The following is a 71,389-nucleotide window of genomic DNA, read 5'->3' on the forward strand; positions in this document are numbered from 1 at the left end:
AAAATTTTTCTTGCACTGTCACAAATTGCTTTTTAGTTTGGTTTTTTTTTCCCCAATAAACAAGTTTAATATTAGAGACAAGTTGGTGTAACAAGGGGAAAAGCACCAGGTTTCAGTGATACTAACTGCAAGTGTGCTTTAAACAGCCATTGCCTTCCTTATTGTTTACCTGATCAACATTTTCTCTGAATACTTGAAAATTTTAACAATAACACAGGTATAAAGAGCAGAATGAAAATGTACAAAGAACAGACGAGATCTTTTTGTTCACCTCTATTAACGTGTTGCATACATGAGAGCTTTTTCTAGCAGTGGTTTAAAATGTGTAATTTTTTTTTGCAGAAATTTAATAACTGCAGCTCACCTACTGCACCAAAGTTCTAGTTTTTTAGGAGCCCAGCTTTAGTCATTTGAACATGCTTCTAGAAATGTACATTCTTTCCCTGTAATAGTTAAATATCTATGAGAAAAGCTCCAGTAAAAGCAGTGATGGATATATGAGGTTAAGCAGTTGAAAACTCACAAATTGTATTGTGGATGATGGCATTTAAAACAATAAAAGATCACCGGTACAGTATCTCAATATTAATGTGTTTTATTGGTAATAATGCAGGCTGACTACAATATTAGAAATAAAGATTGTGTCTACATTCAGTGTTGAATTTGAATCCTGAAAAGAAGAGGACAGGATTTCTGCCTGGTTATTAAAACACCTGATTCTTTTTCTGTGGGGTTACTTGAAATTTTTTTTTCCTGTTTGTACAAACTTTATAAACAGGCTGAGGCTAATACTTAGGTTTGCACTTTAATATCAGAATTAAACCAAACCTTGTATTCAAACTAGACTTTTTTTTAAGTGATGGTTGTTGATCATTTTGGTAGGTTGTAAGGAAGTAATAGGATATGAAAGTAATTCATAAAGATCCTAGTTTTCCTTTGTCTAAGAAGGAAAAAGTTGGTTGATATTGATCAGTGGTTCATTCCTATGGGTAGTTTTCAAAGCAGTGTTCATTTTCATTGACCTCAGCAAAAAAAGAAAAAAAGAAAAAAAAACCACAAAAAACAAACAAATGAAAAAAAACCTTAAACTTGAACTAGCTTAGAGTGACAGGACTGGGAAAATGAGAGATGGTTTCTTCAGCACACTTTGGGGGGAAAAAGGGACCAAAAGTTTATTTAGGCTTCCTCAATAGTTTGCATGTGAAGTTGCTTATTAGAGTAAGAGGCTAATAATAAATGCAATATGTATTGTCTTTACTATGGCATCTGTTTAGGAGTTGTTCAAATCACTGCAGTAGGGCTCTACAAATAAAAATGTAACATAACATCTTGTATCTAATGTACTGTATCTTTATCAGTGATAGGTGAAATCTGGAATAACAAGTGCAAAAATGGAACAATTACCTATAATGCTTTGTAAAAAGTTTTTTCCAGTAGAATTCATTCTTGTCATTTTGTAAGACAACCCTACAGTCCACCTGTTTGTAACTTTTTTAATAAAATAGATACCTGTATTACCAAACTGGGGTGAGTAGTCTGTGTTCAGTTTCTTCTGGAGTGGGCTGAACTGACAAGCTGCTGCTGCTTTTTGTTTTGTGGGTTGTTTTTGAGGTCCTGTTTTTATTCTAAATGCAGTAACCACATCTGAATTGTCTTGAGTGAGTCCTGGTGTGGGGGAGCAGGGTGTACAGCTGTGCCCCAGCTGGGTGGAAATCTTGCAGTGTCGGGTGCTCAGAGGAGAGAGAAGGGGAGCAGGGGCTGTGCACCATCTATCTTCCTGTGCAAGGCAGGCACTCCCTGAGCTGGGGGCCAGTTCAGAGGCCAATGTGATGGAGCTTTGGTCAAAAGAAATCTCTGTTTGTCTTGTGTGAGTCTGTAACCTTCTTGTTTCCATGCAGACTTTGTGTGTGTGAAGATGACCACAAGTCCTGACATCACCTTGGCAGTGTCTGTAGCTGCCCTCGAGCCAGAGCTGACATCTCCCCACCACCCTGGCAGAGTGAATGCTCCTGGAGCTCTGCCACAGGAGAGGCACAAGATTTTTCCAGAAAACCAAAGTGCCCAAAGCCATTTGATAACAATTATCTTAAATGCACAGTAAAAGCCCTAAATTTGCCAAGTCAATGATTGTCATCTGGGCCCTGTAACAGAAAGTGCATCTTCCTCAGGACATACAGTCTTGGCACTGACCCTTGGTACTGCATTTGTAACTAAAGCTGTGCATTAATGGAAAATGTGATTTCAAGTTGAGAAAAAGTTGATACCTTGGTACCTTCAGTCCTCAGCAGTGTGTCAGCAGGCAAAACCACGGAGCCTGCTCGCCACCCCTCCTCCAGCTGAAGCAGCATTAGCCTTATCTTGTAGGTAGGTTTCTGTGCTGTTTCTTCTTCCTGCTCACACTTCCTCTGCTGCAACAGAGAAGTAGTTTCCATCTCGAGAGGAAAATGATAAAGAAGAGCAGAGTTCTAAGTGATTTTGGGTGAGATGTCTACTTCCCTAACCTAGCTGAGATGTGAGGGTGAATCATGCCCTGTTTTCATTAGTGTCACTGAGGGTTGGGAGCTGACAGTTCGGGATCTGTCTGCTTTGAGGTGTTACTGTTGGGTTCATTGCTGCGTGAGTCTGACTTCTCATGTGGTTTAATAGAAGTCAGAATACAGCAACAATACTCCCAATTCCTTATGGCACTCAGTGTAACTAAGGAAGCTGCTTCCTATTTCCACTTGTAGGTTGGGAAGTGATGTGAGTTAAACCCCTGTGATTTACACCACTAGTTTGTTTCCAGGTGACAGTGTAATACAGACTGAGTTGGGGATTTTAAGGAAGGATATAAGATTGTTATTTAAGCTATTCTCTTTCAAAAGGCTTTGGTGCTGAGAGTGAACTCTGTTGCTGCTGCACAGACTTGTGTAGCATCCTTTGTTAAATAGGTGTGGCAATGTCATGTTGCTCTGTCTGGTTTTGGGGCTGTTTATGTAGTGTTGTTTCATGGCAGCTTTTTCTTTGGTCTACCAGGTCTTGCTCTACAGGTGCCTGCAGTGTCCTGCAGCTTCTCCCGTGCAGCCAGAGGACAGGGATGTCATCAGAGAGCAGGAGCCAACTGCAGCGCTGGCCTGTCCCCACCCTGCTCCCCCAGCCAGCACGGGTGACACGTAACTGTGCCACTGCCCAGGGCAGAGCTGGGCCCTGCAGCCTGGCTGGGTGTGCAGGGGAGCAGCCTGCAGCCACAGGAACCCCACAGCCACAGGAACCCCACACTGGGCACAGAGACCCTGCCAGGGCAGAGGGTGATCCACCAGCCACACCTCGTGTGGAGCTGCATGCTGCCATCTGCCCCAGAGGCTGGGCTGTAATTACAGTGTGGAACTAGGTGGAAGTGTCTAGCCTTAATTAAAATGAGATCTGGGTTCCAGAGCAGTACACAGTGACCTGTGAGTTATCTCTGCTGGAAGGCAGCAGCCCGGGCCGGAGCTGGGGCTGGTGACTCACGGCTCGCTCTGAGGAAACGCGAGCGGCTGCAGGCGCTCTGTCAGGAGATGACGAGGCCCGATGTTCTGCTCTCTGAAAGTGAAATAATGTGGGTTTGGGGTGCTTTACATAGCCACTTTTATCTCTGCCTGGCCCATGCAGCTGCGAGGAGCAGAGAAGGAGGGCTCTGAGCTCGGTGCAGAGGTGGTGTCCCGGTGGCAGCAGTGTGCTGGTGCTGCTGAGGGCAGCACAGAGCTGGGCTGGCAGTGACCTTGCTGATTGCAGGATTGTGGGGGATGAAACTTGTTCTCTGTGCAAACAATGTATTTAGTATGGAATCAGCTTACTTGTCGCTGGTGCTCTCCTTCAAAACAGTTTTCTTCAAGTCCCTCCAAAGGCTCTGGAGCAGTAACTGCAATATTGATGGGAAAGAGTCTCTGATGTTGTAGGAACCTGTGAAATATTCACTCACAAGAGAGGCTTTACTGCTTGTTTGGTTTGTGGCATGTCTGGGCTCCTTGGTGTTCTGCTGGTTCAGTCTGAGTGTGCTGTGAGCTCCCTTAGCAGTGCCTTAACTTCCTCCTAAGCACATTTCCAGTGATTAGGCTTGCGTGGTATTTGAGACTCAGCGACACTGCCAGTCATGGGGTGACCTCAGTTGTTCTTGCCTGGGAAGAAAAATCATAACTGTGGCACTTCCCTCCTGGGGGCATATGGGCAAGGGTGTGTTAGAGATGTGGAGGTGCTTGGACTTGCTTGGAATCAGATGCACCAGCATTGTAGAATAATTTTGAAATTGGACTTCTTGCATGTAAATAAATAGTGGACTAGAACTTAAATAACAAAGTTGAAAAATTCTCAAACTTATGAAAAGGATTCATATTTCATACATTTGTGAGACTACAATGTAACTTGTTCAGTCTTAAGGCTCATGCTTCTACTAAAGTGTTTAATTGGTTTGTAAGTGTAACTCAGTAAAGCAAACAATCAGCTTTGTGGGAGATTTCTGGCTTTTCCAGAAATTGTTTTTCTCCTGTCACTAGGCTGACTAATTCATACAGTTTTATGTCCTTGGAAGATCTACCTTGACATAATGTTTAAATTATTTGGTCAGCCCAGAAAAGAGAAAATACACTTGCTGTATGTGACATTGGTGAAGGGCTACTTGTCTTTTTGGGAGCTGGCAAGATAGGATGATCAGTCATCAGCTTGAGATTCATCCTACTGCTGGGACAGATCTTAGACCCTTTTTCTTCAAATTAATAATGATTTTGTAATCTCTAACAGCCTGGCTTCTGTGGGAAAACAAGAAGAATTTAACTGAATTTTCAGAAAGCTGATCTATGTTGGAAAAGAGAGAAAGCTGCTCACAGAGCATACCTAAGTTGCAGCTCTGTGGGGTGGTGAGGGATTTTCTAAGATGATATTGGAATATATATCCTCACTGCTGGAGGAAGGAGTGTATGAGGTGAGTGCAGCTCCTGCCTCTGTGTGTTGGGCTCTCATGTGGGGTCCCTGAAGTCCCTTGCAGGGACCACAGTCACATTACTGATCTTGTCATTATTTTCCATTTGTTGTTCCAGGAATTAGCACAGCCTTGCCAAATGCTCTGGGTCTAATCTCAGTAATGCAGATGTTTTAATAGGTTAGAAGAAAGATTTTAGCTGCAGGGCCTGCACATTATCAGGCTGTGGTTAGAAGTGCTTGGGTGTCCACCTGCATTCCTTTCCTTTCGGCTGTCTCTGAAGTAGTTGTCAGCACAGGATCATCCAAATGGCTCCCTCCTGGGGCCCACTTTAATAATCTGGAAAGGTTTTGTGAATGTACCCCCGAGACCCTGAGACAGTCACAATGTAGGAATGTTTCCTGGTTTTGGAAATATGTCTGTCTTGTAGCTGCCACCACCTGCCAGAAGGCCCTGGCAGAGAAGCCATGAAGTGGGGATCACTTTTGATCACTACAAAAGTACCAAGCTCCCAGATTCAGGTGGATACTGCTCTGTTCTCCTCCTCTGCCTGCTGTGAAGAGTGGCTTTGACACACCTTTATCTCTGCTGTGAGCTGTATTCCTGGAACCTGGTGTGCCCTGGTAGGACTGGAGTGTGATAAGGGTCTTTTGGGAAAGAATAGAAGGAAAAAAAGGAGTGGGGTAGAGGGGCTACCTGGGAGAGAGGTGTTAATAAAACTCAAGATGAAGATCCACATGGTGGAATGGATCTGATCCATTGGCCAGGAGGTACCTGGAGAACATGTGCTTTCTTTGTCCAGGTGTGATCAAGGCTTACTCAACCAGAGCCATTTGTCTTGAGCCAAGAAGGAAACCACATCTGCCATGAAATTAGGCAGCACAGTTCCTTAGAACTCTACCCTTCCCACTAGGATTCACCTGGCACTGCAGACTCCACTTGGCAGCTTCCTCACATGAAGCCATTGGCTGTAGGATCCTTCCTGATGCTCAGCAAGTGGCCCAGCAATGTGTGAAAAAATAAAGGACAGCAAAAAATAAAGGTACCAGCCCAGTGCTGTGCACTGCTCACAGCTGTGGTGAGGTGCCCCTCCCCAGGCGGAAATCACTGAATGCTGTGCAATGCCCAAGTCCTTGGAGGCATCAGTGCCCCTTTGATTCAATACATTTAAGAGGCTTTCTCTTGCTGCATAAATTGCTTTCTCATGTCTTTGAAGTGACCTGTTTGAATTAAACATCACAGAGTGCTTTTTATATAGCTGTGCCAACAACACAGTGCAACTGGCATATCAGAAATGAGATGAAGTGCTCTGGATATCACCAGAGTCAGGGCAGTATTTAGTTTCCTGCACAGCTTGTGCTGTCATTTGTATTTGCTTACAGCAAGCTGCCTTCTGCACTCCTGGTGATAGTTTTTCCACAACATGTGAAATCTGAAAAAGGAGGAAAGGTCAGCAGCGCCCATGGGTGCCCGGTGGAAGGTGTCATTGCAGGAGTGACCTGCTCCTCCCTGCGCACCAAGCGCTCCCTGTGTGTTGTGGGGCGCACCACGAGAGGGAGCGTGGAGGCAGCGAGTGGCTCCTCCCGGATGGTCCGGCTCGGAGCAGGGCGGTGCTCCGGCCCTGGCGGCCAAACCCAGGCTGAAAACAGAACAGAAATGGAAATAAATTCAGGTTTCAGGGCTTCGGGACTCCAAAGAACGTTTTGCACCTCGGGTTAATTTGTCTCAGGTGTCTGGAATGGCAGTTGTGCTTAGAGTTTTTATTGCATAATTTGGGATTTCCTACTCTGTTATTGCAGGTAGGTAAAAAGAGCCACTCACCTTAGCTGCTGAAGCTGAAATAAAAATATAATCACAAGAATAAGATTTGCTTTAATTCTATGATTCCATGAGCATGAGAATAGGCACTAATTTTGCCTTGGGTGGGACTGGGCGAAATGCTGCTGCATAATGTCACCTTCTGATATCAAAATGCTGCTCAGAGAAGTCTTATCCTGCAGTTGGGAGGTTATGGGTGAACCCCACCTAAACACAAAATAAAAATGCAATTATTTCCATTTTCCCAGCGATTACTCATGAGTAATGAGTTTCAGCACACTGATGTCAGGTTATTTAGCTGATGGTTGGTAAGCAAAATTTGATGAAAATGTAAATGTATCATTGTTTATGATATTCAATAAATAGAACAGTTTTGAGGCAGAAGTTTTTAGAAGGACAGGATATGGCAAGTCAGGTCTAACTGCTGAGATATGTTCAAGATACAATGTGGAGAAAATGTAAAACAATGATCACTGTTAAAGGTTTAAAGGAAGGACCATGTACCTGGACTGTACCCTACACAGGTGTGTCTAAATCAACTCTGGATTTTTCAGCCTGCTCCAGTGTTTTTTCTACCTCACTATTTAAAGGCCTTTCCTAGGACCTAACTCAGATCTTCCCTGCAGTTTCTAGAAAACTTCATTTTCTCTTTAGCTTGGGAACACAGCTGATCCATTCTGGAGTGGCTCTGCATCAATCAGGTGATTGTTGTTCCTTTCTTCTCTTTTTAAGCTAAACAAACTCAATTTTTTCAGACTTTTTTTTTTTTTTTTTGAAAATGCTTTTTAGGGGGTTTATTTAATAAAAATTTTAAAGCAACTGTCTATAAACTGGGAGTCCAGCTGAAAGTGAAGCCATTCCTCCTGGAAGGGCAGCAGGAATGTGGTAGGTACCCTATTCTGGATAGAAATGTCCCTGTTCACAGTGCTGGTGCCATGCCTTGGGTTCATTACCCAGCTGGGATAGCCTGTGGTGGCCTGGAGCTGTTCAGAGGGATTTTGGCTGTGCCAGAGCTGCTCTCAGTGATGCAACCAAGGCTGGGCTGCTGTGGGATCTCAGCACATCGTTCCCGATGTCCAGAGATGCCAGGAGAACCCTTGGGGGTCTCGAAAATCCTGGAATGTTACCAAGAGTGTTTGGTGGCTTGATTTTGATCCATCCACAGAAGTAACAAGAGTTTGAGGACATGAGAATCACTTTAGAGTGAAGGGTGTAAAAGGGACACATTTAGAGGGTGAAATATAGACTTTAAGGTTTTTGGTACAGGGGGGTTATGGAGACAAGATGGAGGGATCAGGGCGTGTCTCGTCCTTCTTCTTTCTTCTTCTTGTCCTCCATCTCCTGTGATGATGTTGGCACTTGGGGATTGGTTTATGGTGAAAGTGCACTTGCTAACATGGGTGAAAAGTATTGGAAAATAAAGGTAAATATTATGTACGTAGATTTTAGTATAAAAAGACAAGACCGTCCCGTGGGTGGTCAGAGAGTGCCTGTGACTGCCTGCAGATCAGACCTCTGTTGGGCAGACAGAAAATTTTGTAGATAAGAAACAATAAACAATCTGAAGATCGAAAAGCTGAAGAGTCCAGACTCGTCCTTTGAATCACGTGCCACCCAAGAACCACCCTACCCGTGTCGGGGCAGAGACAGACAGACGGACCCGACAGGCTGCTCCCTGGCCCTGCCGCTGGGGGAGTTCTGATATCCTGGGCTCCTGGGTGAGGAGGGAGCGTGGATGTTCTCCTTGCAGCTGAGGAAGGGGAGGTGAAATGTGAGTGTATGAAAGGTCACAGCTGACCAAAGTCCACCTGGGTGAGTCCTGCCTGGCATTTCAAGTGTGCATTTCTGTCTGCTCAGCAACGAGCTGGGTGTGGGTTCTTGCCTCTTGGACTGTGGTGGTTAAAATCCCCTGGCAGGTCTCTATTCAATGACTTTATCTATACATCTCAATTTCCTTCCTCTAAACCATATTTGAAGATAAACATGACAAAGTCTAAGGGACAGCAATGCACAGTGATGCAGGGTTACCATGTTATGTCCCTTCTCTGCCAGAGCTGGTTCTCTCACAGCCTGCTCCTCTCTCAGGAGGCAGTGGGGAGGTTTGGGGCATTTCCTTGCCCATCCCCAGCCCCAAACCAGGACAGCAGCTCTGCCCTGGCTGGCTCAGTGCCCAGTGCCCATGCTCACCCTTCCAGGAGGCTCTGCAGGTGTAGCTCAGTGCTCAGCTCTCTGCCCTGGCTCTGCCCTCGCTCCAGCACCGACAGGGAACAAAGGAGAAACACCCAAACATTTCTCCTTGGGAAAAGTGGCAGCAGGGTTTGGGAGGAAGGAAACTTCTTGTTTCTTGCTCTGCTCAGTCCATCCCAGCAAGCTGCAGGGTATTTGAGAGGCTGAAGAAGACCCTGGGCCAATGCATCCAGCCTAATATGGGGTCAGATGCACTCGGTGGAAGAAAATCCTTCCTGGGAGAAGAGGTGCACTGGAGGATGGTGTGAGCAGGGTCCAGAGTATTTCAAATCAAGGGCTGAGCAGGCTGAGCAAGGAGCCCTGAAGCAGAACTCACTCCACCATGCTGCTGCTCAGGCTCCTCTGTGCTCTGGTGCTGTTTCTTGGGGTCCCCTCCCCACCTGCCACTCTGGCTGTGCTTGCCCTTCACGGGTTCTGTGCTTTCCTGCACCAATTTCACATTTTCCCCTGCCCCTGCAGAAAAGGAGGACATACATACCAGGCTGAACTGTGGCATTGGCTCAGGCCAGGAGCCAGAATTACTCCTGGTGCTCCCTTTGTGTGCTGCTCCAGCTGGCCCCCAAGTCACCTCCAGAAGGAGATAGGTGGGGGTAAAACAGGTTTCTCATCTGCTCAGACAGCAGCAATCTCCATGCCCCAAGCAATCCTTGCTTGTCCCACATCTCTTCTTGCTGTCCTTTAGTGTCCTATCCCAAAAAGCTCTTGTCAATGTAGTTTGATCCTGTTTGCTGCTGCTGGCTCCACACTGTGCCCATGGATAGCTTTAGAGGGTGGCCAGAGGTCCTGTCTGACCCAACACAGCCTTATTCCTTCATAGCAAGGTAGTGAAATAAACTCTTTTCTTCTGCCCACAGCCCAACTGGCTGGTGCTCAGCTTCCAACAGCATCTCTGGAGTCCAGGGTCAGTGCCCTGGCATGCCAGGAGAGCCTGTAGCAGGGAGACTTGGCTTCTTCTGGGCTTTGGGGCTCCTCTATTGCACCCCATACATCCCTCCTGCCAGCCCAGTGTCCCCACTGTGCTCCCAGTGTGGAGCTGTGCCTGTGATGTGAGAGCCACTCACAGGAGAGCTGCTCCTCTCCTTGTGCTGTCAATATCTGACAGCACAAACATTTTAAGCCTCAGAGGGAGAGTGCACTCAGCCCCCCTGGATGGTTTGTATGTGAGGCTGCCCTTCTCCTGTGACACAAAGAGCTCAGAGCCCAGGGCCACGAGCAGAGCTGGGTTTGGTTCTTCACGTGGGGCTGGCCCAGGGGACACAGCCATGCCCTCCTGGAGCCAATGGACTCAGCTGATTTGTGGAGCAGCTCTGTGGGGAAAAGCAGGTTGGCTTTGATTTTCAGGCTCCTTTTTCTCTTGGTTAGCAGAAGACTTACTCATTTTAATGTGGATAGAAAGCTCTATAGTCTTTGTCTCTGCACCAGAGATGACAAGGTATTATGTTGCCCTGATGGCCTCTGTCTTGATATCATCAGGAATATTTGGGAAGTGTAAGAGAGGCCATGGCAAATGGTCTGGAGTGACTTACAGTGGAAGTTTCAGTAAGGGAGCACCAAGCAAAATCTCTGCAGCACTAAATGTGTTTTTTTGTTTGCTGAGCCATGTTTCTATCACTCTGGGTCCCACAGAATTGTGTGACTTTTTCCAGCAGCAATAATGATCCCCTGTGCCAGTCCAGTGCCTGCCTTTGGCACTGCTCAGTGCATTTATTCCTGAAAGGGGGGGTTCCTGCCCAAAGGTGCTTTTACCCAAAAGCTCAGTGGGGTGGTCTCTGATGGGTGAGAGGAGCCAGAGGGGTCAGAGAGCTCCTCATGGCCCTGCACACCTGGGGCAGAGGAGCAGCACAGGCATCCCCAGGCACCCAGCACTGGGGAGCAGCCTGGGCTGAGCTGGGCTCTGAGGGTGGGGGTGGCTCTGGCACTCCAGGAGGAGCTGATGAGTGGGGACATGGGCTGTTCAGATTTGAACTGGAACCAGGTTGTCTCAAAGGCTTGTGAGACTTCACTAAGCTATTCAACCAGGATGTGAGCTGGGAATTAGGAGCAGGTTCTCCTCTGCCTCTCCAGGAAGGACTCACAACTGGTTTTGAGTCCAGTTGGAAACATTTTCCAGCCTCTGGCCCATCCACACATCACTCAGTGCACAGGACGTGATCTGCCCAGCCCATGGAGCCATCACAGCTGCCAGCCAGCTGCTCTGCCAGTGCCCCTTGACCAGAGCAGGGCGAGGGTGACACTCACTGCTGGGGGACTTGGGCAGGGGAGATGCTCAGCTCTTCTCCCCTGACCCGTGGCACCAAGTGTGGGCTTGCTTTGCCCTGGCATTGCTCACCACCAGCTGTAAGAGCTGAGCATTTATCTCAGCCCCATTACTGCCAATCTCCCCCCTATTAATACACCCATAATTCACAGGCAGAAAACATCTTTTATTGCAGAGGTGACATTTAAACCAAGGGAGGTATTGGTTTGTCGGGTTTTTTTTTTTAAATTAGTTTTTAGTCAGTCAGCTCATTTGCTCCAGCCTCTGCTCCACATCTGTGAGTGCAGCCTTCTCCATCCAGCTGAGAGGGAATTATGTGTGCAAGAGGAGTCAGGGCTCCCTTCCCAGCTCCCAGCTCACACTGCTAGCACTGCCGTGCCTGCTGCACACCCAGCTGCCTGCCCGAGGATGCTGCACCTCAAAGTCCAGTTCCTGGATGATTCCCAGAAGATCTTTGTAGTTGATGTAAGTGAGTATCATATTCTTACTGATTTTTTGGTGTTAATTGTTAAATCATTGCTGCTCTGAAGGATTGCATGGTCTCTGATAGCTTCTTGTTTTCAGCTTTAAAAAAACCCAGCAAACAAACAAGAAAACCAATCTCAAATTCAAAATGAAGTTTTCTAGAACTAATTGGTAAGTGTTTTTTTGGTATCAACATCCTCCTGTGCTCCCCTGTTATTGGCATTATTTATGAAGAAGGAGGAATGGCTTTTCCTTACCTGATGTGGTGGTTAGTAAATCAGTTAATATTAAGTGATGGTCTTGACAAGTGTCGAGTTCTCTCATTTGTCTGGCTGCCAGTGTAAACATTCAGCAAGGAAGAAAAGTCTGGGAACAGAATAAAAATAGCATATTTATCCAAGTTATCCCTGTTGAGAAACATCTGCACACATCTTCTCCTGGGCATTCAGCTGAAAAAGAAAACTGTGTAGTTTTGTGAATAGCTGAGGAAAAAGCCTCACTCTGTCTTATTTTCTGCATGGCAGTGTCCACAACACATTGTGATAAATAATTCCCATTTAACAAATGCTAGCTCTGAACTAGGTTTAAAATATTAAGTATTAGTATCTATGGTGTTAGATTTATGCATATGTGTATAGATAACTGAAAGTAGGTATGTCTTGTCTGTGTGTTAGAAGTATCTTTTTACAAGTGTGATTGCACATTTATTGCTGGTTAGTGTTTAATAATCACAGTAGCTAATTGAATTAGCTAATTCAAGTAGATTTGTTCTGGTACTTACCTGCATCTCCTGGGAGCAGAGTGTTTAATATAAAGCGAGTTTTTTTTCAAGTTCTGTTGCTTTTCTTTTGCTGTTCTCTTCCGTGGTTTATAGCACAGCCTGAGAACTGCTGTCTCAGATGCACAGCTCCATTTCTTTGTGACAGTATTTTGCACAAAAGAGGATAATAAAGAAATTCCATGCCTTGACACAGTATGAAAGTTGTTTGATTTAGTTTAATTAATCTATCCTAGTCCAGGAGTCAGCTTAAAAATGAGACTGGTCATTTTAAAATGCCCTCCCCTCCTCCCCCCATTGATTAGATCAGGTCATAGTGAGACAATTCAAAAGATGCTTCTGCTACAATGTTGCTGCATTTTTTTCCATCTCTGTTTTCTTATTTGCCCAAAACGTAGCACTATAGCTCTGCACGACATGTTATTGCAGCAAATAGCTTCCATTAGAGGAACTCCTGGTCATTTCCTTTTTTAGCATGGAATGGTATTGGAAACCCCTTTTAGGCATTTCATGCATTTGCTGCTCTGTGTGGCTACAATAAATGAGTAGCTGAATTAGTGACTTCTCCAGTATAAAAGGAGTGCTTTGGGCTAAGTTTTGAGCAGATATTTTAAGCAACTCTTCCTAAGCCTCTCCTGACTTTGGAAAGCTCTCTTGAATGAGGAGTACTTCAGTATAATGGGAGGGAAAGGACAAAAGAGGGAGAGCACAGAGGGCTGACTGCCCCTGCCCCTCACACAGTGCAAACATCTCTACCTGCCTCACGTGGGTGTCACAGCTGCTGGCATGTGCAGCAGGGTCTCCTCTCCAGGCTGCTTGCATGAGAACAAGCTCCTCTGCTGGTGCTGGATGCTGGCCCTGGGAGGCTTCTGCCTCCATCTGCATCAGCTGGGACCACTGAGTTCCCAGGATTTCCTTCAGCTGAGCAGTGGGAGTGGTTCCTGGGATAACAGATCTGAGCCCCTAGGGGAGGGCAGAGAGGGTTTGGCACATCTCTGAATGTCCCCACTGTGCCCTCCCTGCTGATCACTTGTTTGGTTTGCTGTGGGCAAACCAAACAAGCCCAGAAAAACTCTCTGCTGAGGTTGGGTGAAGGACAGAGTCTCCTGTGGTCTTGTGTTCCCTGTAAAGCTGGGAATTCCTTGCTGTGGGCCCGTGGCAGAGGAGAGAGGGCACAGGGAGGCTGGTGGCTTTAGGTGCAGGACACTGTGCTGATAGGGCAGGCATCTCCCAGGGTGGTGGGAAAAAATCACACCAAATCCCACGAGGGATTTGCTCACCCCAAACCCATAGACCTGGCTGCAGCAGCCTGTCCTGTGGGAATGCTGCAGAAATGGGCTTTTCCTTTGGGCTGCAGGTGCTGCCAGAGTCCCTCTGGGGACATGGGCCTGTGTGTGTCCCCCGTGTGCTGCACGTGCTGCTGTCTGCCCCTGGAAGTGCCTCTGGCTCTCTGATTCTGCTCACAGTCCCAGGTGCTTTCACTGGGGAGTGAAGGGCAAGTGCAGCCTCCCCTCCTCACCTCCTGCTCTGGGGTTTCTGCCTGTGGGTGCTCACCTGGCCCTGCCCCATTCCCAGAGGCACCTGTGGGCTGGGACATGGCACAAACAGCCCCTCATGTCATTCTTGTGCCTTGCACTGTGCCCCCACAGCACAGACCCCACTCCCCTCGCTCGGTGTAGGGCAGGGCTGATGCTGCTGAACACAACAGTGCTTGAGGCCTCAGCACCCCAAAATGCAGGACAGGACACCTGCAAGCAGCACTCTGCAAGAGGAAGGCTCTGCTTCTGAGGCAGCCCCTGCAGCAGCAGGGCTGTGTCTCCCAGCAGGTTTTCCTGGGTTTGGGGCTGCTCCCGTCCTGTGGTGCCTGCCCTGGGCACTGCTGGCCTTGGAGCACAGTGGGTTGCTCCCAGCAGACATATGGTAGGTAATAACCCAGTAAGAAATACTTGTCTTTTCTGGCTGCCTGACAAAGGCTAAGGCCTTTCATGCTAGAAAATTCTAGCTTGGAAAAAAAACATTTATAATTTTTTTAATTACCCTTGTGATCCAGTAATTTTGGGGAGAGCTGGGAGTGCTGCAGAGTGAATGCTGTTATTATGCTATCACTTTTCTGCAGCCTTTCAGCACAGAGCCAGCAATTTCATCCCAGGAGAAGCCCTGAAAGGTGGTTATTACTGTGCATCACCACCAGCAGCCAGGTCCCTCCCATCCCTGCTGGGGACAGCCACTGCCACGGGGAGCTGCAGCCTGTCTTCCCCTCCATCACCCAACATGTGATAATTTAGCAGCTGTCTAACCTGGCCTCTCTGCTCCAGCCTGCTTTTGCAATAACCATTACTTCTTTTTGGTCTGCTTTTCACAAGCTGATGAAGGCCCGTCAGGGTTTTGCTGGGGTGGGTCACTGCCATTTTAATTTTTGGTGCTTTCTGGAGCAATTTCCAGAGTCAGGGGCCTCCTGGTTTGTTCTCCAGCCAGGTCATACAGCATGGCAACAAGTCAAGAAAACACCCTCCAAGTGTTTCTGTTTACTGGGAATAACTACAGCCTGGCCTCCCTTATCAGCATGTAGCACCACTTAATTCCTATTGCTAAAGCCCTGGGATGACTCAGAGCCCACGGCACAGGATCTCTGGCCCTGTTGCTGTTAATTACCATGGACCATAATAGCAGCTGAGCCCCAGCTGTTGGGACACCCAGACTCACTGCTCAGGTTTGGGGGCTGCTCCCGTTGGCTCCGAATGAAGCACGTTGGCCATGGCTGTCCCTGGCTCAGGTGCCCGTCCTGGGATCACCCGCTGGTTTGCCAGGGACAGAACTGCCCACACAGGGATAACTGTGAACAGTGAGTCAAAACATGGCTTGTTTTCTCTTGCTCTCCTTTCTGGTTTATGTTCCTTAATAGAGGAGAGAAGTGATGGGAAGGAATCTGATTTCCAAAAGCAGGGAGCACAGCATGCAGTTGTCCTGTTGTAAATGCTGAAGCCAAGAGCATTTATTGAGTAAAATTCTGCTGCTGCATGGTCAGGAAAGGGCTGCAGGAAGGGAGCTGAAACTTTTCCCCAAATCTCTGAAATCCCATAACTGCTGCTGTCAGCATTGCCTAACCTGCTGCTTCTGTGCTGTGTTTGTTTGCTAGCAAAAATCCTGTGGGAAAGGGCTCTTCAACCTCACCTGCAGCCACCTGAACCTCGTGGAGAAGGAATATTTTGGGCTGGAGTTTCACAGCCAGGCTGGGAACCAGGTGAGTGCAGCTGGCAGTGCAGGCCCCTGGAGCTGCCAGTGCCCGCATGGCTGGGGATTGTCAGCACCTCCCTGAAATTCCAAAGGGAAAATTAAATAGAAAGTTTTGCCATGATGGCAGGAAAGCCCTGAGAATGGGAGTTAGGAGGGGAGCCACAAGCCCCAGTGATATGTGCAGCTCATGGTCTATCCATGGCCATCTGTGTGGCACTGCCCAGCAGGACACTTGTCACAGCAGCCAGGCTGGCCAGCATCCTCATGCTGCATTCTACCATGCTGCTGCTGCTGCTGCTGCTTTTATTCCCCATCTCTTGTGTCTTTTATTTACCCTTCTTTGCCTTATTTCAGGTCTGGTTGGAACCACTAAAACCCATAACAAAGCAAGTGAAAAGTAAGTATTTCAAGAATGGAATTCTTAATGGAATTCTTATAAATCATTACCAGTGAGAGTCTAGCACAGACACATTCATGCAGTGTTGTTTCTGGGGGACAGGATGTCTGACTTCCAGCACTTAACCAGGCTCATTTTGGAGGGTGAGCCTGGGCAGGATTGTTTGCAAGGACACCTCAGTCCCTACAGAATCCCACAGAAATACCACTGCCTTTGCAATCTGGTATCTGCACCATTTTGGGCTGGAGCTGTTAATAATCTGACAGCTTGGCAGAGGAGCAGGGTGGCTGAGTGCCTGTGTGGCCGTGCTGGCAGCGTGACAGGCACTGCTCCTGCTTGTCCTGCTTTTCCCTCTGCAGCTCAGAGTGGCCCAGGCACCTGCCTGAGGCCGGGTCCCCCCTCTGCCCTGCAGCTCCTCCCCAGCCCCACGGAGATGCTGCAGAGCCTGACCTGAGTCCAGGCCCAGCCTCCTGTGCCATGGCCATGAGCAGGGTTAACTCAGTGCTGCTTTCTTTCCATCCCCACAGTATTCTCCCCAAGTGCAGGATGGCTGGGAGGTGACTGAGAGCCTGGGGCCATGACCCCAGCCTTTGCCATGGGGAGGCTGCAGAGCAGGGTTTGCATGAATTTCCCTGAAAGGGGAAAGCCTGATAAGGAGCCTTCCCTTTCTGGGTGCACCACAAATGGAATTGTTGCAGGCACCTATTTTCTTTACCTTCTGGCCTGTCCCTCTGAGCCATCCCAGGGTGTTCTGTGACAGTCAGTGCTTACATAATTGCCTCCCTCCCTTCACACATTTTGCCTTGGGCTTGGCTGCTTGGTCTCACTCATCCCACAAAAAATCCCTTTGCCCAGGCAGCCTCCTATGGAGCAGTTGCATCCTGAGTGCTTGGAGGGCTGAGTTTAACACACAGCCCCAGTGATGGCAACTACACCAAGGCTCTGGCCAGGCTCCCTGGCACCATTTCATGGAAACCCCCTCCAATAGGGATTTTTGCAATTTAAAGAATTGCTGGGACATTTTTCTCTTTAGTATTCTTTAGATATCCAAATCTCTATTTGTATTCATTGGTGACACTGGGCCCTGGGCAGGCTGGTTTTGGGGGGGCAGGCTGTAGTCCCTGATTTGTAAGGGTCCAGATAATTTACCCTGTAAGGAGGCAGCATGTGTGAAGAGAGTTGTAAATGTTCTCAATAGACATGTAAAAGAAAACTTATGAAGATGTTGTGTTTTAAGATCCTAAGGAGGTTCTTTTCAAATTTATGGTGAAATTTTTCCCAGTGGACCCCGGCCACCTGAGAGAAGAACTGACCAGGTACAGTGCTTTATTTATTACTTTCTCACCACACAGTTCTGTGTTTTTGCAGTGTGTTAATGCTTTATCTTCATCCACCCCAACCTGTGTGTGTGCAATGGTTATCCTAAGTACCCTAAGTATTACACTTTACAGAACAAAACCAAAGAATATATTTTCTTGATCCTCTGTTTTTAAACACAATCCACTTGAAGGATCAACTGTCTTATGAGGCTGCAATTTGTTTACTGCCAAACACTTTAACAGTTGGGCACAGAGTCTGACTGCTCAGTCTAGCTCCTGCCTCAAGCAGTGTTCTGAGAGAACAACTTTAGTTTTATTTTTAAAAATGACATTGTTAGCTTCTACAATTTTAGAGAAAGCATTGCAAACAGGGACTAAGAATAAAATCAAGTGCTTATGCAGAACGTCAGCCCCAAGAGAGGCAAATGCCCTCCAAAACAGAAAGGAATGTTAATTTTGAAATCTACTAATGAGCATTTCACTGACAGGGATGTGCTGGTCCTACTGGCGCCCAGCTGCAGGGGCTGCATCCTCACCCTGTGACCCTGTGGATGTGCATCCCATGAGATCTGGGAACAGGCACAGCCCTCACGGCTCAGCCCAGCAGCCAGTTCCCCCCAGGGATGCTCCTGTCCCCCTCCACAGGTACCTCTTCACCCTGCAGATCAAGAAGGACCTGGCACAGGGGCGGCTGCCCTGCAGTGACAAGAGCGCGGCGCTGCTCGTCTCCCACCTGCTGCAGTGTAAGGGCAAGAGAGCACTGCAGGGCCAGGGCAGGGGACAGGCTTTGGCCATGCAGCCAGGGCTCCCTCTGCACCGACCCTCACAGCCTAATCCACGCTCTCCCTGTCCCCAAAGCCGAGCTGGGTGACTTCCACGAGGAGACAGACCAGCAGCACCTGGCCACGCACAGGTACCTGCCCAACCAGGAGTACCTGGACAACAAGATCATGCACTACCACCGGAGACACAGGTGAGGCTGCTCCACAACCCCCCTGTGGACCTCTGCTGGCACGATGCTCCCATCAGCAGGCAGGGCTGGCAGTGGCGTGGGGGTGATGCCAGCCTGTGCACCCACAAAATGGCTTTTTTCAGCCCATTTCAGCATCTCCCTTCTCACTCCTGTCCTTCCTGTGTGCTGTGTCTCCAGAGGGAAGACGCCGGCCGAGTCGGACGCTCAGCTGCTGGACGTGGCCAGGAAGCTGGAGATGTACGGGATCCGCCCCCACCCCGCCAGCGACGGCGAGGGGACACAGATCAACCTGGCTGTGACACACATGGGGGTGCTGGTGCTGAGGGTGAGGGGACACAGATCAACCTGGCTGTGACACACATGGGGGTGCTGGTGCTGAGGGTGAGGGCACACAGATCAACCTGGCTGTGACACACATGGGGGTGCTGGTGCTGAGGGCACGCGGATCAACCTGGCTGTGACACACATGGGGGTGCTGGTGCTGAGGGTGAGCCCAGGGCTCAGGGGTGGCCTCTCCAGCTGCAGGTGACCCTTCTCCCCTTTGAGCAGCCCAAACTCTCTCTTCACAGGCCATGGGGGTGAAGGGGATGCTGTAGGACTCAGCCCCATCCGCCCTGTGTGCCCCTGAACATGCCCCAGCCCTGCTGGCCCTTGTCCCACGAGCTGGTGGCCGTGTGAGCAGCACAGCTTCCACGGCTCTGTCACATGTGCTCACTGGGTAATCTTCCAGTGAAAATAGCCCCCCACGTCTGTGCAATTACACGAGGCTGTAATCACGGCCGAGCTGGGCAGTAAATACAGACTTCCTCTCCGCTCCCACACCGGCTGATTTCAACCTGGGAACACCTTGTCACAGCAAAAAAAAAAAAAAAAAAAACAAACCAACAAACCCAAACATAAAACCTGGCTGTGGGTCTGCTGTTGGTAATTAGTGCTGCCAGACCTGGCAATTTATTCAGAGCCATAAACATCCCTCACGCATGATTAGAGCATCTGTGAGCCCATTAAAATCTGGGCTCTTGCAGAAAGCTGAGAGGGTCCTGGTGCCACAGAGTGGGGTAATGTGATTTTTCCTGGTTCTGCCATGTGGCTCCATCTAACCTTGTGCAAAATGATAACAGAGTAATTTATGTGAGCTTGCAGCCTGCTTAAACCAGGTTTAAAGGTGTGGGGGTGAGCTGAGCACTGCTACACTTCCCAGCAAACGAGGGGAGAATATTATTTATTTGGGGCACTGATTCTGCCTTAACTCACATGATATTTGAGCTGGCACAGATAGGTCTCCCTGCCTTAACCTCTCTGACACTTGTCTGGGAGTCCTGGGTTTCAGCAGGCAGAGTTAAGCCCTGAACCTCAGTTTCTACTTGTAGAACCACCTGATGCAGAGTCAAACACCAAACCCCAGCACCCTTTCCCCAGACCTCAGCAGCTCCAAGAGCTGCGTTGGAGTCTGATGCAGTGTCCTGTGAGCTCAAGCCTTGGCCCACTGCATTTCTGTCCTTACAGGTTGCCCCATCCAGCTGTAATTGTGTGTTTGTCCTTGCAGGGCAATACAAAGATCAACACCTTCAACTGGTCCAAAATTCGCAAACTGAGTTTCAAGAGGAAGCATTTTCTCATCAAGCTCCATGCAAACATCTCTGTAAGTACCATGCCACAGGCAGCTGCTGGGCTCAGGAGCAGACAGCTGTGGATGGAAGGTCAGCCACAAAAAGTCCCCAGTTTATAGTAAAATCCATTCCTATTGCTCATGATGGTGGTCCTTCTTGAGGGCTACTCCTGTGTCCCCAGCGAGGTGACAGTGCACTGCCTGGAGCCACTGGCAGCCCGTATGACCCCTGGGGGATCAGGAGGGCACATGGCAGAGCTTGTACCGTGCTCCTGACCCCATCTGTGGCACACAGGTGCTGTGCAAGGACACGCTGGAGTTCACCATGGCCAGCCGGGACACCTGCAAGGCCTTCTGGAAGACGTGTGTGGAGTACCACGCCTTCTTCAGGCTCTCTGAGGAGCCCAAGTCAAAGCCCAAAGCCCTTCTGTGCAGCAAAGGTTCCAGCTTCCGCTACAGGTAAATTCCATGGGGAAACCCAAACTGCTGGGGCTGGGAAGGGCCTGGGGATGGCTCCGAGCCTCCCTTTTATGTCAGCCCTGTCTGAATCCGAGGGGGTGATAACAGATACTTCTCCTGGAGACACCCCTGCCTCGGTCCTGCTGCATCCCCTCACAAGGGGCACAAGGGCTGGGGCTGATGGTGCTGCTCACGTTTCTCCCTCCATGCTGCAGTGGCAGGACTCAGAGGCAGCTGCTGGAGCATGGCAGGAAGGCTAAGATGAAGAGCCTGCCCTTCGAGAGGTACCGGGGGCATGGAGGGGGAGAGGTGTTTGAGGGGACTGGGGAGAGGGGAAGGACCTTCCTGGCCATACACCAACCCTTGTTCTTGTCCTGCAGGAAGCACTACACATCCCGCTATGATGAGAGGCAGTGCCGCTCCTCCCCGGACCTCCTGACAGATGTATCAAAGCAGGTGAGTCCCCATGGCATCAGCAACAGTTCTGTGCCAGGGCCTTGGCATTGCTGCCCCATCTGGGGCCAGGCCCTCAGCTCTGGGTGCTCCCTTCCACCCTCTCTGTGCCCTGCCCAGGTGGAGGAGCTGCGCCTGGCCTACGGCAGCCGGGGCTCCTACCACGCCAACGGGGTGCACGGCTCCGAGCCCACCCTGGACAGCCGGCGCCGCAGCTCCACCATGGAGGTGACCTTTGCTGCTGAGCTGGAGCGTTCCAAGCCCGAAGCGTCCCCCACCTTCCTGCCCCACTCCAAGAGCTCCTCTGCCTTCCCCCTGCTCTACGCCGAGCTGGAGATGGAGCGGGCATGGGAGCCCATCGACCTCTTTGGAGCCAGGAATCCCTTGACATCCTTCCGGCCCCACCACCAGTTTGCTGGGAACAGCAAGAGCACCTCTGTGGGCAACATGCGGGAGGTGAGCGCCCGGCAGCTCGTGTACACGGATGTGCCCTGTCCCCTGCCCCTGGTGGCCCCGGCGCCCCCTGTGCTCTTCTACCTGGACAGGGCCCTCCAGCCCCCATGCCCTGCACTGGCCCCTGGTGAGGACACAGCAGGACCAGCTGGTGCAAGCGGCCCTGTGGCAGCAAAACCCCCCCTGCAGAGCCCGAGTGGGACCCAGGCTGGGCAGCTCCACGGTGAGGCTGCAGGCACGGCCGTGGGCACGAGCACGGCGGGGGAGAGCAGATCGCTGGCTCGCTCCTTCGCTTACGGCCTTCAGGAGCAGCCCCCCAAGCGCTCCTGGAGCCAGTCGGACATGAAAACCATCCGCTTCCCCTATGGCTCGGAGTTCAGGCCCCTGGGGCCGTGCCCTGCTCTCAGCAGTCGCAAAGGGGGCGTTTTTTGGCACATCCCAGCCCAGCAAGGGCTGGCTCCGGGGCTGCGGCGCTGCCCTGAGCGCTACCTGGGCAGCAGCACCGAGTCCAGCGACTCGGACCCGGAGCTGCTGGGCGCCGAGCACTGCTCCCGGTACGGCCGCGTGCTGCGCTCGCCCATGGCCCGCGTGCGGCTCTCCTCGGGCAGCCTCCAGCTGGATGAGGAGGATGAGGAGGTGTCCTTTGCCACCAGTGCTGCTGAGGAGAGGATTTCCAGAGGGACCTCCAAGTATTTCACCTAGGTGCCTGACACTGGCCAGAGGGAGCGGAGGCGGCTGGTGCTGACCCGGGGTCAAAGAATGGTGACACTCTTGGTCTGCAGGTCTGTCACAGCTTATGAAATATTGATGGGATCGTTGTGTGAGTGCTCTTAGCTCTAGAGGATGTGTTATTGGACATCAGGGGTGTGCTCAGAAGTACTCAACCCCTGCACCACACTTGGAAGCTGGTTTGTCTCTGTCACCACACTTTGAGGGGGGATTCTTATTTCAGCCAGAAGCCAGAGATCTCCTAAAGTCCTGCTAAACTTCTATGTCCTGCCCAAACTGATTCTTGGAGCTCAGCTGCTGGAGTCTTCATTGAAGGGGAGGGAGAAAAAGAGACTTCTCACAGAATAGTTTCAGCTGCTGCTTTTCCCAGCTGCAGGGTGGCACACTGGAGGGAAGGGTGTTTCAGGCCCTTTTGGAAAGGAGCAAGATCTTCATGGGGGCTGCTCCTCGAGCTGATGCCATGTGGACAGGATAAAACCCCAGCACAGAGCCTGTCTCCTCCACCTTCCTCACCTCCCTCCAGTGCTGCAGGGAGCACCTGGCACTCAAAGGCAAGGCTCTGTGTGTGGCTGTCTTCTCCCTGGCCAGTTTAGAGGATTATCCTTCTCCAGAAGTATCTCAGGAGTGATTGTCAAGCTTTAGAAGCAGCCCTTGGTGAGCACTGGGATGTGGGTTCACACTCTCTAAATCAGCCATCACCTCCTGGTAGCACCGTGACAGCCCCAGCACCTCAGTGCTCTGCTTAAATCTGAGGGAGAGAGATGTGTAAGGGGGTTCTTTGTGGTCCTTTGCTTCCCCAAATCTGTCCTCAGTTAAGCAGCATGGGAAAACAGATATCAGGAGCAGGTAGGAATGGAACAAGCAGCTTCTTGGAAGTACTTTTATTTTTAAAACTTACTGTTACCCTAAATCTACATGAAATTTACTTGGAAATCTTGAGAATGATGACACCTCCCTAAGATTTTAGGGGGACATCTTGGTAATTTTCTTTAAGAACAACCCTGTAAGTCTTTGTAGGACATGACTGTAAGCAGGGAGACAGCCCAGAAAATCCATGGTGGAGAAACCACTGGAGCCTGCTAGAAGGATTTCAGAAACATGGAAACTGGGAAAAAAATAGATTAAAATGTAGAAAGAACTGGGCTTATCTGTCCTGCTCACTCTGCATGTTGCTGTCCTTTGTTTTAGAAGGTGGACAATAAAAAACAGTTGTTCACACTGGAGTTTTGAGTTCCTCCTTCTGCCCTGTGAAATCTGCACCCTGAGTCCTGCAGGCATCCCCCCAGCACACCTTGCCCTGTGCCTCCCAGCTCAGGAGCTTCCCTCAGTGCTCCCAGGTGCTGGTTTCCCTCTCCTGCTCTGCAGCCTGGCCTCCTCTGTGCCTTTGCTGTCTCAGCAACTGGGGAGACTTGTGGAGATCCCTGAAGGCTGCTGAAAACAGCCACATTCTTGGTTGGTTGCCCAAAGAAATGCATTAGCCCAACAAGTGAGTACATTGTAAGGTTTGCTTCTGCTCCTGGTTACCCTGTGCTGAAGCTGAGAGCTGCAGTGATCCCTCACGCTGCTCTGGCACATGTTCTACTGAAAAAAGAGATAATCTTTCTGCCTACAGGGTTGTTTCTTCCCCGTTCCCAAATCTCTGCACCTTGGAAAGAGCAAGAATCACCACTCAGTACAACATTTAAGAATGGCAGTCTGTGGGCAGTTTGGTAGAGGGTTAAAAAAAGCAGCAGTGTTTCAAATGCAGGCTGCACACACAGCCCTGGGATACTCCACAATCACTGTTAGCTCCTCAAAGCATGTGGAGACACACCTTGAGCATGTCCCACCATGAGAGATCACTGTACAAACACCCTGCCCAAATCTTCAGGAACTGCCAGGGCTGGTCTTCAAGACTATGCTGGGAAAACAGCATTGAGAGGGAGAAACAAGGGCTTGGGAACTATTTTTGGATTTTTCCATGGATTAGGGAGCACTGGGGCACAGGGTGGGCACTGTGCTTCAGCACATCCTACACATGGTCAACAATAGCAGGGGAACAAAGCAGCTCATCAGCAAGTGACACAAATCAACATCTCTCAGCTAAATTCATTGCTTAAACCACTTTACTGACTGACTAAAATGAAGGAACAATCCCAGTAAGCAGTGGCTCACTTGTCAAGGAACAATTGAAACAACCCTTGCCTAGGTCCTTCCCCTCACTCCCTGCTCAGCCCTATTCACCCTCAAGATAAGGACAACTATTTAAGTGATTTTGTTTCCCTAGGGAAGAAAACAAGGATGGAGAGAGGACGTGGAAAGATTTGGTTTGCTGGTGGTGAAAGACAAACAGCAGAACCTGGAAAATGTAAACTGTTATAGTCCTTACACAAAGGATTACTGAAGGGGGGAAGGCACTGCAGCGTCACAGTGGGAAAACATTGAGCTACTCAGTACATTCAGATAGAAGTGACTGGTTTATATAAAACAGATAAAGGTTTAGACAAAATAGATAAAGCTGTGAAATAAGCCGACATACACACCACTAAAACTTTGCCAAGGGGAAAAGGATCTTATTCCAGTGTTAAGTCATAAAACAGTGTGATAAAAATCAGACTTTTAACAATCACTAAACTTTGTGCAAACACATTAAAACCTACACACTCTCCTATTAAGCAATCCAAATTGCAAGGCAAGAGCAGGTGTGATGACACTACAGTGCACAGAAATGAACAGAGGGGTCAGAGACCAAGGGCTTAAAGAATGGTTACATTGATAAAGGACTCATCTAGAACAAATACATTTCTCTATTCTGCAATTCAGACTACTTTGATAAGATTACTTCAGCAACAATTACTCTCAACCTACAGCAGGAAGCCTGGCAAACCAAAAGAGACAGAAGATGGTTCCTGCATGAATATTTGGATCTCTCTTTCCGTTAGCTACCTGCCAGCAACAGAATACTCCTGATTAAGTTACACAGTTCATCAATAACTAAAACGTGGGAAAAAGACAGCTCATTTCTGGAATCAGCAATACAGATGTCCCTTCTTAGGAGCTAATTAGAGTCTTACTATGCACAGAGACTGCAGGCATGTGCAGTACAACAAAAAAACCTTCTTGAATGGACTGTAATACAAGAGAATGAGTCTGTTTTGTACACATGTGGGGGAGATTTTCCCATGCTGTCCCATGAGGTAGGTAGACATTGCACGCATTTGACAGGAAGAGAAGAGGCACTACAGTTCAGCAACTTATCACAGTTTTATCTCAAACATGTCAGGTTCCAATTTCCCATGTCATTTGCTAACCCCACCTACCCAGAACTGTCTGTAAAGCTGCAGAGATTAAAGATCCTGTGTCAACAGGGTAGAGCCATCAGTTACAAAACTCAGGAGGAATTCCCATGAGCACTTCCCTCAGACTGCCACAGGAAAAGAACACCTTAAGGGAAGTGACACGGAAGTAAAAACATGTTTTTAATTCTGAAAAATGTAAATGGAGCTCCTTAAAATGAGATTTGTTTTGAGGCTGCTGAGGTGAAAGTTGAGGGAGCTGTGGCACAGGCCTCTGTGTCCCTTCCTGGGCTGAGGCCAAAGGCAGCCAGAGCCGTGACACCACTGCACTGCCAGCCAGGTCTGTCACATCCCAGAGTCTCCTCCCTAGGAAAGGAACCAAAGTGAACCCTGGGACTGCTCCATCCATTCCCTGGGGCACAGCAGCTGGGAGGTGTCCCCTGGCCAAGGACAGCGTGGGGCACCCAGAGCTTTGCAAAGCACCCTGGCAGGGAACACCTTTCTCCCAACATGAATCTGTGCCTGACATGTCCACACCTCTGCACAGCTGCAGAAATCCAGAATAAAATGATGCACAACAGAACAAGCTCATGAAAGTTTACAGAACTTAAATATTTATTTTTAAACCATTTTAAACCCCCCAAAACATTGAAATAAGCTTCATCTATAAACAGATTTACAAGACTAACAACTACAGAAGCTAGAGGAGCACTACAATTTGTTTCTGTGATGCAGTTATTTTGTAAAGCTTCAGATCAACTGTATTTACAACTTTTGCTGCTTTTACATTTATAAAAATATTTATTTAATCCATAACATTATTGTTTTCAAAAACTATTTCCAGACTTTTTTCTCAGATATAAATTCTAATTGAATTTCAGTTATATAGCAGATGAAAGTTTTAAACAGAAACATTTTTTTTTAAAATTAAAACAAGGAGTTAAAAGTAATTTTTTTTACAGTGTAGGCACCATTGAAAATAATTGTCCTTGGCATATCTAACCACCATCTCTCGCAAGTGTCCTTTATATAAAAACGATGTAATGGCAACATTTGACGAAAAATGCAGTATTTACTTGCACACCATTACTTTTTCAATATTTGGCAGATATATTTCAGATTCTTTAAAATGACTTTTGTGCAAAAACAAAATGTGCAGGTCTGAACCATAAAATAAACACACCCAGTCTTTATCAAAAATAAATTTACACCAACAGTTCCACAGCTAAGTACTGAAAAACAATCCCAGTTCAAAACTTCAGCATAATATACATACTGGGTTGAAAAAGGGAAAAAACCAAATCAAAACAAAACAACAGAAGAGATTACCCATCTAGCAGTACCATAAATATATAACTGAAAGCAACTTTATAGTCTTACCTACTTTTTATGAAAAAAATCACTCCGTACTGCACAGTACTACCTTTTTGTGAAAGAATATCTATAACTCAGTTATTTGCATATTAACTGGTAAATACATATTTAAAATACACTTTCAGAAAATTATAAACAAATGATGTTGATGTACTGTATTTAATGTATTTCAGAACAAAAACGTGTATAAATATCTTACAGGAGAAACAACACCACCACACAGAACGCTGGTGTTACACCGATACCTGCGGGTGAGGTATGTAACATGCGACGCTCGGCTTCTCTGGCTCCCTTCCACCCAGGCATGTAGACTCAGAGGAAAAAAAATTAAATTAAGTTAAATTGGACTTCAGGTTTTGTCCATTATTGCCGAAAGCCCCACCCCCTCAACTGTATTGCTCTAAATTTTCCTACCATGATGATATAAGATTGAGTTACTACTTCAAAACCTGTTCTAAAAGGTAATACACAGACTGTACATCAGGATAGACCTGTTGCTACATATCACCTGCAAACTATTGCCATATTGCTCTCAAATATATTTAATCATAGAGCTGCCTAAAATACTGTACCAATTTAGAATTAAAATAGATACTGTTGCAGGTTTGTTTTTCAGGGCACGATAACTATATGCTGGTTGAAGCAGGTGCTACAGCAATACCCTTGCCACTACATTACATGTCTTGAATATGCTTGTGAAAAAGCTATTTTTCTCTGAAGCTCGTTAGTGATTTACAAAAGTTTAACTCATGAATATAAAAGACCTGTACAACTCCATGTACAGGAACAAAATAGCATCAAAACATACTGTACTTGCACATTCTATTAACTAAAGTAATGGTTATTTCTAAAAGCAAAACTGCACCTCAACATTTATCAGATTAAACAGGTGAAACTACAATATTAAAAGTTGTTCTTTACAAAATAATTTCCTGAAAATATAAAACCATGTGCACTGCCACAAAATAGTTGAGTAGGTTCTTCAAATCCTCAATCACCATCAATATGTTGCAAAGATCCAAAAGGCACAAGGAGCTCATGAGCTAAGCACTGCCAAGCTTGAAGTAGTTTTGGTGGGTTTCACTGGGTCCATACGAAACAGCAGTCAATTGTGTGAAGTTTCTTAGGATGAGTCATTAACAGAAAATCTACAGATAAAAAATGCAAGGTAAAAAATTTGTTGATTATATTGTTTCAGCTAGGCAAACAGCACATAAATGTTTCTGCACCACTAAAGTAATACACGCCTTCATCTCAATGCTTTATAGTACAAAACCCACCAGAAGTAACATTTTTAAGAAAACATTCCTAGAAGAGGTAAGAAAAAGATTCTCTGTCTCCCCTATTGCCTGTAAATATGCTTAAGGCAAACCTGCAGGCTAAATTAAAGAAGCAAGATGTAGCAACTACAGTAAAGCTGTAGCACTTCCAGAGCAGATACAGTAATTGTTAGTATAGTTTGGGTCTCAAACAGAACTATTACCTGTAACTATTGGAATCACAGTGCAACATGTAACTACAAAGCTAAAGCACTGGACATAGCACATCTCTCTCTTATCACTAAACTACTTACTTCTGAAATTTCTCCATAAGTTTCTTCACCATCTTATCTGTGATCCCTGGACATGTTGCTTCTGCCACATTGATGCTTTTCTCAAGTTCCTCAATTGCTTTCTTTCTGTTAGCATTATTTGTGTCCTGCTGCTTGAGCTGAGGAGCAAACCAAAGAATTTAAAACTCAGAAAAGTTATTAGACACTTGGCTAATACTTTCAAAGAAGATTTTTAAGCCAACACTTACCTCAGCAAACACAGGGGTGATTATCATAGTTAAACAACTCAGGGTTTTAACAAGATCCTGATCCTAGAAGTTAACAAATATGGATTACATCAGCATATTACAACATACATCAGCATATATACAACATACACCAGCATATGTACAACATACACCAGCATATGTACAACATACACACTGCCTCTTAACACAGCACATGTGATTTTGGGAGTTGAGTTAAATTTAACAAAGTGTTTAAAAATACATTACAAAACCCACAAAGACACAGTACATCAACAGATGTTATGGGATGTTGAAACAGATGCCTGATGACACATCTCAAACAGTGTCATTCAGCATCAGAAAAACATTTCAGTTTTTCCTCACTAGTAAGAGACTTTAGAATTCCCATCTCTAAGAATGGATACTACAGTACATCTGCAGTATATTTTGCATTTGAGGCTGACAGGGCATAGGAAATATCACTAACATGCATTATCTCTTGAACTGCAAAAAACCAGTCAGTTCTTATGAAAAGTGAAGTTACTAAGTTTTATCACTGTCTTCCTTAAAGTGGCTTCAGAAGCAGCAGTTAGAAAGAAGAACTCCTCTGTCTGTACGCACCGTCCCGTTCTGGAGCTTCTTTGCATCCGGCTTCTTCCGAACTGTAGTGAAGCTCCACTCAGGGTGAGAATTATTCTCTTTGTTGCTGGACTCCCTGAAACAAAAAGGAAATGATGTACATAATACCAGCCACAACAGAACACCAAGCAAGCACAGGTAACCCAAATATATAACAAGTCTATCAGGACTAGTTCCGTATTCCTTGAAATAATAAGAAAAACACGCATTGAAACATTAACTGAAGTTGAAAAGAGGCTGAATAAATTGAAATGTCATCAAAAGCAAACAGAAGATGGTATCTACCTACAAGGCTTACCTTCTCCCATGGCATCCCATTTAAGAGTTATCTGATAGCCAGAAAAACAAGACACTTACAGAAAGCATGTTACTCCCCAGGCACTATGCAAACTTCCTCATGCACCTCAGCTTTGCTCTGCAATATCTCTAATTGTGACTCAGTGGTTTTGGTACAACCACTGGCCTCAGACTAGGAAATAGATAGCACTTAAACAGAACTGAAATTGAGTTTAAAGAAAGAAAATTTAAAGATGTAACAAGCACACAGACTGACTTATGTGTTACTCTTTAGGGCCATACAGGGGGGTTTTCATGGAAGAAGACAATAAAAAAAAAGGACCAGAGACAGATGTAGAGAAATGGTGTTATTACACAGAAAAGCTGCAGTAAAACCACTTTAAGAACATTAGTGAAACCAAAAAAACCACACCCAAAAAAGACTACAAAATAAACTTACGAATCTGAACCATCTGAATCACTTTCATCACTACTGTGTCCCTCTGCTTTCCACCTCTTAAACCTATCAATCAGCTCTGTCAGATATGAAGTCTTCTTGGCATTTTTCATAATGAATTTGTGCTTCAGAAGTTCTTTTGCAGTGGGGCGCTGTAAGAAACACATTAAATATTTAATGTCATGCTAACATTTCATGATTTTAAATGCTAATAGGGGACACTTAGTAAGACAACAGACTTCTAGAGCTAACTTGTATAATATCAGGAAATTAGTGAAACAGGAAGCCAGAAAAGCCAGTAATTCACATTTACAAGCACGCTAAAAATATGATCAAGTCACCCATAGACTATAGAGCTTATCCTTCCACGTTAGAAGGTCACACCCAGGAAAATGACTAATGAAAACTCTCCAGTGCAACATTTCCTTGTAAGCTGAATTCAGACAGCAAAAGTTGCACTGAAGAAAAGTATTTCAGATGATTCTCGCCTCTGTTAAGGCTTCTCTTCTGACATTATCCTAGTTTAGAGTGCATTTTAGGAATCTGCCTCTGCCACTGTAATTTCTTCCAGCATTCTCCCTCCTCCTTTTGAGTATTTTAAACAAAACAAACTAGGATGGAGACAGAGATATTAAAAAGCACCACTAAAATTCACAGTGCAAAGTATAGTCCCTAAAATGATTTCAATCACTGAAGATGCACAATGCCAGCAAAATACTTCACAAGCACACGAGAGCAGAAAGCAAAACTGAAACATCTTCACACACATGCACACACATTTATCTACTCACAAATGTTGGGTCCTTATTCAGACATGCATCAATGAATTCTTTAAAAGGTTTACTGAAGTCTCCTAATAAAGTGGGAGGATTGTTTTTCGGAATGAGGAACAGAACTCTCATTGGATGCATATCCGAGTTGGGAGGCTCCCCCTTGGCCAGTTCAATTGCAGTGATGCCCAGTGACCAAATGTCAGCCTGAGAGAGGGAAAAGGGACTGTTAGTACAAAATTATGGGCTGTCATGACTAAGTATTCAATAACTGGCATCTTCACATATAATGCAAGTATATTATAAAATTAATGGTGGCCCAAGTAGATCATGCAAACATCCAAACATTCCCCTCTAACACTTCAGGAACACCTGACTCAAAAAGACCTGGCTGATTTAATCAGTGTTTAATGACAAACATACAGATCATAATTTTTGTGCAGTTGATGCTCTAACACTGCTAGCAAGTTAAATGGACACCTAAATTTACACACTTTTGGAAAAGCTTCAGAGATATTGATCTTCCTTTGGTATTTTCCATATGTTAATGACAAATTGCCACAAATTTCCTATGTCTAATTCAGAGTTTGTTTAGGTATCCAACCTCGTTTGACAGCTCACTCTAAATGAACAAGGCAGAAAGCTGAATCAAATCCAGCAGGGCATCACTTAATTTCTTTCCTAACAGACTGCTTGATGAATTTAGGTGGAGAATTATTGACAACTAGTTAGACTTGAAACACCAAGTTCACAGTGTAAGTCACAGCAGAATAATTAAGTACTATTTATTTTAGCTAAAAGCATCATTATCAACAAATTCTGCCTTTGTATCAAAACACAGTATGATATTTTGATATCATAGATAAAATACTAGTATTCTAAATTTTTTTCCTGATTTTGATTTCTTTTCCCAAGTGAAATATATTATTACTTGCATCTTTTCAGATAAGCTATAATAGCTACTTAGATCACTAAAGGTGTTTCTCATTAAAAAATGTTTGGCAGTAATCAACTACACTTGGCCCAGAATCATAAACCAAAACTGCCCATAGAGTAAACAAGGATTACAATTTGCATCTCTCCAATATTCCTTTCTGCTCACAAGACCTAAAATAGCTGTACTTCATAGCAAAGAATTAAACTAACTCACAATTTATTACTGAAATACCATAACCAACAATTGCGTATTGGAGCAAAATTATTTTTAAGAGGAGATGGGGCTTACAAATTTCTGGAACCACTAAAATGTATGAATTTCTAGTTTACTTTCCAGCCTTTTGGAGCAGAGAGAGAATAAAGATTAAAATTCAGTCCAGATACCAAAAGAGTCATCAGTATTAGTCTAGAAACTGAAGTGTAACCTATCCAAATCCTTCACCTCTCCTACCAAAGGCTTGTATCTTCTGTGCTCTCCCACCAGCCTATTGGCATGGAAGAAAAGGGGAAGACATTGCTCTAGCAAGACACTGAGGAGATATGGAAGGCAAAAGATTAGGTTGCTGAGGCATGTAAATGAAGGGGTGCTAAAGCTGATCTACACACAGGGCAAGCAGAAGAAGAATTATTCCCAATGTGACTGACCAAGACACATTTTTAAAGCAGGGTAGAGAGCTTTTGCAAAGTGCCCTAGGGAACACATTACAGTGGGACCACTGAAACCCTGAACAGGAGAATTCCAACTTTTTTATCAGCAAGAACCCTTGTGACAAGTACACAAATTCTTTCAAGTCTGACTGATCCTGGGAAAGTCTCCTGGAGTGTGAATGCTTTCAGGACACTCCAGATACCCACCAGATTTTTTTAAAATATATGCACATCATGTAAGTATAGTTTCATGTCTACTGTTTGAGAAAAAGCAGTAAGAAAGTATTACTATACACATACCAAGGTTTTTATTCTCTTGATGCTATTTTAAGGTTTTGTCTACAGAGTGTGGAAAGTCCAATGCCAGACTGAAACATGCTGCTGTTTCACCAAGCACACTCTAGGACATCCTGTGGTTTTACACAGAGAAGAGGGGACTGTTCCCTTCTTATTGTAATTTCTAGCACCAGTTCTCAGCTCTCAGAAAAACATAGAAGAACTCTGCTTTTCTACTGCTAGTTCACACAGGGAAACTCTCCTTTGCAATAAGTCATCCATCAAGAGCTCTCATGACACAGAAAGGCACCAAGGTACCACAATGCTACTCAACCACAGCCACCAAGTTACTTTTTACCTTCTCAAGACCTGTGCTAAAATTTTCAGTATTACATGGATCCTCAGAAATACCATTTGAGAAATTATACCTAGATCTATATTTATAGAAATGTGAGAAGAAATTAACACTGTGGCCACCATCTTGGCTTTAAATGAACTGCCATGTTCTGGTGGCATTTTACCTTGTGAGTACTTTATTACTGTTTGAATTAATTGCAAAACATTGAACTGAAACCAAATCAACCAACCACTCCACATTCAGGGAGTTGCTCTGAAAGAGACATGACATCACCATTTTACTTGGTGACTTTGTACCTGAGTACAATGACAGGTAACTACTGTATAAAACCAATTAAATCCTACTTTTAATTTTATTATTTGAAACCCTGTAATTTCAAATCTACTTTTTTTTTCCCTCTCCATACTGATAGAGCTAAAAGCAAAAAAATCAAAACAAATGCTGTTGGATAACCAGATAAAAAAAAAAAAAAAAAGAAAACTTCTACTTACTTTTGAATCATATGCTGACTGCTGAATAACTTCAGGGGCCATCCAAAACGGGGTTCCAACAAAAGTATTTCTCTTAATTTGTGTGTCTGTTAGCTGCCCAGCAACTCCAAAATCAGCAAGCTTAACATCACCTTGTTCTGATAACAAGACATTGGCAGCTGCCAAGGGGAAATAACATAATAACTAATTAGAATATTGTTTTATTTTTTAAAAGGCATTAACAAAGTAACATTTGAAATGTTGCACACCTTTTATATCCCTGTGAATTTTCTTCTCTGAGTGTAGGTAGTCAAGACCTTTCAAGATTTCCTTTAGCATAGTAGCAATCTGGAACTCATCAAATGGGCCAGCACGCAGCTTCAAAAAAAGACACATTAAAATAATCTGAGTCTTGTATCTAATTTTTGCCTTGCTTTGATTCAATTAAATCTTAAACCTGAAACATTTTTCAAAATTGGAGAACTAACAAAATTAATGCAATATTCAATGCAATATGTCAGTATTCTAATTGAAATAGGTGCCACTGGAATGATCACCTTCACATCTCTACTGCAATACACTGAAAATGCTCTTACTCCTCAAACACACTCTGTCTGTGCTCCCCTCAGCATGCAAAGCACAAGAAAAGCAACAACTGACTTCCCACAAAGTTGTATTTCTCTACAAGCAGCAAACTGAATTTTGCAATTTAGATTAAGTAAATTAAGAAAACCAGTTCATTTCAAAATAGATTTATCTGTTGATTGTGGGTTTTTAATTTAATGATGCAGTTTTCACTTGTCCCAGTATTTTTGATTCCATGCTTGCTTTTGTATCAGGAACATGACATGCTACTATAAAGCTGCTAATGTATTAAGTGTAAACATTGCACATTAAAAAGCTATGCAAATAAAACCAAAAAAAAATTAAAGTGAGCAATCAAAAAAATACCAACAACACAGCACCAAAACAGTGAACACCATGAGATTATGGTAAGGCAAAGCGAGGCAAAACTGAAATTTTATTCTTCTGAAATTTTATTCCTCTACAGGTTCAGCAATTTAAATTGGCACTACTAATAGCTATTTCCCTGTTTCTGACACTCCACAGAATACAATCAATTACTCAAAAGTTTTAGAGTATCTCACAGCCCCTTCCTCAAAAGGGCCAAGTTCTAGAGCTGCAAACCACCACAAGCTACACCTAATTACTATGCTTTTGAGGAGTTAATGTGATGTAATTTGATAAAGAAGTTTAAATAGATTTGTGAAGTCAAGCAAATACTTCAACTCTCACAGACAGGACTCCTGTTAGTGAAAACATAATTATTACCATTCTGTAATAGTGAAGACATGGTATTTTCCCTTCAGAATCACACAAAGACTGAGCTATATTATCTTACAGGAAAGGGTGGGTCTGTAGCATTGCAGCTGAGGCAGAGCTGCCCTGAAACCATGGGGAAACCACATTGACACTCAGTGGACTGTGCTTGAGCACTCTCCAGGCTACACCCTCCATGAATGCCACACTATCTGAAGTAAAAGGCACTTTCATGCTTAACTGAAAATACCTGAACATGGAAAACCCAACATCTTTTAACCAGTTCAAATTAACTGTCTGTGGACACACTGCTCATTCATTCCTAAGACCCAAACCTAAAGGAAACATTTTTTACTGAACTGTAATGAATTCTACTTGGAGGAGGTGGGAAGTGATGGATAGAGGACCCCAAACCTCCAGCAAACATACAGCAAGAAAAGGACTTATCAAACTAAAAAACCCTGAGAACTGAAAACAAATGGATGCTTCCTAATGCTTACAGCCAAAGAGCAATACAGAAAAATTAAAACAATTCAATGTGACAGGACTACCATTCAAATTCACACTTTTTAGACCATTAGCACATAGCAGTGATGTAATATCAGCTGCCTCCAGGTACTTATTTTTATAAAGTGATATAAAACCACAATGAAATAAAGTTCACTGATACTTATAATGCAAAAATAAATCATATACTTACAAGATCCAAAGCTGACCCTCCACCTAAGTATTCCATTATTATCCATAGTTTTGTGCCCTGTAAAGGAAGACATGAGTTGTCAAAAGTCCAAGGCTGCCATAAAAAATTTTTACATATATATTTCAACAGACTACCAGCACACTCTTAGGAAAAAGTAAATAGAGAGTTGTTAATCACCTAATTGTATGCAATTACTTCTTGTAGAATGATCACACACCTCCTGTGAAGTCTAACATATTAATTATTAAGTTTGTCTTCTGTATTTAAAAAAGCAATGATAAAACACCATCACTACTAGCCAATTTCTGCTAAATAGTGTCTAAAATTATTTCACTTAAAGGAACAGAACTTAGAGGGAAAAAAGTGATTAGGCAGTCGTTTAAGTTTTAATTAAATACAAATAATTGTTTAAAATGGACCTTGAGAATATGTCAGTTTCTGCACTTCCTCTGTGGAGATGTCTCAACCTCTAGAACTGACAAATTATTCTAACACTGATTTCTAGGTACTGACTTTGTCCTTGGCTTGTTACTGCAAAAGGAGGCTGGATCATAGAAACAAAACTGGAAGCACTTAGCAAATCTACAGACTACTTCTTGCCAGAGTCCCCTCAAAGGACAAAACTCAGATATGAATCTATGTGATACTAGTCGAGAAAATTTTGTGAATAAATATATTTATTTAAAATAAAACCCAGTTATTAAAAATACTCGACTGAACCACAGCTGGTGAAGTACCACACACACTGTGTAAGAGTCCAGCAAATATTTACCAGTGCTAGCTTCTCATTACAGAGCACCAGCTTAGGGCAGGAGTACTCTTTAATGCCTCTTGCATTCTCCATTGTATACTTTCCCACCCTATGGCCTGCCCAAGAATGGAAATCTAAAGAAAACTCAGCAGGCAAATAAAGGTGCAGTTTCTGAAAGCACCACATCCAATCATCCTAACAAAGTGTGCTCTATTAGATTTATACTAAATTTAAAAACCACACCATTTATGAGAGTCTATTCCAATATTATGATCTCAGCAGGGAAGGGCTGGCTAATTTTAGCAGTTTTTATAAAGCCCAACTTTGTCAGCTCAGAAGACCTGCAAGGAACTCCTGTTCAAGGCAAACATTGTGGTTACCAGACATGTCTGGAGAATTTGACTATTACTTGAAAACAGTACAGGGTGAAAATGAGTAAGTACTGCTTCTCAAACAATGTCTCAAAGAAATTGCTACTATCCACTGTACTCGGGTGTAGGTATTTTCTAGCCAGGCATGAACAACCTTTTTCCTGGCTATTTTCTGTCAGCCAAGTATAAATAGACAGGGCAGAACAACCAGTATCTTTAGATTGTCTCAAAGCTTTGCTGCACAAAGTGCTGCACAATTCTGATGGAAGTCTCTGGATGTCACTGTAGGGTTTCTCCATATTTAAATCTGAAAAGCTGAGAATAATTTCAGGTTTGTTTCAATTGCAAAAGAAAAGAGCAAGTTCAGGTGGCTGTAATAGTTAAAAGGCTAGAGACTGAAAACCTTGGTCTAAATGGCACAAATAAGGAAAACAGTCATGGAATTCCAGTCATCAAGAGATTTATCTCTATGGTACTGCTGGAAAGTCCAGCTGAAGCACTTCATTGAAGTATCCAGGAATAAACATATGGGACATTATGAATGTGAACTTCACACTACTTGTATCCACTGCAAACTGCATCTGATCTCTGCAGTCTAGGACTTGGCTTTGTAAGAAATGTCTTAGTTTTTAGAATTTAACCTCAGTATTCTTTAACCTTTAATTATACAGTCATTTGGTACACAACTGTACCCATTTCATTGTTTCAAAGAGATATTTACAGTGCACAAAAAAATTAAATCCTGAATGAAGTACTACACACTTTAACAATTAGGCTGACAGCCACTCTCAAAGAAATAGCTAATAAAAAGTTCCCAGCTAGATCAATTAAGTAAAACAAGCAAACAAAAAGCAGACAGACACAAAGCTCAAAATACCTGCTATTACTAAAATGAAAAGGCAGAATAAAAGATTCTTTGCACACTGACCAAAGCCAATACCCTCTTTCCCCTGAGGTGTCTCAAGCTGAAAGATCTTGAACTAGCAACCAGGGATTAATCTAGTCTAAGAACAATTTAGATAGAAGATACTACTTAAAAAGTTGCTTTATTTATTTTTAATTACAGAATTAAAGGTATTTATTTATTTGTGGATATTTTTATTCATTTACTTGGGGAATAGCAAGCAGCAGAATTACCTATCATGCTACTCTGGGATGCAAAACATTCCTGTGAACAATTTTTTACTTTTTTTTGTTGTTGTTTTGTTGGGTTTTTTTTCCAAGAGGAATTTCTTAAAAGGAATGAGAAAGTAACCAAAATTCCACAAACACCTCCCCAAACTCCATGCACAGAAATCTTCCTTCCCCAAAAACTTTCCAAGTGTGAAAAGTAAACAAGAGATCAGCATTAATCTTTCAGAATGTATCCATTTAGAACAGAAATGGAAAGAACTCACAGAGTGGTTAGGAGAGTACTGCTGCATTAACACGATCCTACATTTGCCAAGAATTTTTTAAATAAAAAAACCTAAGCAGAATTTAATAGCTGCATAGCACTGATAGAATAGCTAGATTTACTTTCCACACCTATATTGCTGTAAATAATGATAAGACTATTTTCTTTCCCTATCCAATCCATAATTTATAAAGCTTTTTCCACCCCCCACCTCTGAGAAAACAAAGAACAAACAAAATAAATCCCCACCCAATCAAAGTTTAATTCCTCCATTCATAGCTGCTGAAATCACTGTTCAGTTCTGAGATTTCACAAAACACTTTTCCCAGCAGAAACACTGACAAGTAAGAACACTTTCCATGACTTACTTTGACCTGTTTGTACTTCAGGGCAAACAACTGGGCTTTTACAGCACAAAGCTGAAATGATGGATATGCAGGAGAATAGAATTTAGGACTTAGCTCATCACAGAAAATAAAGGACTGTAAAAAAGACTGATCATGTCTGGATCTGCAGCACCATTTGTGCACTGCTCCAGGGGAACCTTACTTGAGTTGAACTCAAAGTTATCTTGAGATGAACCTGCTTGTTCTAATATGCTGTGATGGTAGAAAGTAAATCCTACTTTTCAGACATTTATTACTTATTCACAAACACAACAAAAATCCCACCAATTGAGCCAAGTAAAGAGAAGCAAAAATGGGTTATCAATGGCAATTTGTATGTGTAGTCAGGTGTGAGGAAGTCACAGTAAACAGCAAAGCCACTACAGCTGTCTTACATTAGCCAAAATGAGAAATTAGTATATGGACTAATTTATGAGCACCTGAAATATTGGAAAAATAACTTGCCCACTTAGTATTAAAATATAAAAGAGTGAATACTTTTGTAATTTAAATGGAAAAAAGCAAAAATCTACAAAGAATATTACTAAAATTCTGCAAATACTTTTATGTATCACTGAAAGATACAGCACAAGTGTGAGACAGAGAACACTTATCAGAAATCTGTCTCTGAAATGTACAAAACCCCACTACACGTCAAGAAAGCAGAAATGCTGAGAGGGAGACCAAGCACCAAAAAACAGAACCAACCAGAAAAACCTCCCAAAGTGAAACAAACAAACCAAAACCAACGAAAAACCCAAACACAAGCAAATGACTCCTCCCAGATACTTAAAATACTTTAAACTATCACTAAAACTTTAGCTTTCATTAAATGTTTTCAAGGATTTTTTAAAAGTCACTTAAAATATGTCAGCAGTGCAAAACATTTAAGCAGTACTTAAGGTGAAAAGTTTTACTCAACATTTTGGTTTTCTGTAGGTTTTCATTTTTGTTTGTTTGTTAAATTATGCCTTAGATAACACTTCACACTGTGGTTACATAATTCTGCTGATGTCAGTGTTACTTTGTCTCAGGCCTACTAAGCTGCATAACTGCCAACACATTTTACATGATGCAGGGTTTCTTTCCACACCAGGAATAGCTTTTCCTTCTGTAACCATGAAGGTGTATTTCTTTTGCTCAGAAAGACCACAAAATTGTCCTAGGGATTGTGGAGGGAGGAGAGAAAACCAAGGCCCAAAAGCAATGGCAAAAAGAATTCTTTATCAACTCTGTTCATTCTTTAGCCATTTTGTGCAAATCCCAGGCCCAAAGATCAAGCAGCAAAAAGAGAAAAATGAAGTGAAAAACTCTGTTCAAAAAAAAAAAAAATCTACTAAAAATGCCAAGTTGGCACAATAAATCTTCCTTAATTTTAGGTGATTTTTGTAGCAGCATTCTTTGTGCAATATTATACATTACCTTTAAATATGATCCATAGTATTTTGTTACATAAGGACTATCACACTGACTTAAAACAGTTATCTCTTGCTGTATATCTTCTATTTCATCTTCTGCTTCCTCAAGGTCTATGATTTTTATGGCAACCACTTGCTGTGTCCGATTATCAATTCCTTTGAAGACCTCACCAAAGGAGCCCTTCCCAATGCGTTCCAATTTTGTGAAGAGTTCCTCTGGGTCTGCTCTGTGGTTCTAGAAAAAGACGAAAAAAGGAAAAAAAGACACATGAGTTGCCTAATTTACTTCCAAGTTATTAGCCCTCATTACTCCCCAAGAAGCACACCATCCAGATTTATCATCACCAGAAGGGCTGCATCAGGTAAATTTATTTCCTACTCACTAACTTCCCATTCAGCTATTAGTTACAGAACATACATTATGCAATTCTGTCAAAGGTAAGTGAGCCTTACCAGGGAGGGAGTCAGGTACAAACCTCATTTCACCTCCTCACATAACCACCCCTAAACAGAGCTGTTCTTAACATTAATCCTGTCTGTGCAGGAATTCAGAAGACTGGGGAATGCAATTACTGGCACAGGACCACCACCAACATCACCCAGGCAGAAAAGGCTGGGCTTCCCACCTGGCCAAGAGCCTGGGGCAGGCACAGCTCCCTGTCATGGAACACAGTGAGGGGTGCTCAGGACAGGATGGCACCACTGCCAGAGCCCGAGATCAGGTGAGACCAGGTGTCTTTGGGGCAGTTAAAAGGGCTGACAGAAAGATGAGCCAAAGGGACAGAGGTGTTCAGCAAGGAATGAGAAGCTGTCATGGAGTGCTGGACCAGTGGCACTGCTCAGAACTGGCTGGTATCACCACACATGCCTTACAGAGGGGAGCAGAGCACTGCTGAGGACACTGCTGGTTTGGAATCTCTGCTGAATAACTACTCTTAAAATCACCAGACTGGTTATTATAAAAATATTTTACATTTCTTTGTAGTCAAGTAGATTTTTTAGTAGACAAGTAAGTAAATTTCTTAATAGACAAGTAGTTGGGAGGGCAGCAAACAGGAAGCAAATTCTCATTTTCCCTTCAAGATAAAGCATGCCATGTAGCTGAGAGAACCTTGCATATCCCAACATCAGAGTACTGGCTTCTGAAGGACATGGATGACACACTCCACTGTTTAATACCACAGAACTTGAGATCAGAGTACAAAAGTTTGCAGAGAAATGTTTCGAAGAGGTCAGACAGACACACCAAAAGAACAGAACAGCCCATGCTTTGCAGAGCAACAGAATTAAACACCTTACTGCTATCAGAACTGGGCAACTGAGTGCACGAATCAGTGTTGAATAAAGAAACATCCCTGCCTGAAAAAAGCCCTCTAATTCAGTACATTTTGAAAATATGGAAGAAATGCTTTGCTCTGCATCTCTCTCACATTCCAAAAGTCAGAACCAGCAAAAGAAGTGGCAGGTTTGGCAAAAGCAGATATTTAACCTAAAGCACAGATTACCCTACACAACCAAATACTCAAGTATCAACAGGAAACTCCAGAAAATAACTTTACATTGGTGTTCTTGCAAATTCCTGAGAAAATCTTTACTGGCGAAAAAAAAAGCGTAAGTACTTTAATCTAGTCCAAAAGGGACAGTCCCATTTTCTTACATCTGGGCCCTTACTGCTGCTTCTTCCCTTTGATCAGAACCAGAATTTATCCCACAATATGGTGAAATGAATCAGGAAACAGATTTAGCTAAGAGTTAACCATATGATTTTCCAGGTTTATTTTCAGCTGAATCAGTTCACTGCTCATATATACCAAGCTGTTATTTCTGTTATCACAAGAGGAGGGAACATGAATTAGTACAGCAGATTCATACTGATCTGGGGAGGTAAGATTTTGCAAAAAGACAAGACACACTGCTGCTCCTGAGCAGCACATTACAACTGTGGAATGAGGAATTTCCCTTTTGTCTATAATGAGCTCATTGCTACTCTACTCCATTAAAAACAATTCTTAGAAGTAGTTAAACAAAAAAATTCTATTTTCTTCGGTTGATAGAGACAGTGAAAGACCTAAAAGATGAACAAATACACAATCAAAGCAAATAAAAAGAAAAAAAAAAAAGAAGAACCTATTTGGTTTGAAACCTGGAAGAACTAATTTTGTTATACTGGGAAAGAAAATGACTGAAGCCTTCAGGTGCTCATAAAGCTTTTAGTTAAAATGGTCACAGAAGAGCAGTAAATCCTGAGACTGTCCGAAGACAGACACATTGCTGTGCACTGCTGCACCAGCTCCTGAATAAAACCAAGAGTAAAACCAATTTTTTTTAACACATCTGAATTTAAAATCTATTTTCTGGCGTGCTCTAAAAAATGATGGTAGGGACAGGCATGGCAAAAGCAGCAGTGACTGCGACCCAGCCTTTCCCTGCTGCCAAGTAAGATGCCAAACTGTCCTCTAGACAGGAATAATTTCTCAACTGCATTAGTTACAATATGGAATAATTAACTGATAGTTCTCAATTTACAATAAACAAAGACACACACTTCCAAGAAACAAGAAAGATGGCTGGAAAACCTTTTTATTGATGCTTAAATACTCATCTTCACAAAACCTAGCTTCAATTTAAGACAGACTTGGAATCTGGGATTTCAGGAGTCATTCATACTAATTTGAAATTAAACCTGCTAAGCACTTCCAGTCAGATAAAAGAAAAGCAATTTAATAACAGACATGCTCAGCTAATCCAGCCCTTCATAAATGTCTGACCACCTCAAAGGGCAACACTTGGATTTTGCTGGGGGAAAAACCTTAAGCAGAAAACTCCTCTGGGCTCCTCAGTAGAAAAGCACATCATTCCATCCTATACACCTACTTAACCACCATCAACAGAACAAACCAGGCCTACAAATTCCCTCCCCCAAGCTACTTCAGGTGAATCAGAGCTTTAAAGGCTATTTTATCTTCCAACAACTCCTGATGCCATTATGTGTGAGTGCTGGAGTACAGGGAGATCAGTCATGGCTGGACTTCCCAGTGCTGCAGAACTCCATGTACAATCCCTGCGAGGAGGAGGTGGAACAGAGGGGCATCAGAGGAGAACAAACTGTGCAGGACTACTTGAGGAAACAGTCACATCTTTCTATTCTCAGAAAATCCTCTCACAGCAAGCAAAGTCAGCTTTACAGCTTCTGTTACTCACCGAGGCTGACAAGGGACTGTAGGACACTCCAGGATAAGGACAAATATTTCCGACCAGCTACAGCTAATATTGAGATAATGTCCTTTGGAAAGACTTCAAACTTGTAACACTACATAACTTAAAACATGGCCTGAGAACAAAGACTGCATTTTGAAACAGATTTGCTTTTACCATTCTTAATTTCCTTGTCTTTAAGCCTACTGTTCTACAGGAATGTTTTTCTGTAACTAATGAAAACAAAACAAAACTTTAAAAGACTGCTCCATAAACAAATGTATAGAAAAGGATGGAGATATATTTTATATAAATAGAAGTGTATATGTGTGTATACACATCCTCAATACATAACCAGTAAATTTCTGCAACACAGCTGCCAGCTAAACTTCTAATATGGTAGAAATTAAGATTTTTAACACTATTTACACTCCTGAGCAAAACCACCCGTTGTTTTCCTCGTTGTTTCACAGATTTTTCACTGAAATGGAAAAAACTTTGAAAGATGCCTGCATGGATAACCAGTATTCTTTTTTTTAAATATATACCGGTTTCCATGGGAAGCCAGGTCTGTTGGGCAGCAGATGGTAACAACACAATAGACACTACATGGACTCCATCATCACCTCTCCAAAGATAATACCTATAAGTGGACAAATCAGGCAGGGAATGTCTTGCTCTTTCCCTCCCTAAGCCCAGACAAAAGCAACAGCAAGTCTGACAAGCACAGGCACATCCCCCTGCCAGCTCCAGTCCCGCTGGTGTGACTAAGAGCAGCAGAGCAGCAGCACGAGCGTGACAACACAAGCCCTCCCTGCACCCTGTGCACCGTTTCCAAGTGCACCATTCCACCAGCCCAGCTCTGCACACAGCCCGGGGCCTTCAGGAAATCTCTCCTCCTCTCTTATTCAGCCTTATGCCATCACTGTATGGGTGTATACAAATCTCTATGTGCACACAAAGTCACACAATCTGGCTCCTAAAGGACCTCAGGACGTCATCCAGCCTGACCAACTGCTCAGAAGCCCCAAATCAAAAACACTATAGCATCATTTTGGCCAGCATACTTTTTTTTAACATAATTTTTGCCAGTTGTTGTGTCAAGCATTCTGCCAATCTGGCTTATATAACCTCTTTCCTTTGATTCAAATAAACACATGTTTCTGAAGCAATGTCCTGGCTGTGCTCTGCTACAAGACTGACTTGCTGACTCACCTTTTCACCTCTGACCCTGTCATGTACCCGTTCTTCAATTTCTGAATTTTTCCTTTAAAACAAGCTTAAAACATACTGAATATGTAACTTCCAAGATTATAGAGAAAGCTAATGACAAAGACCAAATCAGAAGAAACAGTATGTTAGGCTGTGTCTGGATCTGTAGTACAGGGCAGCTCTTTTACAGAAGCAGGTCTTCTGAAAACACTCATTGATGAATTTCATTCAAAGGTACTGAACACAATTGAATGAAAAAACAAAACTTCAAAAATCTCAGACAGAGACTGAACTAATGCCTTGACTCTGACAAAATCAAGCACCCAACATCCTCTAGGATTCCTAAAGCAACAATTATAACAGTCCTGTGAGATTTCTTCTAAGTAGTCTGTCAGTGTGAGAACATATATCCTCTTGTTTTAGCAGTATTTCTAAAACCTGACCAAGAAATGCTGCTACACTATGGGGACTTTCAAGCATCTCCCAGGCTTTATGTGGAACAGAAGTTCCCTTAGAATTGCAACACTGCTACAGAGCAGCTCACCTACACTTACACCTACATTACCCAAATATGCATAGAATAAAGATATAATAATTAGTTCAGAGGATTTTATAAAAGGTTGGTAAGAGAAGCCCAGAGTGTTTACTCATGTTTTTAAGCACCCACTAATATAGCAGCCTAACAGGTCCTAGTATCTTTGGAAGGCATCAGAATTACTTGTGTTTAAAAGACTGTAATTTCAAGCAATTCCATTTGCAGGCATTTACCTGTTCTCAGATAATAAAGTACCTCTTAAAATTTTATTCTGTTCAGACCCCCCCCCCAAAAAAAATTAAGAGGAAGTAAGATTGACAAACCTGATAGGCTACAGTACTTCTTAAGATAATGTGTTAATCAACAGATACCCTTCTTTATCTCTTGCCATACACTATCTGCATGTAATTTCAGATATTTTTATATAGATATATATACACACACTAATTATACCCCATGCATATTAAAACATGTAACAATATTTATTCACATAAATTATATATTTTTCATATTTTACTTGCATAAGGAAGTTACTCACAGAAACTGTGCCATAGGCATGTGTATGTGTGTATACATAAAAATTTAAATAGTTTGAAGTTAATGAAGGCACAGGTGCAGATCCATTATTACTTAAAAAGAATAAGAAAATATGAACCTGCTGACATTCAAGACAAGGGTAGAACCTGTAGACATCTCTTTTTCTTCATCTTGAACATATACACACTTTTTTCAGCTATTTTGGCATGTAAATAAACTCTGATGTTGCGCTGCAGTCCTGTTTAAGACTAAGATATTGGAATTTGATTATATTTACTGGAACTGTATGATACATATGCAGAGAATATTACTTTAACAACAAAACAATTTGATTTTATCAAATTTTTACATTATCTACAAGTTTTTCTACTCAGTGAGTAATAAAAACTAGATCTGGGTTTTGCTGTCCTTAAATGGGACCTGACCTGAGTTACACCCTTTATGAAACATCTCTCTTATCTGACAAGGCCAAGCCTCATTGCCATTTTTAGTGAGAACCTAGGGAACCTCATATAAAAGCAAAAACAGCAAGAAAAAACATTTGTGGTTTTATTTCCATCAAGTTAGCCATAAGGTGAGCTATTTGAGAATTTCTGTGACTATCAAAACTCTAAAATCAACATTCAAATCCACCTATTGTCAGATTTTGAAGGAAAGAATTACCTTCATATTCAAACCACCTCTGACCCGTGGCAGATGCGAGCTGTCAATTGTACGTTATGCTGGAAATGGAAACCACTGAACTCACTTCCTCTATTCTTAGCTTTTCTTTCACACACCATAAAGCAGCTTAGGAAAAAGCAAAAATAAGCACAAAAAAAGACTAATACCATATGTTGCAAAGATTAGCTCTTTGACACAAGGCAATTTAAAAAATTTACACCAATTACTTATAAAGAGCACTCTGCATGGAGGAAAGGAAACAAAGAGAAATTTCCCATGAAAGTGAGTTTCTCTATAACTGATATCCTCCACATCCTACAGTTCAAATGGAGTCCCAGTTGGCTTCTATTCTATGTATCAATAGCTTTTAACTACCTAGTATATTTTTTAAATGTCCTCAAACCACTACATACAGCTGCATAATCTCCAATCTGTTCACATCTCTGAGGAGCACAGCCTATTAGAGAAATTAAGGTGGGAGGACACACAAATTACATGATTGAGTCTTTACTACAATTTGAAAAAAATGTGTGTGGCTGAATGCTTTCTAGCTAGAAGCATGGACATCCTGAAATGGAGAAAGAAATCAGTTCAAGACATCAATAGGTTCTGATGTCCCAGTGTATCAACTTACTGTTCTGCATTTATTAAGGGTTCAACAAACTGATAATTCACAACAAGTTTCATCTTCTCTGTTGAACAGTGCAGGACAAGTGACTGCTGAATGAGTACTTACCCACCTCAATGAACTAACCTGAATCAGAAGTCAGAACATAAAGGATTATTGCACTTTCTCCTTGCTTAAGAACACTTCCAACCTCTCCATTTTAAGAACTGCTTTGATAAACGTACTCTGCAGGGAGACTTCAAAGGCCACATCTAACAGGAATATGGAAAAATAGCCATTTATGGGCTGCAGCCTACTTTTAGCAGTGTGCCTTTCCTTTCAGCACCAGCCTGCTTATCAGTACACAAACAATTTTTTTGTTGCCACACCCATTTAAAGGAATAACCATGTCAGAACTCTGCGAGCAATAACCTATATCACTACAGCATTTCAACCATTTTCCTAATATTTAAATACAGCTAAGTGGCAACTGTTACATAAATTTGACAGGCCTTCTCACTCTAGAAGCCATTTTAGCATTTCCTGTGTAACTTAGGACTTGATACACAGACCTTCCTCCTGTAAGTAACATTAGAATTATACTACAAGCCAGCTAGAATACAAATAACAACAAAATCCAGGTTTTTAAGTTGCCAATTCATAAATTAAAAAGTAGTAGAAAGACCTGAAGTATGACACACATTAGTACTTTTGCTAAATCTCTCCACTGAAGAAGTCATTACTTATTTTCAGGCCAAACAAAATTAAAGTGAGGCACAAACATGCTAGTTGAAAAAGGATGGCTCCAAACCACAGTGTGGGTGGGTTAAAGAGCAGGCCACAAGTTTAGTTACCACAGATAAGGCTCCAGGCATAGTGACTGCCTGCAATGCACCCCAAGTGGGACCCCATACTTAGAGGGCATCACTACTCCTCTAATTTGGGGAGGGACCATTTGGAGAAAGGAAAGCAAACAGCAGTCTACCAGAATCCTACAGCTTCTGTTCTCTCCCCTAAGGCTGGAGGACCACAACCTTGAAAGCTGTACTTTCTTCTTGAACATTGGCCCTTGATCATATCGATGATACCGGACCTGAAGCTACAAAAAGTACACAAGGAAAAACCAGAAATACAACTCCAAAACCAGCTGCAAAGAAAGAAACCTCTGCTGCCAGAACCAACCTGCCCGTTTCAGGAAACTCCTTTTTCAATTACTTTGCAGCTCATTCATAGCATGGCAAAGCATCTCATTACATAAAAGGCAAGGGAAAGGGGGAAGGGAGGAAAAGAAACACCCTGGAGAAAAAAAAAAAGAATCAGATTCTTCTTGCCAACTAGGCTAGAATAAAGCTGTGCAGGAATGTAAAAATGTTCTTGCTATGACCAGCTGCCAGATGACACCTTCCTAGGTGAGAGATCAACAGCAAGAACATTTTGCTCCCCTCATAATTCTCTATGTTTTTAACTGATCTACATCAGTAGAAATTCAATCTTTTTACTCAGTGTTTTACATTTAGGCATGCTACAACACTCATGGTCGCTTCAAGCTGTACACTGTTTTTATTATTCTGCATTCAGCTCCCAACACAGAAGCCTCCACTGATACACAACTCGACATCTAGCAAAGCATAGACACCCTCTGATCCTCCCCCAGTCAACATTATTCAGATATTCAGAACATATAACAGTACCCAGTTGAGAGGAAAGCCTGCAAAAGATGGGGGAGCAGGAGGAAACAGGAAAAAACCCTCCATTCTCCAGGACTGAACACATGGTTCTTGAATTCTGGTTCATGTAAACAGTGAAGCCACTCTGGGCTCTCAGACTCTCCCTTCCAAGGCTCCAAGTGTGAAACCTGCAGATTTCTGCACATTTCTCATTCCTTTTTTTCCTTCACTGATGCACAGAGAATTTATGCAGAACCATGACAGACCTTGTCAGAAAGCTTTTTCATATATTCTGCTTCAATCAAGACCATTCAATTCCAGATTTCGGCAACACAAACTTGGATAGACACTTCCAAAAACTTCAGATTTTTGCAATTCTTCAAAGTTTTCCTTATGAAGAAGGAACCAAGTTTGAGCCATGCTCTATCCTGAGCTATGGACCTAATCAATACAACTCATCTCTGCAAAAACACATGCACAAAATATGATGAAGAATGAGACCAGCAAGCTACTGCTACCTAGTCAGTACCTGTATTAATAGTTTCTCTGATTCAGTTGTTTTTGCCAAATCTCTTTGGCCAGCAATCCTGTGGCAGAGGAGATTTCAGTGAATATCACCAGGTGGGCACCCTTCCCAGCAGATTTAAGCTTCTCCTTCAGAACTAAGGAGTGTGCTCAGTGATCCTCACCTAATCAGCAGAACAGACATGTTCCAGAAGAACTGCAAGAAGTTTTAAATTTCAAGAACAAATGACAGTTCTTTAAATAAATGCTGGTGAGGCAGAATTAGGAAGGAATTTTCTTTCCAATTATTGTAAGAAAGAAATAGCAGGATTTGGAACAGTGACTCCTGATGCAATAGACACCTCACCAACTATTTCTTTGAAGACACCATACAAGCAGACTCTACAGCATGACAAAAAATATTTATCACAGAAGCATTTCAAAACCAACTTTGTACCATTCATCTCCAACCTCATCTTCCCAAAACACATTTCTGAATGCTATTGTCAATTATTAAATTCAGTCCCTAAGAATAAATAAAAGGCACAACAACAGTGTCTTATAATTTTCCAAATTTCACTACTTCTAAATCTGAAGACTGTCACTAAAGAGAAAACAAGTGATACTTTTACTACTGGTTTTAAAATTCAGCCTTTCACTTCTATAGATGACTGAAAGCTGAGGCTACTACTCTTGTCTATCTTCACCAACACATTTCACAGGTATCATAAGACAAATGCTGCAGCAGAGCACACTCAGTGATATATACACCTCCTGGTGTACCACTGAGTTTCTATATAGAAAGAAGCATTCCTCACCTCAAAATATGTATCTAAATAAAAAATTGCAATATATTACTGAACTATTGCTTGCTATACATTCCCCTTTTGGAGAAAAAGGAGAAAAGCAAGACAAAACTTTCATAAGGACTTATAAAGCTGAGACACTGGAGTTCAAAAACAGCCAGTGCAAATATATTCAATGTTAAAATCATAATAAAATAGCAATTATATCCTTTTAAAAGTTAGAACTCTATTTTCAGATGTAATGTTTTTACCTTTGGGGGAATATTATTCTCTGCCCAAAACTGACAGTGTATGATGGTACAGAACAGAGATTTAGGTGAGCTGGTTTATGTGCTCTCTGCAGCTTCAGCTGATTTGCCTCTGAATTCCAAGTCAAAGCACTCAATGTGTCTATAAAACTGTAAATATGCACAGAAAATACTACTACAGGACTGGAATTTTTCTTTTAACCTTGACAAAAACATCTGCTGAATTCCAGGTGATTATAGCTGCACAGCTCCCATGTACTGAGTACTTTTCAGAGCTCTCTCCACTCTCCTCCTTTGACATCAGTAAGACATTACAGGGATGACTGAGCCACACTTTTCTTGCCACCAGAGTACCTTACCACAAGGCATAAGAGGGAAGAACCAAGTTCAGCTAATACAGCCTGAGCTGATTCAGGAATCTACTATTGGATACAATGGAGCTTGTAGACCCTGCACAACCAGGAAAGGAACTGCAGTGCTGAATTCCACAAATATTTTGTGCTTCAAGCAGAAAAGAGGCTTGCTCTCCATAAGGCTTAAAACACTGTCTTCCTGCAGTCTACCTGCACCACAGCTCAAAGTCCCAATCAAGGAACTGAAACTGGAAAAAACAACACAATCCACATCAACTTATTCATAAGACATCAGTTTTCTAGGCACTGTGGAAGTCTCCTGGTGTCCAACAAGTGCTAGACTTTCCAGTTTCCCTTAAGACAAAGCCTTTTCAAATTTGCTTTAGAAGCATCTGGATACAGCTCAGTTCCTAGGAGGAATAAATTAAAAGAACTTTGAATGCACCTTTCTTTGAAGGTTTAAGTTTCTCCAACATGCACTTTCTAAACATTTAAGTATTTTACAATAACAGACTGGTTACTCTTAACAGAAGCCATATTCTTTTAACTTCAGTGCATAAGGCTTACTAGAAATCTGACACACTTCCAGACTACCTTTAGGTACCACACATTTCTAGATGTGCACAAAGTTAAGAGAAAATGTGGGTTTTTTTCTAGGGCTATGAAACAGACCACTTACAAAATTAAACACTACCTCTCATCTTTCTCTACTCACCCAACCAGGCATTAAGTGATCTGCCCTGAGCAGCCTGCAGGGAGGGGCTCTCCAGCTGCTCTCAGGCCCTTCAGTGAGCAGCTCTGTTAACTGGCAGCACAGAGAGCAAAGCTCACCTTGACATCCAAGATTTCATTTAATCAAGCAATCCTTCAATTGTGAATCAGAGTACACTGCCTGACAGGTCACATGCTCCTGGCTGCTACACTTTTAGAGGAAGTTAGGTTCTTTATTGCAAGATAGCCTGAATGCCAACAAAAACAGATGGAGAGCAGCTCTAAACAACCTTTCTGGCTGTGCTCAAAACTACTGTCATACAGCATCAGGAGATATCAACAAAGTCATGAAAAAGGAAAAAGAAAGTGTTTAGGTGAGTGGGATAGCAGAGATAATGGGACATAAAGTCCCAAACCAAGTCAGTTCCAAAAACACACATACTAACAAAAAATATAAATGAGAATAATCAATATTTCCATCAGTTAATAAATTAATATTTCACAGACTTGAAGTTTTGCATGACAAATTAGAATAGGAAAATGGTAAGTTTATACATTAAAACTCCACCAGCTAAAAAAGACATTTATTACTGGAGTGATGCTCCAGCAAATTTACAGACTACTTTAGAAAATTTAAATGCTGACATATTGAGAAGTAGCCTCCCTGTCCACCTTAGAAAAGTTAATTGTTACTCAATTGCAAGTGAACAGTTTCCAACCTCTTTTATTTGTAAAGGGTTTTGGAGCATTGTGTGAGATGCAGCCAAGAACATAAGTTCATCAGAAACACACCAATCTCAAATGACATCCTTGAAATGTTCTGATCACTTGAAACAAACAACCCTCTAACTGTGTACTCTGTCTGCTGGGCAATACCAGAGCACTTAGGACTAATAATAAGGGGTCCAACACCTTCTTCACTCCAGCTGCCTCCAGCACCTGGGCTGGCAAAGACACAGGCAACATGTCTCCTGCAAGCTGTATCCACAAATGTTCTGTAGGAGTTCAACTGGATTCATTGAAGACAGTGCTGGTGAACAGGTTTCTCACTGTGAGATCTCTAAGCATTCCAGACTAAGAACTAGTTTGAATATTTTTATCCCAAGGAACAAAGTTACTGTGACATTACTGAATAAAACCTCAAACCTGACAATCAAGCTCACCACAAACTGTGCTTCCTATAACCAGGACACCTTAACTGTGCTCACCATCCTTTCCATTTCCCATCTCATCTTGGATTCTGTGTAAAATGCCATAATTTGGGTATCATGTTCAGCTTCAGACCACTCATGTTATACATACACTGAGTACTTGGGTTTTACTGAATGGGTTTAGAAGTTTGGCAGCTGGCTGAGTTAACACTGTACAACTGCATCAAGTGGAGCCTTTCCAAAGGAGCAAGGAAACTGAATGTGTTTAGGAAGTTGTTTGCAGAGGCAAGAATTGTTAGGTATAAAATTTGGTTTTGTTAGGGACACAAGACAGGTTAAACAGAATGTAACCACTACATAAACAAATGGCTCTATAACTACTCATAAGGGCAACAGATAATACCACCTCTGGGTCTGCCATTGCTGCCAGGGGACTAAAGTCAGACTCCAAGTCCACCAAAATAACTCTCTGTGATTTTCTGTAATTTTCCATATTTGAGGTTTTTTTAAAGGGGACGTGACTCTTCATAAGATGAAAAATCTTAAGAGTCAAAAAAGCTTCTGATATACTTTGGTGATAAACTGTCTTAAGCCTTGTTTTTGGAGTACGTGAATTACATAACATGTTTATTTCTGGATTTTTCTTTATACTTTTTGTATAATCAAATGTAAGGGAAAGCATAAGATGACAATAAAGCTGAAAACTTCAGGCTTGTGACATTCTCCGACAAATTCAGTTTCCAACTGTTATATTCAATAAAATCTTTCCTCAACAGATTACAAAACAAGAGGTTTGACATTACACTTTCCCACAGTGATAGTTTTAACATAACTATTACATCTTGCATCACAGAGGAACCTGTTTATTCCTTCTTCAATCAATCACTACACATTTACTTTAACACTGAGCAGAAGCAGGCATGCTTTTACCATCACTTAGATGATCCTGCCTGAACAGTCCAGATAAGTTAAAAAACCCCAAAGGAAACAACTCTTCTACCTCAGGCTGCCATGCAGTTGTTGTGTTGGTTTTAGTTTATTTTTTAAATTAAAACACTCTGTATTATGACTCTTCTAGAAGAAGGATGAGCAGATTAACATCACACCAAATTCTATTTTTTTTTGTATTCTGAGGGTTTCAGGACTTGTGTAATCATCTTCGTAAAAAAAAACCACCAAGGGAAAAATGTGGTTAAATTCTATGCATCTGTATTTATCTCACAGTCTAAAAAATGTTTTTAACATACTGATATATGTTAAGGGCTGTGAGTAACACTATTAACAATACTAGTGGGGATAAGGATGCTATTAGGACAAAGTTTATTGGTATAGCAATGAAAAAACAGAAGCTTAAATAATTTCAAGGTGCTTTTGTGTTGGCAGTTACAGTTGGAAAATAGGACAGCAATACATTAAGCAGATACAAAAATAGGAAATTGACAAACTAGAATGTTGAAACAGAAGTTTCCTAAATAAAAACACACTAGAAAGCCCAGAGGCTGTAATTAAAGAAGACTAAAGCCTTTAAATCTTTTATCACAAAATTCCTTCAGGATGTTCTAATGCAACAGTTATTCTGACACAGTGGAACAAGTAGGCTGAGAAGATGTGGCTTGTGTCCTCTTATAGAAACAGAAAGTGAATTACCATAATTTAACAGATTTCAGAAAGCCTAGAAATTATTAGAAAGGGGAAAGGTAAACTAAACCATAGCACTGGTAAACCATAGTAACTGGCAAAAATAGACAAATACTGTTTGTACATCAACTCTACACTTTCTAGAAGTCATGAAGTTACCTGACCAAGAGATATATTAACTTTTTGTTCTGAAGCCTTCTGAACTCTCTACTGTATCTCTCACATACACAGAGATGTATCATAAATGTTTCTGTATTATTTGACGTGAAAAAAACCTCTGATGTTATACAGGTATTACTACCCCAGAAGTTAAGAGAATACTCAAAACACTGACTGGGCTGCCAGGGTCTGACAAGCAAAAATCAGCACTGAGATGAGCTGATCTTTACATTGATAAAGATCTCTGGCTAAATTTGTATCAGATTATCCAGTGAAGTAAAAGAGTCATAAGTATTCCACCTTTCCTATGAAAGTCAGTAACATACCAACTTGTTTGTTTTCTACTTAATACTGTTACTAAAATATTTACTTCCTTCTGCACCTTGTTTTCTAAGCAGGTAAGACAAACGTACAAAAACGACACTAGGCCTCATTCCCAGGCGAGGAGAGGTGCAGGTTTCTGACAGACTATGCTCACCGCTGCTCTGTCCCCACCAGACCTGGCAGATACCACCTTTCCATGAATCCCAGGGTCCTCCGGGAAGCTGCACTACAGGCCCAGCGCCAGGCTGGTGGGGAAGTCCTGCAGCAGGTCGGCCTGCCAGCGCTCCTGGTATGTCATTTACAGCGCACCCACACACCCTGCGATTAACTTCACTTCGCCTTTAATCAGTTTTAGAGGCTCTTACGTGCTCCTGGATGCGGCGCGGCCACCCCTGAACAAAGGGAGGCAAGGAAGGAGGAGAATCTCTTCTCCCCCGCCGGGGTGCAGGTACGCGGCCCCCACAGCCTCCCGTTACCTCGGAGCAGGTTCCCTCCCTGCCTCCCTCGCTCCCCGGCTCGGCGGCCGGCCCGGCCTCCCCCCAGCCCAACGCGGCCTCCCCGCGGCCCCGCTCCGCTTCGCCCACCCGCGGCCCCCCGCGCCCCGGCGGCGGCTCCGCCCGGTGCGGGCCGCAAGCGCCGCTTCCGGAGCTGGGGCCGGGGCCGGGCCCGTCGCCTCCATTTTGGGCCCGGTGCGGAGCTCACCTGCATGCCGGGCACTTGCACCGCCACGGGCGAGTGGGCCATGGCGGGCTGCGGCGGCCGGGCGGGCGCCGCCCGCTGCTCCCCGATCTCGGCCTCTTTCTCCTGGGCGGCGGCGGCGGGGCCTGGAAGGACAAAGCGGCGGGGAGGCGGCGGCTTCAGCGCGGGCCGCGCTCCCTCCTTCCCTCCCCGCCCTGCCCGCCGGCCCCCGCCCGCCGCCGGCTCCTCACCTCGCGGCCGCGGGGCTGCGCTGCGCGAAGGGCGGGCGGGGGTCGCTAGCGCCGCTGTCCCCTGCCCGCCGGGCTCCCCGCAGCGGCCCTGCCCATGCCCCGCTCCCCGGACCCGGCGCGGGGACGGCTGCTCGGGGCCCCCCGGGGTGGCGGCTCTCGGCGCGGCCGGGGCTGGCTCAGAGCGCCATGTCGGGCTCCGGCTGCAGGCGGCGGCTGCTGTGCGGCGGCTGCTTCCGTCTCGGCTCCGGCCTCGCGAGGCGGAGCCGCCGCACGGCCCTGGCGTCACGGCGCCCGCCTCCCCGGGCGGGCCGGCACCGGGGCACGGCGGAGGGAGGGAGGGGCCGCGGGGACCCCTCAGCGTCCGCACGCCCCGGGCTGGGGACTGCGGCCGCCCGCGCTGTCACAGAGTGACCAACAAATAGGTTGGAAAAGACCTCTGAGGTCATCGAGTCCAACCGATGGCCCAACACCACTTTGTCAGCCAGGCCATGGCACCGAGTGCCACGTTCAGTCTTTCCTTAAACACCTCCAGGAACGGTGACTCCACCACCTCCCCGGGCTGCCTGTTCCAATGTCTAATCACCCTTTCTGTGAAGAAATTCCTCCTAATGTCCAACCCAAACATGTTCTTAAGCCTGTGTCCCCTTGTCCTGTCGTGGTTCCCCGGGAGCAGAGCCCGACCCCGGCCTGGCTACAGCCCCATCGGGGCGTTGTGCAGAGCAGTCAGGTCCTCCCCAAGCGTCCTCTTCTCCGGGCCAAACACCCCCAGATCCCTCAGGAGCTCCCTCAGCAGACTTGTGCTGCTCCAGGGGCTTCACCCACTTCTGTTGCCCTTCTCTGGTCCCGGTCCGGCACCTCAATATCCCTCCTGAGCTGAGGGGCCCAGAACTGGACACAGCACTGAAGGTGCAGCCTCACCAGTGGCAGTGCCGACCCCTTGGGTGCTGCCATGGGGTCCCTCCTGCACAGTCACAGCGCTGCTCCTTGGCCCCACTGTCCCCAAAATCCCATCACCTCTGTACCCCTGGCTCCTGCACCCAAGGGATAGTAACAGGGTACAAATAACTGAGGGAATATTTGATGGGGTTTACTTGCTTTTGTGACAAAAGTGATGTCTTGTCTCAGGGATGCTCCTGGCAGCTGTGGTGGAGGTGGTGAGGGCAGGTCCAGTTGGTCTTCAGAAGTTCAGCTCCCAGTTCAGGGTGGTTGGCTCTTTCTTGGCTCACCAGGGGGGTTCCCCCTTCTTTGGCCAGCTCTCCCCAGCCTGCACCGGCTGCTGCAGGGCTGACCCAGCACATACCTCTGTCCTTCACCACCACCTCCTTTCCTGTCCCTCACCACCACCTGCTTTCCTGGTGAGGTGGGGTGCCCCAACATTCTACCAGGGCCTGGACAGGGGAAAATAACAGTGTTTTTGAAGTGACTTTTTTCCCATTCATGCATGAGTCACACATTAGTGTGTGTGATTCACGTTCCTACACATGTAAGTTTTGCCAGTTACTGAAGCAAAGCTCAAACTGACACCTTTTATGGCACTGGTCTTCCCCAGCAGCCCTCTGAGCAAGAGTATAGAAATCACATGGATCCATCACAAATATCCTCATGGCTATGTGAGGGCTTCCCTCAAATTCTTAGGATTCTAGGTCTAAAAGCCAAGAAAAAGTAAGGTAAACTGGAGGTGTTGGATTGCTGGCTGTACCAGAGCTATCCTGCTGAGAGGGTGGGTCCCTTCAGAAAGGATGTGACAGCAGGCGGTCTCCCTCCCTTAGGACTCAGAGGAATGTTGCACTGGGCAAGGAACACAAAACACCTCTGTTTAAGGTAAGGTTGTGTTAAAACAGGCTGAAGACAAGAATTTCAAAGTTAGGCAGTCTTTCCATCCTTAACTCACTGTGGTTTGAACCAAAAAACAAACAGTAATGTTTGTTAAACACGGGCTTATGGATCATGGTGGAATATTTTTTTTTCCAACTTGCCAGTTTGTTAAGCTTTTACTGTTACTAAAATATTTCCTTCCTTCTGCACCTTTTTTAAAAAAAATAGCATGACTTAAAAAGGGTTCTGTGTGATAGTTATACATCTAAGATACTTATGAGCCTACCCAGAGTTCATTTTAATGCGTGGAATGTTTAAGGTAAGTATTTGCTGAAAGCTGATGCCATATACTTAAATTCAAAAATGTTTTCCATTAATAAACCTCTGGAAAGAAATGGGGATTTCTACTGACAAAAATCTTTCTTAATTATGTACAGTCGTTCAGCAAATAAATGAATGACTATTCACTCATGGTACTTCTGAATCCTGCCTGATTCATTCTTCTCAAATATACTTAAATCACTTCTCCTGCTACCTTTTAATAATCTTTAGAACATAAACCCTGAAAAAAATCCTGACAAATGAAATAGGATGATTTTTATTTCATGCTGCTGCTGCATTGCAGACCTGCTGCTCCTCTTCTGGTTCTGAGCTTTTGCTTTTCTCTTTCTATCCATATATTACCTTTTCTCTCCAGATTCCTGCTAACTGGTTATCTCAGCCTTGTCTTGATGTTATACATATTTTCTCTCTGTTTACTTTATACCAGAGAATACTAATTGCCAATCCATTCTTCCTATTTTGAGGCCATATACTGAGACTTTTGGCCTTTTATGCACTTCTGACTTGCATGCAGCTTAATATAACATAAAAGGGACTGTAGCAGATATATTTAAGAGAGTTCTACTTCTGCTCTTGCAGGGCAGCTGTGAAGCATGTGATAAGGTATTCTCCCCAGCAGTTATATCTGTAGCTATGTCCCGTGCACGGCAGGTTGACCAAAGGAACTGCAAAGTGACAAAAACACAAATTAAAACATCCTGTGAAAAGGCAGGTCAGAAAGCCCAGGAATGCCATGGTGAGCAAAGCCAGGGAGGAAAACCTGCCAGGGAATCTTAAGTAATCAGCTGCTCATGCAATGACTGAATCATTGAGCCAGGCTGTGAAGTGAGGTAGACTGGCACCATAACATCTAAGAAAAGGGCTGTAATATTGTATTCCCTCTGTAATTAGCAAATTCTAGTTTGTGCATTAAGAAAGACAGGTGATCAGTTGCTGATATTGCCCTATGAAAGACCTTCCCTGCTCCCTCCCAGCCTGCCCTTTAAATACCTGGTGCTGCTGTTTTCCAAGACTTAAAATGTGTCTATAATTCACTTAGGACAGCTCCCAGGGCCTCACAGTAGCAATGTGACCCAAGTCAGACCTTCAACTGTTTCATGTTTTTTAACTACTATTTTTGTGTTGCTGGTGTGAAAATATAATTATTTTTACATCAGAAGACTGCAGGGAGCTATCAAAACCACAGAGCTTTTGGAGAGGGGCCTGCAGCATTTTAGTTGCTTTAGACCTATCACAAAAAGTGGTAGAAACGTCTCTTAAACTTTCAAACGTAAATGAATAAAATTATATTAATTAGAGTGCTAAGCAGAAAAATACTGTATTTTACAGACTCCAAAGACTCCTTACAGTGGGGGGAGAGAGGGAACAGGTGTCTGATCTGGTTCTAGCAGAGCTGATGCAAACTCACACATCTCTCTAAAAATATGATGCCCAGTTTCTATGTATCAGGATGGATCTGGGTGTTGCAAACCCTTCAGTGCTTTTGCAAAGTTCAGCTGGCTGGTGTTGCACTAACCTGGGATTGTGGTGAAAATCCCATGGGATGCATTTAGAGGCACCCACAATTCTCCTGCCTGGCACCCTTCTATTAAAACAAGCAGCACAGCTAAAGGGTTGTCCAATAAAAGTGGAATTCAGCATCCCAAACCAGTAGCTTCAAATGCCTTTCATGATTTTAAGTCTGAAACACCTTGCCAAAGATGTTGTGGAAGTTAAAAGTTGACTGGAATTGGGGGAAAAAAGAACCACGTATTTATTTTATTAATGAGAACATCAAGGATATCAAAGGAAGAATTAAAATGTTTTTGTAAGAACATAATTTTTCTATCCTTTGACATAAATCAGTCTCTGATTCACAGGCATTAGGGAAATCACTTTGTCTTCAAGGCAACTTATTTAGGACCTTCAGAATTTCCAGCACTAGAAGCTGCTGATACTAACTCATGGGAGACAAATGTAGTCCTTGTCAATCCCATAGTACAACTTTGACATCTCTGTATCCAATAAATAATTTAAAATTATAGAGCCTTGCAGCTGGACTAGAAACTGGACCATAGTACCTTCACTTCTGCTCACCACCTTCATTCCCATGCTCAGGATACATCTTGTTTCATTCTCTAGTATTCTCAGTATCCCACCTTCCTTGTAGCCTCTGCAGCTCTTGCTTCCCCCAGAGGAGGCAGCTCAATTGTTCTGTAGGACAGCAGGTGCATGGAGCTCCTCCAGCACAAATGGATTATTTAGATAATTCAGCTGCCAAAGTCTGCCACTGCCAACTGAGTGTTAAAAAATTGAGACTTTCATGTAATATAGCAAAACCATTCATTTTCTCCAGGAGACAGCAATGGCACATGCTTGACACAAGGATGATGCTCCACATCCTCCCTCAGAAGCAAAGGGAGCAAAATGATATTTCTTAGTAGGGAAAAATGATACATCTTCTTGCAGTCTTCCTCTTAGAAATGCCTGAACTATTTTTTAATTGACACTTCCTGTACTTTTAAGGAAAATAATCAGTCTGAGGTAAATGCCTAGGATGGAAGAGGTGGGTGAAGGATGCTGGTTCACCATGTCCTTCAATGTAAAGGCTAAAGATCATTAAATCAAACAAGCAGATGCCAAGTTCAAAACAAACAAACAAAAGAAGGCACTTCTTCACACAGGGTATAGTTAAGCTGGTGAACTAATTGCTACAGGCCAAAAGTGACTGGACAGTTTCATGTAAGGAAAAAAAAAGCCCTAACACTGGGAAATACTGTTTATAAAACTGGCACCTCTGACTGAGGAATCAGGTGAGCTGCAAATCCTGTCAGGCGAGTGCAGGCACTGCCCCTGCTCACTCCATTCTCACTCACTTCCCCAGCCCCTTCCACTGGCTCTAGTCAGACATGAGCTGCTGTGGTGGATGGGCTTTGTCCTTGCATGATTGGCCTGTTCCATGCAGAAGTTTCAGCCTGGAGGGTTAAAATTTTGCCAAAGTACTCAGCTGAGATGGGAGGAACTGCCCTGCAATGGTAGGCAGAGCTACTTGTTAACAGGACCAGAAGACAAGGTGCCTATGGTACTAGATGAGTCTGTAGCACAGGAATTTTGTGCTGACATAATCTTTAATTTTCCATAACAGGGAAAAAAAAAAATCAGTGAGTTGTCTTTATGAGGGTACTAAGCTGATAGTGCACGTGTATTGTACCAGTCTGGTGAATGGTGAGTCACTATGTTCCTAAGGATTATGATAAATTGAATGGACTGTTCACAAGTTCAAGGGCAACATTTCCACCTTCAATACAAAATATCCTTGAGCCAGTTAACTTTTTATTTCAATACAATATTTGGCTTAAAGAAGATGATCTTCTGTAGGATAGTTCTGTTCTTCCAAGATTGCAAGATAAGTGAGATGGAACTACTGTTTTGTTTCTGACCTCTTTATTACAAATATACTCTATTTACACTTCCATCTCTAAAATAATCCACGCATCTCTAAATACACACATGGAGACACACATATATGTATATATAGGTAATTGTATCCAATTCAGTAGTTTAATATCACAGAACATTGTTCTCAAATTATTGTTCTCATGTATTCTTCCTCCTGTTTGCAAATATATTTTGTAATTTTAAATAACTCTTCCCTGCTCTAAAGCAGGAAACCAGAATTTCAGCAAAGCTTGCGCTCTTGGAATACCAAAAATAGTTTGCTCACAACAGTGGAAAGGGTGAAGGAAGTGAGAGGCCCTGCCAGTGGGCAAACAAAACTCCAGCCCCAACAGCACAGTGTCTTTACATAGCCAGTCCAACCTTTTTTTTTCCCTTTTTTTTTTTTTTAGTAAAATGCATACAGTATTTATAGAATTAAAAACATTTCTATATAAGGGAACAGCAAGAAGCTGGTTCTGGTAGAATTCCTACTCAAGCAAAGCACCCCTTCCAAAGAGGCTGATAGCCCTGGGCAGAACTCTGGGCAGGGTATTTGTGAGGGCATGTTGCTCTGCCAGCACCAAGAAAAGGGTGGAGAGAAAGACAAACAAGGTGGATTAAAGAAGAGAGAGGAAAGAGAAAAAAAAGAGGTATTTTTTAAAATATAGCAACTGAAAAAAAAGGAAGGAAAGGAAAGGGTAAAGGAGAAGGAAAAAAAACCAGAAAGAAGTAATTATCTCATCTTGATAATTCTCACATGGAATTATTGTACTAAAGGAAGGGATCTCCTTACCTTTCCTACCACATCTTCAATATTTTTTGGTGCCTGGTTTCTGTTGTTCTCAAGAAGATGTTCTCTTCACCTCAGCCTCCAGCTAAGCTGGTCCATGTGTGCAGCAAGGCAGCGATGATCTGATGGAGGCGACTGGGAGGGGGAAAAAGGAGATGAAGTGCTAGGGAGCACTGGCTGTGAGAAGGAGACTTTGTGGCACCAAAACAGAGCCACACAAACACACACACAGAGGTGTGCATAAACACACACACACACACACACAAACACATGAATGCAGACACACACACATCCTCAGTCCCTGTCCCCAGAGCTTCAGCCATCCTTCCTGAGAGGCCAGGGCCATCAGCTTGCTTTGTGCTGCTCTGGCACTTGCCTCTCAGCCTTGTTCCCTCCTCACTGGCTGCAGCCACAAGGCCTGCCTGTTGGGCCCTGACAGCACGCTTGGCTCCTGGGAAGAAGCATTCACACACGATGGCAGTTCGAGCGAAAAGTTGAAAAGGAATCAAAGCCATCTCTATTGAAATAAACATCTGCTCTGCGTTCAGTATCGTGGCAACAAGGCTCACAAAATGCACGGGCAGCCCTCCAAGGGCTCCTGGCACGTCACAGCTATCAGTACCTGCTGAAAACAGGCTGATGGAGCGGTCACAGCACAGTGGGGAGCACAGACGGGACACTCAGAAGAGAAAACTTTGGTCAAAACTAGAAATAACTTCATGGTTCCCTTGGAGGAATACAGCTCAGAAATCCACTGCCCCTGCAGTGATGCTGGCAGTAGGAAGAAACGATGGCACCACGGTCCCTTCCATGTGGCTGAGACGTGTGCTCATCACCCCAGCCCACGGTTTCTTCCCAGCCGCCCCAGTGCAGGCAGAGGAAAGCAGTGGGATGTGGCTGTGGAAAAGCAATTTTCCCTGGAAACCGCCCAGGGAGTAGTGTGTTTGATGGTTCTCAGTTCACATTCAGTTCCCTGAGGAATGGTCAGAATAGGCAGACACCCATTGCCTTTGCCTCTACCCACAAGTTCTGCCCAAACTGGGACATTAAATGCAATCCTCTCCTTTTTGCTTTCCATTCCCATATCCCTGCAGAGACAGGACTGTGACAAAACATTGAGGTGAGTCCAAACGAGGCAGTGATAGTCACAGCCAATGCACCCAAGTACTGCATTTGTCATGTATTTCCTTTGCTTTTAGGGATGGTGTCTTAGCAGGGGAAAGACCATAGCTTGGGTCATGGAGACTCACCTGAACCTCCAGTTGGAACTTAGTAATGATGGCAAGAGGTCTTTTTAATGAGTGAATTGTGTGTGGTTGAGCTAGGAATCAATGTGAAGAGACATGATAATATCACAATGTGAAGAGTCTGATAATACCACTTTACTGAGCTTCTTAGAGCAGAAATGCACCTGAAATGCAGGAATCTGATTCTGGGAGATCAGATTCTGCAGGAATCTGTTCCTGGGAGAGGGGAACAGAGGTATTTTTGTCTCCAGTCCAATGTACCCAAATTCCCCTCAGAGTACTAAGTGACAAACATGGCCTTCACTAAGAGCTTCAAAAGGAAATTGCTGTTTGCATAAAAAACATACTCAGTTGAGTTGGTTATTAAAAGGGAGCTTGAACACGAGGAGAGAATGGAACAAATATCTTGGAAAAATGTCCAAAAGCCACCGGATTGTGGGAAATGAGACTCAACATCTGTGTCCCAGTTGGGCTGTCACTCATGAACAGCAAGCTTTGTGTGAACTGCTAGATGTCACAGATGGTGGCTTTTGGGTGAAAAAAATCAGGAGATGCTCAAGATTTCAGCAAGGACAGTAAGGAGAAGGGGAGCAGCCTGAGGCTGAGATGGGGGCTTGAGAGCTTTGTCAGTTTTACAGCAAGACAGGGTAAAAGGATGACAGAGAGGAAAAGGAAGCATAGGGCTAGAAGAAAATCCTGCTAGGTTTTAATCTCTGTTTGAATATGTAAATAGGGTGCTCTGAAAATTTTCCTGGCTTCACAATTCTTGTTTCCAGGAAATGAACCCTCAAGCAATGCTGCAAACCAACTCAGCTGCCATCACAGCTTCGACTAGCCAGGGGGCAAATGGGGTGACGATAGGGTGACAGTTCCTATTCCCAGACCTGCAGTCAGACCGGTACAGGCAGAGCCTGGTAGGTAAAATAAAACTCCAGGCAAGGGCTGGGGTTTCTCTGCGTGAATGGGTGAGATCAGGGCACCAGCATGGTGAGTGTGTGGATCTAAGTGCAGTGTGTTCAATGACAGAGGCTGCAGCAAGGAAGGGAAATTTCCACAACAGAGTCACTTTTCTGCCAGCTAAGAGCAACCAAAGAGCTGATGACTCATGAGTACACATCTCCCCTGGCTGCTTTTGGAGCTCTCCTCTATCTGGTCCAACTGCTATGTACACTTATCCCTTGTGCTGATGAGGAAGTCAGATGTAAACATGTGGATCAAGGCTAGCAAGGCTACTGGTGAGACTGTAAATGCCATGATGGTGACAGTGTGACCTGTGGGCTAGAAGGCTGCATCTATAAAACACTCAATAGGTGGTGACTCCTTCATGTGTGCTAGTGCCTGGCCACCTTTGCACCCAGGAAAGTGGGTGTGTTTTTCATAGAAACATAAATAATCGTGAGACTTAAATACCACCCTCTGCTACCAGACGTTGATCCGGAGACTCAGCCCAGGAAACTGCCACTACAAAGGTAAAAGTAGGGGGAGGATATGAGTGAGAAGGGGATGAAGGGAAGAGGAAGCTTCGCAGACCCTGTTACCTTTCACTGCTAACAAGCTGCTGAATGCTTGGGCCATGGGTTCCCCCTTGTTCAATGTGTGAATGAGGAACGATAGCGAAATAACCTACCAGAAAGTGCAAAAGGAGCCATCCCCAGGAGATGTGTACTCCAGAGCCTGATCCTCCTGCTGGGTTTGATGAGGCTGCCACGAGGCAAAACATTTACCAGAGTGACTGAGATACGAATGGGAGTCTGGGAGTCGGGATAAATGGGAGAAGAGGGAAACAAAGAAGTCAGTGCAGCAGGGGAGAGATGACCTTTCATAAGAGGGAAGTGAGGAAAGCTTGTTTATGAGCTGCTGCCAGGAAGTCCTGTGACTAACCTTATTTCACACACCGATTTTATGGACTAAAGTTATATTTGTAGGAGGCAGGATAAAACGCATAACCCAGCTGTGAAAGGGTGGGCTCACCCTTCCTTTGGAAGGTTACAGCACTCTGAAAGCTCTCCTGCCGTGACAGCATCCCACCAGAGCAAGGCTTTGCCTTTGCAGCAGACACTGTTGCCTGCAGGCCTGGGAGCAGATTTTGTAACCCTAGGGAGGAAAAAAAACCGCAGCAAAGATGTGTATTCTTGCAAAAAGAGCTGTTCTTTTTGCAATTCAGAGAGAGCAAATTTGACATGCTGTAGTTTTGTGCACTATGCTGGTCTGATTGCTCCTGTGAAGCACAACAGGACATCTCTTTCCATTTCCTCTCTCCTGTACCTGTCCTCTCCTCCTTGCACTCAAAGAAAAGCAATACTTTGTGTTTCTACAGCTTCAGTGACAACTTATGGATCATATGTAAAAAGTAGAGAATGCACAGGAGTGTTCTCTAATAGAACTTTCCACTTTCAACCCATACTGCAACATGGACAGAAGACCAGAGCTGATCTGGAAGTTTGTGCAAGTCAAACAGGATGGACACAAAGCATAGCATAAAGTGCCTGTGCTCGTGGCAGGGAAAGTTCAGGAGGATGCTGACAGACTTTTCAAAAACATCAGGAGGAGATGGAAGGCTCAAGGGCAACAGCGCCAATGCAGAAAGATTGTAACAAAATAATGCTCGACTTGGTTAAACATCAACTCACAGATAAGAGGAATAAGCCAGCTGCCTGAAAGGGCTTGCACAAGCCAAAAGGATGAACTGAACTGTTTGGCTGGGCCACATAGGCACGTGTAGCAAGAGCAAACGAACAAGTGAAGTGATTTTGCACAAACAGCCTAAATAAGAGGAGAAATGCTGCAGTGCCAGGAGGTACTAGCCTGGGCCAGAGGGTCCTGTGAGTGGAGCGAGGTGCAAGTGGTGTCTCAGCTCTGTCACTGCTGTGTGCCCTTGCCCTGCCCCGTGCATCTGACAAGGGGGTGCTGCCTGGCACGGTGAGCCAGCATCCTCAAATGTCCCCTCTGCCCCACATCCAGCCACCAAGGTTTTCTCTCAAACCCTGCAAAGTGCTCTTCCTCCTCTGCCAGCTCCTGAGGCAAGATGGGTCACAAATCTGCAAATGTAAGGTCAGAAGGGCAAGTAACACACCCAGACTGGCCCGAGGTGGTGCCAGTCTGCAGAGGTTTGTGCTTCAGCTGATTCCCAGAGCCCATGAGCTGCTCAGAGGCAGCACCAAGCCCTGAGAAACAGGCCCAGCCACCAGATACTTGGCCTCATGCCCCAATGGATTAGGTAGGTCCCACCTGACCAGTTTATTACCCTACATGCCTTCTCTGGCATGTCTTCCAGTGATGCAGTTTGGTGATTATGGCTACTCAGAGGGATGTATTGCTGGCTGCTGGCTGCCTTGTCTCAACCCAATGAGCAGATTTTGAACTTCCTGCTGTTGGCAAGTCCTACTGCCACAGGGATGGACAACCACCATGGCTGTGTTTTGAGCTGCAGTGCTTTCCTTCCACTTCTCCCTGATGTGATGGGCATAGGCAGTGGGAACCTGCTTTACTCTGATGTATGGCTGTGGAGGGAGCAGGGACACAGCCAGCAGCAGTGGATGGCCCCTGGCAGAGATGCCCACCATGATATTGTCCTGCAGGAACTGCAGGGTTTGCACTTGCCAGATCACTGGGCTCCCTCATGCCAAGTTCCAGTGGCCCCTGTGCCCGTATCCCTCCCACCCCTTCTGTTCCTGGCACAGGCAGTGTCACCAGGACCTTGTCACATCCAGGTTACACAGAGCTCCTGCAGCCTTGTTTGTATGGCTGCATTCACCTCTTGGCTAATTATAGCTGGGGTAGATTGTGGCCTCTCCTGGTGCCTCCCCATCTAGCACAGCATGTTTGGGTGAGCAGGCAAGGCCCTGGCAGTGCATCCTGCTTCCCACCCACCTCCCTGTTCCCACCATGGCTCTGCACAGCCCTGGCCATGCTGTGCTGGCATGTTGCAGCAGGGTTGGTGCAGAACCTCACCTGCAGCTGCAGTGCTTCCCCTGGATTTCCCCAGGGGTTTCTGCAGGTGGTTTCTGTAGGTGCTTTGCTGTGCTCCAGAGGTGCCTGTATAAATAGATCTCATTTAACCCACATGCTTTTGCTCTTTACACCTGCCCATGCTGGTACTCCTGTGGCATGCAAGTACCTGAATTTTGGAGCAATTTATTCCAGCTGGATATCATTGCTATGGTTCTACATCAAGATGAAACAATGATGCTCTCACACACGTATACAAATATTCATTTGCATGGCCTACAGACCCTTCTTTACATTACCGTGATAAACACCCTCTTGTGTCCTACAGCACAGCTTCCTCAGCCTTTTGGTTTTGTCCTAGTTACTTCTCCAGCCTGGAATTTTTCCACAGAAAGGACCTGAAGAGCAGGACACAGATCAGAAAGACCCCATATGGTTTCTCTGGGGTCCAACATAGGTGACCCTTTGTCCTGGACTGGTTTTTGAGAACAGCCTCCATGGCTGTTGGGTGCAGACCTGGACACACATTCTGCCAGGGACAGAGGTGACACCCAGCTGGTCCTTGGCTCAGTGCATGCCCCTGGCACACACCAGTGGGGAGGGCTACAGCTTCTTCTCTGCACAGATCCCTGAAACTCCCTGGGTGTTTAAGAGTGGGGGCCCTTGTGAGGAACTCTATTCAACCTGCTCCTATTTTCTCACACCAGTAAGATGGCAGGGATGAGGAGGTGGATTGTCCCAGTTGCTGCCAAGGGAAGAGCTCAGCACCTCCCACCTGCCTCCAAGTTTATACTGTGTCTCCAAGGTGGTGAGGGAAAGTACAGCCTGGCAGCGTGCCCATCCAGCAATCTGCAGGGTGGAGGAGGGTGAGGATCAGAGTCAAACTTACTGGGTCAGGTAAGGTGAAGATGGGAGCCTCAGCCTCTGGGTCACCCCCCATCCAGAAAGTCATCTCCATGGACACCTGCCCTTCTCACTACCAAAGCCACTCTGAGGAATGGTGCCATGTCCCTGTCCCTGCTGAGATCCCATTCCAGGGAATGGCCACTCCACACTGGGCTTACTGTCCTAAAGTCCCCACTTTCCTCTGCTTTGGGGGATAAAGGAAAAGAGAGAAGGTGAGCAACAACTGATGTCCTTTGCCAGCAGTGACTCTCACCCCAGTGAGTGGGGAGAGGCAGCAAAACTGTGACCAGATCAGCCAGAGGCAGAGAGCACCTGGTGAAGCAAGGCCTCTCCCCAGTTATTTGGTAGATATGTATCACATAACACCTGGGCCAGCACCGCCTTGGAAGCTGATCTGTTTGTATGAAACAAAAATGAGAGAAAATAACCAAGGCAGCCAAGGTGTTTGAGCACAAAAAGGAAGCTCGAGTCAATTAGCTTCCCTCTGATGCCTGAAGTGGATGGGACTTTGAGGGTGGAGGAGGAGTGATAAAGCAGCAGATTAGCTGACTTTCATGCATTTGCCAGTCTGGCTGGTTCCACGGGATTTCTGGCTGCTGACATCACAGCGCTCCTCCAGGAACCAGCCAGCCTATGGTAGTTTTCAGGAAATGCCAAAGAGGTGGTCATTAGTGGTTTACTAATAGAATGTCACCCTTCCTCGGTCATCAGAGGCTTTCAAGCAGGGCCTGGGCACTCCACTCTGCCCTCTGCCCCGAGGGACTCTTCTCATGTGCTTTGATACTTCAGGCTATCCTGACAGAACAGCCCTGAGTCCTTTCCTATTTATTTGTCCCGTTGAACATTTATTTGTTCCTCTTGATCTGGCAAGAGCATAAAGCATGTTTGTATTGTGTTGACAAATGGTCCTCCAGGCACCAGCACTGGATGTCCACAATGCCATGGGAAGGCAGTGGTGCAGAGGTAACCTGCTGACCACAGCACCCATCTTCTGCTACTGGGAGCCCTAAAGCAGAGCGTGGTGTATTGTCAAACATCCCAGAGTGGCTGGTCATAGGTCACAGGCTGCTTGCTCCTCCTTCCTAGAAAACACAGAGTCAGTTAAAGCAAAAAAATCAGATTTTGTGGAAGTATCAGAGAGTGGCTGTTCCCAGGGAGTAGGGGTCAAAGGTGACTGCAAGTGCCCTCTCGGCAAAAGGGAACATGAGATTTGCTGCTGACACTGGGTAACTATTGGGCAATGCAGCCATGGGCAGCTCTCACCCACTGAATTTGCTTAAAAAAAAATTAAATTTCAGAATGTGGGTGTGTAGGCAGCTCCTGGTAGGTTCACATCACTAGAGCCCAAACCACTCCCTTCCCACCCTTGGGCTACATTTTACACCTCGACCAAAGCCCCTATTGGTCCCTCCGGGTGCTCCTCCGTGTTTGGGTCAAGGATTGTGCATCCACAGTGGAGAAGTAGGAAGAGCAGGAGGACTCACACAACAGCGGGAGGTTGGTGGGAGGCTGCACTTCAGGGACATTCTCACGTGGAAGGTCCCTGTGCTCCGAGAGTTCTTGGAGCTGTTAATGGCAGACATCCCCCAGTTTATTCAAACAGCGGGAGGGATGTGCTCCCTCTGCTCACCCGCTAAGCCGGGCTCGACTATTGGTCCGAGTGACCCTGGAATGTGCATGCACGCCTCGGAGCGCACCGGCAGCCCCCCAGCAGTCTTGCACACCCATGAGCACAGTGGCACACCCCGTCCTGTCTGTGCGGTGGGGCCGCAGGGTGCCCGGGCGTCAGTGGGGTGGGGGGCTGAGTGTGCACTTGGGGGGCCAGGACACACTGTGCAGGGGTGGCCAGGAGGGCACGAGGGGGTCCTGGATTAGCCCAGGGGGTGCACAGAGCAGCCTGTGCTGGAGGTGATGGGCTGGGAAGGGACGAACGGCCCTCACAGAAGCCTTTTGCGGGAGCCTCCTGCCACCCAGTGTCGGCTCCAGCCAGCGCCGCTCTCCGGGGCTCCCCCGCCCGGGACCAGCGGGGGCTCTGCGGCTTTAGAAACATCAGTTGAACAAAAGCAAAACCCAGATCAACACTCCCACCCCTTAGAAAACCGCCAGAAAATCAAACAAGTCCCCAAGACACACTCTTCTTCCAAAACCCCTCAAAACCTGAACAAACCCACGGCCACAGAAGCGAAGGTGTGCAGGACACGACCAAGGTCCCCGCGGATGACACCAGCTCTGTCCCCCCACGCTGGCCGTGCTGTGTCAGGGCTGATGACAGTGTCACCCCCAGGCCTGTCCGGTCGCACTCAGGTCATTTGTCACCTCTGCACTCCAATGTGACATTTCCCCTTGTGCAAAGCTGGTTTGATGGAGGTGCAGAGGGCCGAGCGCTTCCCCTCGGCTCCAGAGTAACTTTGGACATTCCGGCCACTTTCGGCTGACTTGGTCAAGACCCCAGGAGCGGCCCCACCCGGTACCTTCTCCTTCCCGGGTCCGGCCCGGCCCCGAGCGCCCGGGCCGCGCTTCCCCATGTGGAGCGGGCACCGAGCGGCGGAGCTCGGCCGGGGAAGCCGCAGAGGAGGCGGCGGCAGCGGCCGGGGCCGGGCCAGGCGGCTCCACAGCCAGAACGGCGAGAGCCGGGCGGGGGCGAGACCGCGGCGGCCGCGCTGAGTCGGGGGGAAGCGGCTCCGGGAGGAGCGGGGACAGGGCGGGACACAGGAGGGCGAGAGAGACGGGAACGGAGAGGAGGAGGACAAGCAGAAGAGGTAACGGGTCGGCAGAGTCGCTGCTGCCGCAGCCGTTTGTCTCTTTGTCCTTTTGTCCTCGAGAGGAAGGGAAGATGTGTGCTAATGTCTTTACAAACAATTCGATGGGTGAAGGAATGGATGTTAACAGCTTTGCAATGGCTCTTAATGTCTCTACTGGCTTTGGGCAGCAGGTTTATCTCAGAGCCCAGACAGTCTGGCTCCTGACACAGCCACGGGTCTGTGCGAGCTCGGGTTTCTGAGCAGGTTCGAGGGGGAATACGCGGTAGGCGGTTCGGGAATGCTGTGCCTTCCTGGTGCCTCGGCCAATGGGGAAAGGAACGGGAGTTCGGGATAAACGGAGGCGGCGCCCCCCGAACCCTGGGGAGGGAAGATCTTGCGGGTGTATGGCTTCAGTGGACCCTCTCCTTTTATTCTAATAAAGTTGCAGGACTCCTCTATCTCCTTTTCGGACATAAACCTTTGGCGTTTGTGGATTAATTTTGCCGACATGCCTTTTTCTATCTGTCCGCTTGCTCGTTCGCCCCCGCGCGGCCCGGGGGCAGCAGCGACCGCTCCGCTCCGGGCACGGGCTCAGGGTGATGGGGCAGGCACAGGATCCCCGGAGAAGCGGGGCAAGCACAGGATCCCCGGAGAAGCGGGGCAAGCTCCGCTCCCCTCCCGGGCACGGGCTCAGGGCAATGATATAGACACAGGATCCCCGGAGAAGCGGGGCAAGCTCCGCTCCGGGCACGGGGCTCAGGGCGATGGGGCAGGCACAGGATCCCCCGAAGCGGGGCAAGCTCCATCCCTGGAATGGTTCAAGGGCAGGGTGGATGTGCCTTTGAGCAGTCCGGTCCAGTGGAAGGTGTCGCTGCTCACGGCAGGGGGATTGCAACAACGTGTTTTTTCTTCTTTGTGTTTCAGCTGAAGTTACAGGTGTAATGTATTGTAAACACAAATAACTGTGTACTGACCTGGCACTTGGACCATGGATTTTAATTTTTTTTACAGCATTCATGATTTCTGTGGTCAGTGCAAGGCATCATTATCCCATTTCCACAGTAGTTGTGTATGCCCTGGAAATTCTTTCCACATTACCTAATTTCTGAGCTATAAATCAGCATTCTCTTATAATTTACAAGTACTGTGAGATATTCTGAATGTCTATGAGTCTTTTCTAATGTCTTTACTATTTAGTGAGAAATTCTCTATGCTCACTT

At 44.8% G+C, this 71,389-nt stretch overlaps 2 protein-coding genes across 3 annotated transcripts; one reads left to right on the forward strand and one right to left on the reverse strand.

The window, feature by feature from the left end:
• The first annotated feature begins 11,590 nt into the window (after positions 1-11,590).
• FRMD7 (FERM domain containing 7) lies at positions 11,591-23,333 on the forward strand. Of its 2 annotated transcripts, none has more exons than XM_071442321.1 (12): positions 11,591-11,720; positions 15,635-15,739; positions 16,087-16,129; positions 17,367-17,445; positions 18,094-18,191; positions 18,307-18,421; positions 18,599-18,746; positions 19,968-20,063; positions 20,326-20,489; positions 20,705-20,773; positions 20,870-20,945; positions 21,063-23,333. In XM_071442321.1, the coding sequence occupies exons 1-12, from the start codon at positions 11,664-11,666 to the stop codon at positions 22,095-22,097; spliced, it is 2,085 nt and encodes a 694-aa protein (XP_071298422.1). In that variant the 5' UTR covers positions 11,591-11,663; the 3' UTR covers positions 22,098-23,333. The 2 variants fall into 2 exon arrangements, with proteins under 2 accessions (XP_071298422.1, XP_071298423.1); XM_071442322.1 differs by having other exon boundaries at positions 17,412-17,445.
• Positions 23,334-25,990: 2,657 nt separating this feature from the next.
• Positions 25,991-55,096, reverse strand: STK26 (serine/threonine kinase 26). The gene is made up of 12 exons (XM_071442323.1): positions 54,964-55,096; positions 54,737-54,858; positions 39,729-39,959; positions 35,403-35,459; positions 33,652-33,760; positions 33,404-33,561; positions 30,716-30,901; positions 29,928-30,076; positions 29,174-29,267; positions 28,574-28,636; positions 28,347-28,483; positions 25,991-27,921 (listed from the first exon to the last, which is right to left on the reverse strand). Exons 2-12 carry the CDS (start codon positions 54,776-54,778, stop codon positions 27,897-27,899), a joined length of 1,251 nt encoding a protein of 416 aa, XP_071298424.1. The 5' UTR covers positions 54,779-54,858; positions 54,964-55,096; the 3' UTR covers positions 25,991-27,896.
• Positions 55,097-71,389: the final 16,293 nt, after the last annotated feature.

This window comes from Agelaius tricolor, unplaced genomic scaffold, assembly GCF_023055355.1.
Source record: "Agelaius tricolor isolate 1412-34295 unplaced genomic scaffold, bAgeTri1.0.p SCAF_17, whole genome shotgun sequence".
NCBI classification, from domain to species: Eukaryota; Metazoa; Chordata; class Aves; order Passeriformes; family Icteridae; genus Agelaius; species Agelaius tricolor.

Excerpts from the sequence above, each read along its gene's own strand:
- FRMD7 (XM_071442321.1), top strand. The coding sequence starts at position 11,664 with ATGCTGCACCTCAAAGTCCAGTTCCTGGATGATTCCCAGAAGATCTTT. Across the intron at positions 18,192-18,306 it reads CGTCTCCCACCTGCTGCAGT|CCGAGCTGGGTGACTTCCAC; the intron begins GTAAGGGCAAGA and ends CTGTCCCCAAAG. Across the intron at positions 20,064-20,325 it reads AGCTCCATGCAAACATCTCT|GTGCTGTGCAAGGACACGCT; the intron begins GTAAGTACCATG and ends TGTGGCACACAG.
- STK26 (XM_071442323.1), bottom strand. The coding sequence starts at position 54,778 with ATGGCCCACTCGCCCGTGGCGGTGCAAGTGCCCGGCATGCAG. Across the intron at positions 33,562-33,651 it reads AATTCACAGGGATATAAAAG|CTGCCAATGTCTTGTTATCA; the intron begins GTGTGCAACATT and ends TCCCCTTGGCAG. Across the intron at positions 29,268-29,927 it reads GATTCAGATGGTTCAGATTC|GGAGTCCAGCAACAAAGAGA; the intron begins GTAAGTTTATTT and ends TTTTTGTTTCAG.